The following is a 72089-nucleotide window of genomic DNA, read 5'->3' on the forward strand; positions in this document are numbered from 1 at the left end:
CACCCCGAGTACCTTTAGGATAGCCAACAAACATCCAAACTTCAGTTCGCGGTTCTAGCTTTCCCTCATTTTTCCTCAGGACGTGAGCGGGACACCCCCATATTCTATAATGGCATAAACTAGGTTCACGACCATTCCAGCGTTCTAAAGGTGTTTTGGGGATTGATTTAGACGGCACAACATTGAGAATGTCATTCGTGGTTTCAATTGCATGTCCCCAGAACGAAGTTGGTAGAGTTGAGTAACTAAGCATGCATCTAACCATTTCCAATAAAGTTATGTTCCGGCGTTCCGCTACACCATTTTGTTGTGGAGTACCTGGGGCAGTAAGTTGTGATAAAATCCCAAGTTCAGTTAAATGATCTTGGAACTGCATATCCAAATATTCTCTACCCCTATCAGATCGCAAGATCTTTAACGTTTTACCTAATTGGTTCTGAGCCATTGCTAGGAATTCCTGAAACTTTGAAAATGTTTCTGATTTCCTATGCATTAGGTAAAGACATGAGTATCTAGAGTAATCGTCAATGAAAGTGATGAAATACTCAAAACCACCCCTGGCTGATTTCCACAAACATCTGAATGCACAAGACCAAGTGGTTCTTGACCCTATCACCCTTTGCAGAGAATGGGCGCTTGGTCAGTTTTCTTTCTAGACAAGATTCACAGATAGGTAATTCACCTAAGGTGAGTTCCCTCAAAGGTCCATCCTTTGTAAGTCTTTGAATCCTATCATAGCCAATGTGACCTAGTCTCAAGTGCCATAAATACGTCATATTATTATTATCGGTCTTTTGACGTTTATTGGTCCTAGGTTTAGCTACTTTGAATAAATCATTATTAAGAGCGAGGGATTCGTTAGGTCGCAGAATATAAAGCCCGTTTTCCAAACATGCAATACACAATTGTGACCATTGAAAGAAATAGATATATTAAAACTTGTGAAAGTCATAACAAATCATTCTAATTGCAACATGGAAACTGAAATTAAATTTCTACTAAAATCCAGAATAAAAAATACATCTTTTAAAATTGAAAATTTATTTCTGAACTTCAGACGAGCTCTTCCTCTAGCTTGGACCGCAACGAACGCTCCGTTCCCAACTCTAAGCTTTAAGCTACCTTCGTTCACTTCCTCCCACGATTCAAGAAGCTGTAAAGAGTTACAAACATGGTTAGTAGATCCAAAATCAATAATCCAAACAGAGTTATCATTCTCTAAAACACATGTTTCCAAGATAAATGAACTATAATCATTACCTTTGTTTTTATCTGCTAGAAACTTGGGGCAATCTTGTTTCCAATGCCCCTTCTCTTTGCAGTGAAAAAATTTACCTTTACCTTTCTTGTTTTTCTTGTTTTTCCCCTTAGGTGTCTGTGCACTTGGTTGTGCACTCGTCTTTGCAGGCTTGGGGTTGTTGTTTTGCCCATCTTTCCTCTTGTTTCCAGCTTTTGAAGACGAAGCTTGGTTAGCTTCAGCCTTAGTTGGATCAGCAGCAGTAGTAGTTGTTGTCTTCTTTTCTCCTCCCTTACTAGGTCCACCCATGATAGACTCAAATGTCTGAAGCTCATTCATGAGCTGTGTCAGACCATAGTTGAGTTTATTCAACACATAGTTGGTGGTGAATGGAAGGAAAGCTGGAGAAAGACTGTTGAGGATTAAGCCAACTTGAGTTTCCACATCTATTATGGCTCGTGCAGTTCAGCTTCCTGAAAGTAGTTTGACATTTTGATCAGGTGATCACGAACATGTTGAGAAGGTGCCATTCGAGCAATGGCATATTTCTTGGTGGCCTCAAAACGAGTCTGTGCTGACTTGGCACCAAACATGTCTTGGAGCTGATCCATGATTTCGTAGGTTATCTCGACATTCTCCATCTTTGTCTTGAGAGTGTCAATCATACTAGTCAACATATAGTACCGCGCCTTGTTGTTAGCCGCTTGCCAACGCTCATACTTGTCCCTCACAGACTTGGTAGCTCCTTCAGCTGGAACTTCCCGGGATTCCTCAGTCATGACGAACTTGGAGTTGTCACCTATCAACACAATGTTGATGTTTTGCTTCCATTTAAGGAAGTTTTCTCCAGTGAGTTTCTCCATCGAAAGGTGAGAAAGGATGGGAGTAGGCACAGCCATAACTCAAAACTACACATTACCAATAAAATAGAAATCAATCACATTTGCCCAATAAAACTTCTATTCACACAAATTTCAAGAAATAGCACACATATACCAAAAATATGTAAGATATGAGAAAAAATACCAAAAATAATCATATCTCTATTCCTTTAGGTTTTTAACTAATCTATGATATCCTTGTCCCGGTTGGCGAGAGTCAAAAATATCACTAGTTAAATAGAGTTGTAAACTCATTTAATAATGGACACCACTATTAATAACCTACTATTCGATCAAAATAAGAAAACAAAATTTCTTATTTTATGAGCTAGACCCACGGTTTCAATAATCATAGATTTAGTCCTAGTAGTCACCATAGGGGTGAGTCTAGTAGAATTTGACCTATAATTATCTATCTTTTGAAATCTAACCTTGTCAAAATAACTAATGAACACCTTCTGTAGGGGGACAAATCAAAGCGCCTCGAGGCCCATTAAGCTATTGACTATGTTAAACCAACGGTGGAGATCGAATAAAATCCTTAAAATAATCTCATTATAAAATTAAAATTAGTATTTTTATTATTTATTTTTAGAAAATTAATGACTATGGTTTTTCAAAAAAAAAAATAAACAGATTAAATTTTTTAAAACCAAAGTCCTATAATTTCTTATTAATTCTAAAGTATCACATTGAAACAAATTCAATTAATTTAGAATTAATTTGTTGCTAATCAATATTTAGGTTTAACTAATATAATGAACATATACAATTAAGTCCAACTCAGGTAAATGGGCCTTAACAATTGGGCTTGTGTGGAAGAGGGCTGGGTCCAGTATGTCGTTCCCACTACAAAGGCCCCCTATCTTCCATACAAGGTCCAAAAGACAGGAATTTAAACATTTGTTTTATTAATTGTTATTAATTGATTAGGCCAACTATAGTCATGGAAAACAAATGGGCCTTCACAAGTGGAATCACCCACAAGAGAGGAATTTAAACTTTACATTTTCTAATGGGCCCAAATAAAACCTATCATTTTATGAATATTTTATTTGGCAAAATACCATAAATCTAACAAACATATGGGCCACTATATGCATCTAAGCCCAATTGCAAAAATATCACATATAGTGCAAACAGACATGTTATAATTTGATAGGCCTAATCATGTTACTATATGAGCAATTCTATGAATTTATGCAAAAATACCACAATTTATTTCATTTGCAAAAATACCACAATAATTATCTAGAATTTATCAAAAAAGTCAAATTAATTAAATTTTTACAAAAAAAAAAGTTAATTTAAATGAAATTTATCAACTACAATAGTTAATTTAAATTTCATTATCAACAATCAACTTTGTTTAGGTTAATTTGAAAAAAAAAAATATATTAATTTAATTTAAATATGATTTATCAATAATTAAGCAAAGTTAATTTAAATCCCATTTAAAAAAAATTATTAATTAGCTGGAAAAATGATATTTTTCAAAATTTAACCAATTTTATATTTTAAAAACAATATCTTAACTATATTCCAAAAATATATTGTGTTGTTACAACAATTAGCTAATATTTTAACCATTTAAAAAAATATATATATAAATAGTTATAACAACCCTAAAATATCTCAAAATAGTTAAACAAATTCAAATATCCATAAAAATATATAACTAACAATATTCAAATTTCAAATAATTTAAATATTAAAAACTATAGAATAAAAAAGATATTTATATTTTCAAATAAAGATTTGATAAAAAAAATCAAGAATTTAAATGAAAATATCTTAAATATCTGATATCATAATTCTAATATTTTAATATATTAAAATATTTAAAATTAAGTTATTAGTCTATTTTTGAATTTGAATCTTTGTAGAAAATATCTAATTATTTAAATCTCAACTAACAAAAATATCTTATTTAAAAAAAACAAATTTAAATGATAAAACAAAAAATATATTTTTGGCTTTGATTATAAATAATAAATATCCACAATTTTAATTTTCTTTAATTGAAAAAAAAAATTGGATGAATAGTACCCGCGGTACTGTTCATCGCGTGCATGTGCGCGGGTGCGCGCACGCGCATGGCAGCCAGGCAAAAAATTTCGATTTTTATTTTTTGTGCAATTTTTCAAACCATAATAATTTTCTAATTAATTTTGAACATATTTTACACAAAATAAAACATATATAAAAATTAATAGCATAGAAAACACAACAAAATAACCTAAAAATTTCTAATAATCACATAAAATCAATATGCTTCATAAAAACATGAAAACCATCCAATTATTCAAACATATCAAATAATCCAATTTTAAACATGTTCATGCATGAAAATAAAGAGTACCAGAGGCTCTGAGGCCAGTTGTTGGATTAGTTTATACATGATCTTTATTTATTTTCATGTATATCTAATATTAAACAAATTAATACAAGATAGCCTAAAAAATGTTTCTAAAATTGAATTCAAAGATAAACAAATAATAGAATACTTACAATATGCGCAGCGGAATTAAAGAGTCCTTCCTTCAGTTTCTCTAACTCTTGAATCCTTTCTGTCGCAGAGTATTATCAAGAAATTGAACCGATCTTCTATTTTCTTCACAGCCTTCCAATGTATCCTTAGAATCACCTAGACTAGTGTGGGTAATTCTCAACACATGAGATAGATACAGAGAAGAAGAAGAAGAGAAAATAATCAAAGAGGCTTAGAAAATGACTTGTGTTTAGAGAGAATCTAAAACTATCAGAAAACCAGTGATTAAACTTTTGTTTTGACTTCTCTCTAAGCACTCCTTTTATAGACTCAATTAGGCTATTTACTTTAATTAAAAAATCAATAAAATAATAGCCATTTTGAAGCCCTAGGTCGAAATTATCATGGGCTTTAAGCCCGTGAAATTTCTCATTTGATTATAAGCCCATTGGACTTAAAATCAAGGCTTGTATTGTTTTCTATTGATTTAATTAATTAAATAATTATTTAAATCTTTTATCAAATTAATTATTTATAATTTGAACCTTGATTTAAAGTTATTTATTAATTTAGATACCAATTTATCTTAATTAATAAATTTGCCATAATTTCTCTTTTCTTCTCAAAATTACATAACTCTGTGAAACTATCCAAAATTGACCTGGTCAACTTTGATAATTCTAATTGATAATTAAATCAATTAATTGAGACTATCTAAATGATTTTATCCAAGGTAAAATGGGGACCATGGGCCTATGAAATCAAGCTCCAATAAGTTATCATAAATCTAACAAATAAATTTACTAACTTATTAATTCCTCGTGACTGCACTATAGACTCGGAATTGCACTCTTGAATTCATAGAACACTCTCTAAAAAATATAGATACGCTATTAATTATCCATTGTTACAACCATAATTATCACTCAATCCTCTATAGACGGTCTACAATGAGATAGGACTAAAATATTGTTTTACCCCTCATTGTATTTTATCCTTAAAACACTTAGTTCCTTGTAAATGATATTTCAGTAAACTAATTTAATTACTGAAATGAGATCTCTATCATTTAATACCTTGAACCAAACTAAAAGGAAACCATCGTTTCACTTCTTCATCAGAAGCTATAGATGTTCATATCTATGATTAACACTCCCACTCAATTATACTACCGAGTTCCCAAGATGTAAGTATGGGCTAGTCCGTAGGGTAAGCTGGTAACGAACAAGTCAAAGAACTTAAATAATACAATCAGTTAGAATACTAACCACTCAGAATTGAGATTGAATTGACCTATGGTCAACTATATGATATGACTAGAATAGATAATAACGGTATGTTTACTTATCTTATCAACTGTCGATATCGGTCCTGTCTGATGTAACAAATACATTCGATCTTATCTACTTTGCTAATGTTCTGGAAAGAACATAACACTGTAATGTGTAAGTAGATCATATCGTGGATTGGCAAGTTAGTGTAAATCCTGTGCACTGACTAATCTTAGGACTAACTTATTTTGAACATATAATCATATTTATATTTCACTATGATTACGTCACTATAAATAAGATTAGCTATATGCTCGAGATTTAATAGAAGTTTATATTAAACAAATAATCATGAAAATAAAACATGTGAGCAAAGTGATTGACCAAGTTAAAAAATGATTTCTATTCTTTTATTGATAATAAAATGAGATTACAAAGAATTTGAGTTTTAATTAGGGCATAAAACCCCAACACGAGTGTCTATGCAACTCCCCCAATATGCATCAGCAAAAGCAGTCACTTGGAGTGCTTTAGATATATGTCCAAGAGGAGAAGATGCGAAGAAAAGGCCTTGGCCTGGTGTGGCTTTGAGATATTGGAGAATACGATGAGCAGCCTGAAGATGAGGTGTCCTTGGAGATGAGAGAAACTGGCTGAGATGGTTGACAACATAGCAAATATCGGGCCTAGTTATAGTGAGATAAATGAGCTTGCTGATGAGACTGCGATAGGCAGTAGGATCTTCAAGTGGGTCACCCATATCTTTGCTTAGTTTGACATTTGGTTCCATAGGTGTAGTTGCAACTTTGGCACCTAAATAACTTGTATCAGAAAGAAGTTGTAATGTAAAAGGGCGTTGGGAAACAGGGATGCCATTTTTGTTTCTCCCTATTTCAAGGCCTAAAAAAAATCTAATGGGACCAATGTCTTTTAATTTGAACTTGCTATCTAAGAATATTTTAAAATTTTGGACAGCTTGATCATTATTACTTGTGATGACAATATCATCAACATAGATAAGTATGGCTAAGAAAACACCTGATTTTCAGAGTACGATTGCTGAAATCCTTCTTCAATGAGGGTATGGCTGAGTTTTGCATACCATTGTCATGAAGCTTGCTTTAAACCATATAGACTTTTTTGCAATTTGCAAACTGCATTAAGAGGTAAGGGCCTTTTGTATGTGTATCCTTGAGGAATTTGCATGTACACAGTTTCATCCAAGCCACCATGCAAGAAAGCATTGTTGATATCCAATTGATGTAAGGTCCAATTATGTGTGACTGCAAAAGCAAGCATTAGTTTGAAAGTATTGAACTTGGCAATAGGTGCATAATTGTCTAAATAGTCTATACCAGGAATTTGAGTATAACCCTTAGCCACTAAACGAGTTTTGTACCGATTAATAGTACCATTTGAATGATACTTTATTTTGTATATCCATTTGCTACCAACTTTATGACAACCATGAGGTAGAGAGACAATGTCCCAAGTGTGATATGAGTCGAGAGCATTGAGCTCTTCTGTCATGGCTTGCTGCCATTCAGGTATTTTACAGGCCTTGGAAAAACTTGTGGGTTCATAAATGGTATTAGCAGCTCGAAAAGATGGTGTGCATTGCTGATATGATAGATAATTAGCAATGGGATGAGCAGTGGAAGAGCTTACCATGGTATATGTACAGACATAATCAGTTAAATGAGAAGGGCGATGAATAGAGTGACCCGTCCTTGTGGTATGCCGATTGTGATCAGACTGAGAGTCAATAATTGGAGCTTGTGATGGTTGATTTTGAGACAGAGGTACAGCTAAAGTCTTAGTATCGCTTGAAGATACTTGTAAATCTGTCAAAGGTTGAAAACAAGGCAATATAGTGTCAGGAAAAATTTCATCAGTCATATTGATCTGGTTATTATCCTTGAAAGGAAAAATATTTTCGTGGAATATTACATCATGAGATTGAAAAATTTGATTTGTGTGAAGGTCAAGTAAGGTATAAGTCTTCATGCCTTTTGGATATCCAATGAATACACAAGCACGAGAACGTGGTGTAAATTTGTGTCTTTGACCAGTTAAGGTTGAGGCATATGCTAAACAACCAAAAACATTTAAGTGGTCATAAGACGGTAATTTTTGGTGAAGTAGTTCAAAAGAACTCTTGATTTTTAGCAACTTAGAAGGTGTGCAATTGAGTAAATAAATAGCTGTCTTAACAAAGTAACTCCATAAAACCAAAGGAAGATTAGATTGTAAAGAAAGAGATATAGCAATGTTTAAAATATGTTGGTGTTTTCGTTCCACAACAGCGTTTTGTTGAGGAGTGTCAACACAAGAGTGACAGTGTGTGATACCTTTAGTAGCATAGAATGAAGTTATATTAAGTTCTTTTGCATTGTCAGACCGCACCGCCTTTATGTTTATAGAAAATTGATTTGTAACTAAAGCAAAAACATTTGGTATGATAGTACAACATCAGATTTTGATTTTAATAAAAAAAATCCACGTAAAGCGGGTACAATCATCAACAATAGTTAATAAATATTTGTAACCTTCAATGCTAATAATGTGAAAGGGGCCCCAAATATCTAAATGTATGAGATCAAAAGGATTATTAGAAAAATTATTATGAGATATAAATGGGAGCCGCTTTTGTTTAGCAAGATGACAGATAGGGCAATGTTTATCATAAGGAACAAAAGCTGAAAAATCAAGAGTTTTATTGATACTTTTTGAAATTGACATTGATGGATGTCCTAGCCGTGAGTGCCACTGGCTAACATAAAAAAAGGTAGTACAAGTAATTGGTGTAGAAGAATGAGAAATGTGACCAATATCTTGCTTGATGTAGTAAAGATTGCCATGCCTTTCAACAGTCCCAATCTTCAAAGTCTGCTCCTGAATAATGCAAGAATTAATGTTAAAAGTGAAAGTAATAGAGTTGTTTTGAATAAATGAATTTATGGAGAATAGATTGTAGTTAAACTGGGGAACATATAAAACATTATGTAAAGTAATGTAAGTATTAAATTTAACAGTTCCTATATTTTCAACTTTTACAGAAGTTCCATTATGAAGATTGACATATTTAGGAAAGGGCTTTGTATCAAAAGTAGTAAAACAAAGTTTGTTGTAACAAACATGATGTGTTGCTCCACTATCAAGGATCCAAAGGATCAATGACGACGAAGCTTTGTTACCAGCAGAATCGGAGGCAGCTTGCTGTGTTGTAGCAATGGAAGGAGCTTCTCTTTGAAGTTGTTGAGAGAGTAGAGACATCAATTCTTCACACCGAGTTGTGAACGCGGTAGATGAATCAGATTCAATGCTAGTAGAGGGTTCTTTGGATGTCACAGCATGGTGAATAGCTAGTTTAGAAGATGACTGAGTCTTTCTCTTGTCTCCATATCCTGGTGGAAAGCCATGTAAGAAAAAACATTTGTCAACTGAATGTCCAGGTTTTAGACAATGTGAGCAAGTGGGACGAGGCCTTTTGTTTCTTGATGGTTGTGTGGTAGGCACAGTAGTAGGAGTGGACAAAGGAGCAATCTTTGAAGTGGAAGGAGTGGCGATATTGATGGCAGTGGTAGAGGAAGTGCCTAAGGTTCTTTGACTTTCTTCTTAGATGACCATAGAAAACACAGTGTTGTGAGAAGGTAGAGGTTCAATAATGAGAATTTGTGCTCTAATGGGGTGAAAAGACTCATTTAGGCCATTGAGAAATTGAAGGACTTGCTCACGGTTATGGTAATCCATGTTCTTTTTAGCAGCTCCACAAGTACATTAAGTGAGTTGTTGAAATTCATTCAGTTCATCCCAAAGAGCTTTGAGAGTGGTAAATTATGTTGTAACATCATTAACACCTTGATGATGAGCAGTAATGTGTTGTCTAATTTGAAAGATTTGTTGACCATTGCCACGATTGAAACGTTCACTCAGATCTCTCCACATTGCAACGACAGTATCACGGTACATGATGCTCTCAGCAATGGGTTTAGAAACAGAGTGGAGGATCCACGACATGACCATAATTTTACAGCGTGACCAAGCTGAGAAGAGGGAGCTTTCAGAAGAGGGACGAATCATAGAACCATCAATGAAAGACCTTTTGTTCTTGGCTTGAAGAGCTAGTAAGATCCCACGTTTCCAAGATTGGTAGTTAGGACTAGAAAGAATGGGGGAGGTTATTAGCTGACCTGGGTGATCTCTGGTGCCCAGAAAGAATGGACTTGAAGAGTCGTCATGGGCAAGTCATTCACCTTGATGCACATCTTGAGACCGAGGTGCAACAGAATCGCCATGGAAATGAGCATCATGGGAAGGAAGAACACGCGATTGGGACATGGGAGGGAGACCCGAAGTTCGAACAGGGGAATTAGAAGAGGGTTGCGGTTCTTGGGCAAGAGGAACAACAGAAGAACGTGGTTCTTGGGCTGGGTTGATGCCGAGAGGAAAAGAGCTGCGAGTTCTTGGTCTAGCCATGGAGGAGTGGAAGCTTGATGAAGAAGAAGGAGTTAGGATTTCTCTGATACCATATTAGGGAAAAAGACAGCTTTGGGAAACAGAGAAACTTTTCCTTGTTTTATTATTCACTTTATGAAAAAACGTACAAAGACAACTATTATATAGCTGGAGAATAAAAAACAAAATAAACAGTTTTATACAACAAACCACAAAATGTGGTAACAACAAACTAGATAAAGCAAACATCTAACAACTGGGTAATACTCAACTTAATAGTAATAGAAATGGAAAAGAAAGATGATTAATTTGTTTGTTTAAGTTTTGGAATGAAAATTAAAAAGATAAAGGAAGAATAAATAAAATAAAAAAATATAAGAGGTACTATTACTTATCATATATACCATATTTAAAATAGAGCAATTAAAATTTTTCTTTCATGAGTAATTATTAAATTTTCAATTTATTTATATTGATTTTTTATTTTGCTTGTTATTGTATTACTCTTTATTTATATTAATTTATATGTATATATATATATATTGTAGTAGGTGTCATATTGCCCATCCAAAACTGAAGCAAATATTAATAATAACAAAAAAAAAACTTGCAAGGACACCTGAAAGTGCATAAAGAATAACAAAAAAAATGAGGGCAAAAATGGAACATAAGAATATATTAGTGGGAGAATGACTTTTTCACCCAATATCAAATGCAATTACAATTACTTAGTTTTGTTGAAAAGTCATTAAATGGAGAAGGAATTCCTAAGCAAAATTTGAAACCAAACAAAGGAACATTATCATTCCACAGATTCCTATCATTCCACCAGATTCCTATCAACCAAACATTACCTGAATATTTGGTTGTAATTACAACCAAATCATTGCTGACTTTCCACACATTAATTCCTTTCATGAAAGTCACTATCTAAAAAAAAATAATGAATCTAATTGATGTAAAAACTAGCTATGAAATAAAGCAATAAGAGTAGGTGATGTCTTGACATTTACTAACTTGACAACAAGAGCAAAGGTGATTGTAATCAACACATTCATGTTAAGTATAGCCTTTGGCAACCAACCATTCTACAGAGCCATCTACATGATATTTGACCACATAAACCAGTTACATCCTATTGTATGCTAATATGGAATGAGATTTACAGTGGTCCAAGTGTTGTTTGTCTCAAGAGTTGTGATTTCTACCGACAAGGCCTTTCCACATTCACTATTGTACAACAGCTTGGTAATAAAATTCTGGTTCTATGTGACTGGAAACAGCCAACACTAAGGGCCCGTTTGGTTGATAGTAATGGGCCAGAAAGGAAAGGAATTGAATGTTAATGGGCCGGATTCTTTTGTTTGGTTGGAAATAAAAAGTTTGGAAAAGAATTCCATTGTAATGCTTATTCCCTAAAACTAACGGAATAACTTTTCCAATTTTGAGTCAGTGGAATTATAATTCCATTCCACTGCTTATCATCATCTCTCTCCATCATCTGGGTCTTCGTCTTCTTCTCCAACTCCATCCTTTGTCACTAGGGATGTAAATGGGGCGGGTCTGCCCCGCCCCGCTTCCGCCCCGCCCCGCCCCGCGAAAATTTTGCCCCGCCCCGCCCCGCCCCGGCTTAATCGGGGCGGGTCTGCCGCGCCCCATTTGTCCCATTTAACTTTTTTTTTTTTAAGAAACATTAAATTATAATTTTAGAATTTTCCCCAAGCCTAAATATTATTTTTTATTGTAATCTTTATATTTTACACTTGGTATCAACTACACCATCAAATATTATATTTTGTTTTTTTATTTTAACATTTACAAAATAAATACAAGAATAATGATGAATTATATAAAACATATTTTTCAATATTTATAATTCTTTCTAGTCTATATATAATTAAAAATATTCTAAACCACATATAAAATGTCAATTTTACGTACTATGTATATAAATAGCATGAGAGAATTGAGTTAGAGTATAAAAAAAATAAAAAAATTGAAGCGGGGCGGCCCCGTCCCGTTTAAATTCCTAGCGGGTTGGGGCTGCCCCGCCCCGCTTAAATTCATAACGGGGCGGAGCGGGGCGACGCCCCGCCCCGAATTCCGCCCCGTTTGTACCGGGGCAAAGATGCCCCGTCGGGTCGGGGCCCCGCCCCGCTACCCCATTTTGCCATCCTTATTTGTCACCGACTGAGTTCCTCAGGTACGGCTTTTCTCATGCCTGTAATTTATTTATTTATTACTTATTTGCTTTATTTATTTTGATATCTCACTCTCCTCTTGCTCAACCCCTGAAAACCACAAGCAATCCGACACAACCATCTCTCATTCTCACTCTCAGCAAGCAACACACCCAGTCGAAGGTAGCTGCTCGTCCCAGTCGGAGGTCCGTGTCAGAGACACTCTTCTCTTCTTCCTCCTGCTTTTCTAATCTGTTGCAGAGGTACTCTCTCTCTATCTCTCTTTCTATGAATTCAGTAAGAGCACCAAATGTTTGATGGAATGCCTATTTGCATATTTTTTCTTTTTTTTTCGTGTAAAACAAAATGGATCGAATCTATATCATGAGTTTAAGACTTAAACATGTAATTTGCCTGGAGTGGCGTTTTGAGCCATGTATTTTCCATTCTAATGAAAAAAACATTTGATATTAATGATTATATATGGGCATAACTCGTTAGGTTGTCTGTTACTAGTGGACAAGAACGTGACCATATAATAGCCCATGTCAAATTTTGAAGGTTTGTGTATACACATCAGAAATTTGCTAAAATTTACCAAACAAAATATGAATTGCTAAAGCATACATACATCAGAAATTTTCCCTCCCTTGCTTTTAATAACTTGTACATAGTAATTTTCTTCACTTCCATCTTCAGTCAGTTGAAAGCATCCTAATATGATGCTATCTGGACGAACCCACCTGATAGAATCCACTGATGATTACAGAAATATTTCAGTGTCGTAGGCGCCTTCCCCTTTATATCTTGAAAACAATTTAACAACCATATGCTATACATCAATAGTGTAACAAATATAACAACTAACTAGAGTTATACAGCTGAAAATCATAAAATAATTATGATTTAACATAGACAGGAAATTAATGATTGCTTAATAAAATTTGACAAAATATTAGTATAGATCAAACTTGTGCAAACAAGTGAGAATACTAAAATGTTGAGGAACCATATAAAATACAATTAGAAAACAATCAACTCCACTCATTTCATATCATTTTCCCAACTACAGGTTCTTAAGCTTATATCAAAATCAAATATCCTTAATATACTCAAAGTATTACAAAAGTGCATATGCTATACAAAATCTATTGAAAGACACACTGAAAATCGGTCATTTTTCATGAGTCGAGTCATGCATATTCTTTATCAAGAACAACTACTTTTTAATTGGAAACATGTCAAAAATTAATCTCATACTAGACATTTATCAAACAAAAGGAATAAAACATTTTAGGAACCATAACTCATGGTGAAATTCTAAGAGTTAGATTCCCCCTCCTAGTACGTTCAACTCATCTCCAGAAGTTTAATATCATCATCCACATAAACTCTTTCTAACAATATACCAAGAAAACTCACAAAATAAAATAAAGCAGTAGTTTTGTCAAGTGACTGGTTGAAAAAAGAGGAAAATTATGGCACAATCAATAATAAAGGAAACCACTTTTGAATGCATATCAATGATCACATATGAAAGTTAAATACAAAGAAAAAATAAATATGCACCTTTCACATTGCAATCCGCATAAGAGTCACCAATCCAAGACTTGAATGGAAGTACCACGTGTGATTTTTCCTTAAACTTAGATGACAAGATGTTAAGCATATCCTTTCTTGCCAAAGCAATATAATTTCCTTTCGCATTCCACTCAACTACAGGCAAACATATATTAGAGCTAGCATTAGAAAACCTCTGTAAGGAATAAATAAGGAGTAAACATATATTACAACAATTTTTTTTAATTGTAAATTCAAACTTCCAGTCAGAACAGCTACTTCTCAATTCATATCGGTGTTAGTTTTCTCGCTATACTAATTTTTTCTGCAAATTTGGATATCCCAGCTATGCCCACTGATAAATAACATATCATAGAGATAATATTCTACACTAGATTCTGACTATGCATAGAGGTCCCAAATATGAGTTCCAGAAGATAATGAACCATTCATATCAAACAATGAATAAAAAAAATAGCTTGACTCGTCCACCGAGCACGAGAAAGCTAAAGGGTGGCTTTCTATTGATTTCTTCTCTGATTGTTAGGTTGTCTGTAAGTCTGTCATGAACAAACATTGCCCATTTTGGCAATTAACCAGCCTGTTTGATACTCTATTTTCCTTTTTTCTTGATGTTAAGTATAGTCTATTTTGGATTCCTAGAAGGCAGAATGATGTTGCCAATAGCTTATCTAAATGGGGTAGTGGTACTGGTACTACTTTGTATGGACAACTATCTTTCTGGGAGATAGCCCCCATTGTGGCTATCAAACTCTCTACTTTAATTTAAATTTTCTCTTGTTTCGGATTAAAAAACACACTTAATATGCTTAGCCTAATTTCAATGCATAAAAGAAACAAGGAGCCCACCTTTCCCACTCTCTCCATCTTCTAAATAACTCAACAAACTTTCAATTTATTACAAATTATATAGGAAAACATAATCTCTGTCTGTGTTTCTTCTAATATGGGAGGCAAATTTCTGATGTAGCAAAAAACTTGTAGTTTTTTTTTATTGTAGCTACCATTTAGCTTGGCTTTTGTCGTTTTGGGACTGTATAACTGTAATAGAAGTTTCTGTACTAAGCTACTACTCTTCAATTCCAAGGTTACTGCGTCCATTTTTAATACTACCTCTCAGTGATTAACAATGGCCATCCCCTAACCTCTAAAATCTGATACACCCACACCCACACACACTTACACACCTATACCTACATAAATAATATATATATATACATATTTTGTTTAGAGTAATCAATTATTCAGATTTTTATTTATCATCAATTGTGCTTGTGGGTCATTGAGAAATTATGTGTAGGTCATTGAGATGAATGATAATGATTATGAGTTTTGATATTTGATATTTTTATGAGATTTTTTGGGTTGGTTTGAGTTTGTATATGAATAGGGAATTTGACATCAATAATTCCAATAATTAACACTTGTGGAGTTTGTATATGGTATTTTTCTGGATGCTTATTTCTTAACAGTGCGGATGCTTCTTTTACCAATAATTAACACTCGTTGAAGTGGATGCTTCTTATATATATATATATATATATATATATATATATTAATCTATTCTTATTTCATTGTCTAAGTTGTGTCTGTTGTTTATAATCTTCTAGGTGAATAACTGATTGTTGGATTAAAATTTTTATTTGCTTGATTATATTCATTGTAGGATAATGGTTCGTTTAACTGTCAGTGAGAGACAAATTTTGAGAAAGAAGAAGATCATGGCTCTTTATTTGCATTGGATGAATGTGTTGCATGTAGTGCAGTGGTTTTTCAAATTATGGGAAAAAATTATTGTACATGGTATTGAATCAAGCTCTTTGGGAAGACAATTATACATACTTGATGTTTTTGTTAATAGGCAAATTGTGCATCAAATAGCTTATGAGAGTGATGTCATTTGTTTTGATCAACTTAGGATGAATAGGAAAGCATTTAGCAATTTATGCATAATGCTTGAAACTAGGGGTGGGTTAAAAGCATCTAAATACTTGCAAGTAGATGAGCAAGTGGCCATGTTTTTACATGTAATTGCTCATCATGTGAAAAATAGAGTAATTAGATTTCGATTTATGAGATCTGGTGAGACTATTCGCAAGTTTTTTCACAATGTGTTACATTCAATCATTCGACTACATGGAGCGTTATTGAAAAGACCTGAACCGGTTGTTGAAAACTCAACAGATGAAAGGTGGAAATGGTTCATGGTATATTATATATTACTTGAATTAAAAATCACTACAAATTTTTATTTGTTTGAAATACTAATAAAAGAAGTTTGTTTATTATGTGGTAGAATTGCTTAGGGGCACTAGATGGAACTCATATTAGAGTGAGAGTACCTATGGCTGATAAACAAAAATATCGTACTCAAAAAGGTGAAATAGCTACAAATGTCTTAGGTGTATGCTCCCAAGACATGCAATTCATATATGTGTTACCTGGATGGGAAGGCTCTGCAGCAGATGGTAGAGTTTTACGTGATGCCATACGTAGAACAAATGGTTTGTGTGTTCCAAATGGTATGCTTTGTGTTTTAGATTATACATTTTTTTTGGATAAGTCATTTAGGAGACAACTTAATCCTTATCTTTATTTTATTTTAGGTCATTATTACCTTGTAGATGGTGGATATACTAATTGTAAGGGATTTCTTGCTCCATATCGAGGCCAATGCTATCACCTCAACCAATGGGACGATGGGAATCCTCCCAGAAATCCACAAGAGTTTTTTAATATGAAGCACTCATCTGCTAGGAATGTCATTGAGAGATGTTTTGGTGCAATTAAGAATCGATGGGCAATTCTTAGGAGTCCATCATTCTATCCAATAAAGACTCAAAACCGAATCATTTTAGCATGTTGTTTGCTTCACAATTTTATTAGGAGAGAAATGCCTACTGATAATACTGATATGCATCCAGAGAATGAGAGTGATAGTGGAGACGAAGAAGATAGCATGGATGCTGATGGATCCATAAGAAGTATTGAAGCTTCTGAAGGGTGGAAAACATTTAGAAATCATTTAGCACTTGAGATGTATAACGAATGGAAAGAACATAGGAGAGCAAGCTAGTTTTTTTTATTTCTTAGATTAAATGCACAATGATTGTCTAGGTTTCTAAATTTGGTTTCACTTGGCTATACCAATTCATTTGACTGTTTGTGTAATTGACCACCCCATAAACTTATATCACTTGCTTTGAAATGGAAAATTTATCTTTAAATTTATGTTTTGTTATTGGTGTGTATATCCATTCACTTTTATTTCTTTATTGCTGGCTGTTTGTTTCTTTTTCATTCAACTACAATATTTCAGCTTTAGTTTTTAGTTTTACAGTATTTTGATACCTTATTTTAGCATGGAGACTTCAAAAGGAAGAGGTCCAGGACAAAATAAAATATTTTGGAGCGAAGATGAAGACAAACACTTGGTTGAAGCACTTATGGAACTGAATAATGAAGGGAAGTTTAAAGCTGAGGAAATTTCAGGCCAGGTCATCTTAGAGCTCTTGAGATGAAATTAAAGGAGCGGATGCCTGCATGTGATATACAAGCTAAGCCACACATTGAGTCTAGAATGAAGACTTTGAAGACTCATTTTCAAGTGGTTCATGAAATGTTGACTGGACCATTTTGTAGCGGATTTGGGTGGGACAACGACAGAAAAACTGTTACTGCAGAAAAGTCAGTGTGGGAATCATATTTGCAGGTACTCAAATAATAGTATTTGGTGTGCCATTTTGCTTATGATGTTAATGGATCCATAAGAATGATTGTTTGCTTATGATGTTGATGGATCCATAACAAGGATGGTTTGCTTATTTATTTGTATCTGATTTTTTTATTTTGTATAAACGCAGAGTCACAAAGAAGCAGCCCCCTTCAAGATCAAGTCATTCCCTTGGTATGATGACTTATGTATGGTTTTTGGCAAGGATCGTGCAACTGGAAAAAATGCGGAGACTGCAGCAGATGTTGTTGAAGAACTTCAAACTGAAGAAGAAAACACTACTCTTGGAGAAGATGATTTCAACTATGCTAACAATATGGATGAAGTGCCATCTATGTCTGTTTCAGATGCAACAAGAGGTGCTCAATCTCACACTCAATCAGATGGGTCTTCAAAGAAGAAAAGGAAAACTGTAAATCATGAAGAACTTTCAGATGCACTCACACAATCAGCTTGTATTATCGCAAGAGAAATTGAAAAAGCTTCTATTCGTTTGAGTAAAGCTATTGGTGAAGACATAAATGAAAAGCATATGCAACTTGAGAAAGAGTTAGAAAGGACCACTACACTTACCACAGCTCAACGTCATAAGGTAGCTCGCATGATTATGCAAGATAATGCTCTGGTTTCTTACTTTTTCTGTGTCCCAGATAATGAGAAGGATGAATGGGTGACACTTCTTCTTGATGGTTCTCTCTAAGATCATGTTTAGTCAACTTTGCTCTACTACAATTTGCAGGACAATTTATATTGCCTTTGACATTCAGTAGTATACAAATTATAATCTTTTGGATATGATGTAATGTTTTATGCTCATAATTTTGCAAACTAGATTGTCTTTGAGCATAGATCTGAGTAATTGGACATGAATACTTATACTATTTCTAGTGATATTTCATGTGCATGGACAAAGTTTGATCTCAGTAATCAAAAACTCTTTTGATTATTAGAATATAAATATGTTATAATGTTTAGTTTAACATTATTATGTTATTATATTGTTTTATTTTAAAAAAATATAAAATAGTGTTTAGTGATAATTAAGTAAATTGCATTTGACATTAAAAAATACTTCACAAAAATAAATTCTTATTGATAATTTTAATATTTTGTAGTGTTCAAAAGTGGAATTATTATGCTTAAAAAAAGTAGGATTATTAAATATTATTTTGTAAAAAAAGAATATGAAAAAAAAGTAACGTCATTGTTGGTAAATCTATATATATATTTAGTATGTTTATTTTAATTTATTAATCATATTTTAAGCACTTTGGGTATTTTTGTCCAAAATAAATTTATTCCATTCCATTCCATAGTCAACCAAACATAAGAATAGGTATTCAATCATTGATTCCATTATTCTAACCAAACAACATAATCGCATTACCTTTCTTATTCCATTCTATTACTATTCCTATTCCTATTCCATTGTTTTCATTACCTCCAACCAAACGCCACCTAATGGAGATAACCATTTGTAATCCAAAACATGTGAGAGGAGAGGAGAGAGGAATTTGGAGAGTTAAGGGAAGCAGAGGCCAGAGGTAATCTTGGAGAAAAGGTCTTTCAGAGACTCAAGAATGACGAGCAAGGGAAGAAGAGACAGTATTTTGTAGACTAAAATTAGGAAGTATGACTGGAGATGAAGAGTTAAACACATTAGAAGCTGCTAAAGGTCAAACATAACAGATTATAGAGATAGATCAGAAATTGAGATGAATTAGACTGAGATGCTAAAATAAGAAATCTCTAGTCTCAAGAACAAAATATGAGGTATGTTTCTAAATCTAAAAGCCTATAAGCTTTCATGCTAGGTGGATTTTCAAGAAAGATACAAGCTATAGACCTTGGTGAAAACTTGTTATGATGACTAAGGAGAGTGGATGCATAGGCAAGACAACCAAAGAATAGTTTGAAGACTAGTGATATAGCAGCTCAAATGGAGTTTTGTTGTTTAATAAAGATGAACAAATTATATTTCTATGATAAGTGGTTGTTTTAACAGTCACCCCAGCAAACTAAAAAAATGTGAGATTGAAATAAAACAAGCAACGTTTAAAAGATGTTGATGTTTTCTCTCAACAACTAAGTTTTGCTCAAGTCTCTCAACACAAGAGCAAAAATGTAAAATTCTAAGAGAGGAAAATAAATCGATAAATTGTAGTTCATTTGCATTATCCAATTAGTTAATGAGTAAAGTATTGAGAGAGAAATGAGCACTTGACTGTTACGGAAGACCAAGAATACATCTCAATCCCCTTGATAGAAAACAAGTATTACTTTTATCGACTAACTACACCTCACGCATTTTGACACATTTACTTTGAGATAAGCAAAAGGCCCAGGAATCCTACCCAAAATGAGGTGAAAATTGTCTATCTACACACAGAATAGGGCAAGGATAGGGACCATTTCTCATATTTGAATGTTAAGTGTGGCCATAGCAGAGATGGCGTTCTTTGTCTCAAGAGCATCATTTAAGTTTAATTTATTTTTTAATATTCTTTATGTTATAATTTTTTTAGTAGACTGGTGATTTTTCTATAACTTTAATCTTAATATAAACAATATATGACATTTTGGATTATAAGGATTATGTAACATTTAAATCTATTTTTATATATATTTTTGGATTATGATTGTGTAATTTAACTATTTTATAATTAAAATTTAATTTTAATTTAGATTTTTTTTAAGAATAGATAAATGAGTCCAGTGAGGATTCCTTGCACCAACGGGATTCCCCACCTTACTCCTAATGAGGAATAAGCAAGGATGGAGGCCAACATGGGGTGCGAGACGGGATAAGAGAGTACTCCCCACTAATTCCCTGTCCTCTTGAAATTCCTAGCTACAAGTGAAACTAGGAAGTATGAGTATCCTCTACTCGTCATACAGCTAAAGGAGACTTCGAATGATAACAAAGTACATATTTTGTGGGATAAAACATTTTGCAAAATACAAGAGCTTCAAAGCCAGAACTGGTGGCTGTATAGACAAGCAAAGCAGAAGCTTCTATTTATGGCTTGGTAGTGGATCATAAAGGAAATTACTTTCCTGTAAAGAGTTTACAGAGTTAATTATCAAGAACATGTTATGAGGAAAGAATATACAGACCAATTTAATCACAAATACATATATTATGAGCAAGAAGATATGTATCCATTATGCGAAGAATGCTCTGCTAGGAAACACAGCTGAAGAAGGCAAAAGTTGCGTCATCTTACTTCCTCCAGTTAGTTATAAGGAGCATACAACAGTCATGTGTTCATTCCAAGCAATCTGCAACTCATCAAGGTAAAATAGATTCAAATCTACAAGCGTTGAAAATATAACAAAAATTATCGTCTATAAAATTGGGGTTGTGTAAGAGTGATATTTATAATAAGCTCAGGAGAGATTACACGAGAAGATACAAAACAGAAAACTGAAAAGATTACAAGAAGAGGATTAGTTAAAGTAACTAATCTTGAGCTTAACTAACTAACATCTATAACAGAAGCTGTTAAGTAACAGCTGAACTAGAAGCTCCAATAGGTTGTACTACAAAATATAAACTGAAAAAACTATATAAACCACCACAGAGAATATTATAAAGATGTAGCCTGAAAGAATGAAATCATTGAAGAAACTAAAGAATTTAGCCGTTTCATTTGCAAAATTTTAATCATCTGTCAGCTTGAAAGAGACATTTAGAAGACCTAACTCACATAAAGCTTTGAAATAGAGAAGGTTCCAATCATACAACCAATACAAACCAAATAAGTCCAATTTGTTTATGATGCTAAATCAAACAGCTCCCATTTAAACCTTTTGGAGCAATATTTATGATAAGCCTCCAGTTAGGTTAGTTTACACTAGGAGGCCACGTGACCATAAGCCCAGGACTACTCTATACTTTAGTTAAGCCCAGGACTACTCTATAATTTAGTTCAATGTATTAGTATTATTTCAATGTGTTTATTTTTTATTTTTATCTAGCTGTATTTTAAGGGGGCTGAGTTGTATTAATTCTTTTTTAGATTCTAGCTGGCATTTTCTTAGGCTGATCAGTTTCTATAAGCAGGGGTTGAGATTCATTTGTAAAAGGGAGGAAATTAGAAGAGACTAGACTCTAGGAGAGAGCAGCCCTCTAGAAAGGTTGTGTTTGGAGATACTAGCTTCTCAAAAAACTAGATTGTTTTTGTAATTTCATCATCAATAAAGAGGTTCTGTGAGGAATTTCATATATTTGTGTTCAATAATAGATAGTCTACTTCACAACTAAGAAGATTTTATCAAATTGGTGCGGTGACTGCGGACATGGGCCGTAAGAAAACTGGGGAAAGGAGCAACTCCACTGTAGAGTTCAGGCAAGAAATGGAGACCTTGAAGACAGAAGTTTCAGACATCAAGAATTCCACGGAGAGCATGGCAAGCAGAATTCAGCAGCAGTTACAAGAAACCCTTCAACAATCTCAACATGAGTTTCAAGAATCTCTGCAGCAACAGTTCAAAACATTTTTGGAAATCCAAGAAAGATCAAAGAATCAACAAGAGTCAAAGGAGAAGAGATGGAAATGGCGCTATTGGCAGCCAGGAGAAGGGACAGCACAGAGAATCAGCAACACAAGGTGACCCCCAGCAGAGAGAAACACCTTCAAGAATCAGGCGCTGGTCTACTGGTGCATCTCCCACAGATGTGTTCAGGGTAGTCGGAATTCAGGTGGCAGCTTCTTCGACCGTGGGCAGCAGGAAACTCGATGTCGCCATGAGAATCAACTCAAAAGGTTGAAGATGCCATCCTTTGATGGTGAGAATCCAGATGGTTGGATAATGCAGGCAGAAAGATTTTTCGTTTGCCATGGATATGACGAAGAAGAGAAGGTCGAGGCGGCCTTCATTTCATTTTATGGTGATGCTTTGTTATGGTATCAATACGAAAGTAACAAAAAGGACATTCACAGCTGGGAGGAATTGAAAAGGCTGCTGCTTCGTCATTTTCGAGATCAACAAGAAGGTTCCCTGTACGACCAATTTTTGACTGTCAAATAGGAAGGTTCAGTTTCTCAAACCAGCTGTGCAATTGAGCACTTTCTTAAATGGATTAACCCCATCTCTACAGGCTTGGTTGCGGATCTTGCGGCCAAGGAATGTTGATGAGGCCATGGATATCGTTCAAGATATTGAGGACAAGAACAGGGTGGCAAGGCAGCGATACAACTACACCAACAAATCAGCTTTCAACGACACTTCCATGAAGCCCGTTAAACCTTCACCCAGCACAGCAACCACCCCATCAACCACTACTGTTCGCCGGCTTACAGAGTCAGAAATCCAATTAAAAAGGCAAAAAGGGTTGCATTTTAGATGTGATGACAAGTGGTCCTCAAGCCATCGATGCAAGAAGCTGGAACTACAAGTTCTGATGGTCCCTGAAGAAATAGAAGACAATATTTCTAACCAAGAATCTGATGAAGACAAGAAGGAAGATCTAGTGTTAGACTCCACAGAGGTGCAAGAAAACGTGGTTGTTTCCTTCCCGTCCGTGGCTGGACTATCTACCAATACCACCATGAAAATAAAGGGGACCCTCAGCTCCAAAGAAGTAATAGTCCTCCTTGATTCAGCAGCCACTCGTAATTTTATTTCTAAGACCTTGGTCACTCAATTACAGCTTCCAATTTCTGAAACAAAAGCTTATGGAGTTACATTGGAAAATGGCATTTCCATGAAGTGTGAAGGCATATATGTAAGAACCTGGATATTTACTTCCAAGGTGTGGAAGTAAGAGATGATTTTTTGCCCCTGCCTCTAGGAAGTGTGGGCATCATTCTGGGCCTACTGTGGCTAGCAACGCGGGGCATGACTCAGGTTGATTGGAGACTACAGACAATGGAGTTCCAGCTGGGCAAAGCATGGTAATCATTAAAGGAGACCCATCACTGGATAGATCTTTGGTATCCCGAAAACCATGGCTAAGAGAAACAAGGCATCATTCTAGAATTCAACTATATCCATCAAGACAACAACAGTACAGGACCGCAGGTACCAGAATTTATGACTAAAATCCTTGCTGAATTTTCTGATGTGTTTGATATGCCTGTAGGATGCCTATACCGCTATGCTTACTCTCAAAAATAGTGATTGAGAAGCTGATTTCACAGATGCTTACTGTGGGAATAATCCAGCCAAGTACCAGTCCATATTTTAGCCTGATCTTGCTTGTTAAAAAAAAAGGATGGTTCATAGAGATTCTGTGTCGATTATCGGGCTCTTAATAAAATTACAATTCTAGATAAGTTTCTAATACATGTTATTGATGAGTTATTATATAAACTCACTGGTGCTTTAATTTTTTCTAAACTTGATCTTAATTTAGGATATCACCAAATCCGAGTTCAACAAGAGGATGTGCACAAAACAGCATTTCAAACATATGATGGCCACTACGAATTCCTCATGATGCCCTTTGGGTTGACCAATGCACCCGCCACATTCCAATCCTTAATGAATGACGTATTCTGGCCTTTTCTGCATCAATTTGTGCTTGTCTTCTTCTATGACATACTGATTTACAGCAAGACTTTGGAGCTCCACCAGCAGCACTTGACTCAAGTTTTTGAATTCCTTCGCAAGCATAAACTATATGCAAACCAAAAAAAAATGTGCATTTGGGCAGCGGCAAGTGGAATATCTCGGGCACATTATATCTCAGCAAGGAGTGGCAGCCGATCCCCAAAATATTTTAGCTATGCTAGAATGGCCGATTCCTACAACACTTAAGGGTCTACGTGGATTCTTGGGTCTCACGGGGTATTATCAAAAGTTTGTGGCTAATTATGTCCGAATAGCACCACCTCTAACTGATCAGTTGAAGAAAGATAACTTCCAATGGGGACTGGAACCCGAACAAGCCTTCCGCAAGCTACAAGAAGCTATGACGACTATACTCGTGCTGGCACTTCCAAATTTTTCTCGGCCTTTTGTCATTGAACTGACGCTTCAAGGCACGGATTAGGGGTTGTACTTCTTCAAAATCAACGCCCAATTGCTTATTTCAATCAGGTTTTGGGTGTTCAAGCCAGAAAAAAATCAATTTATGAAAAGGAACTGAAGGCTATCGTGAATGCAGAGTAGCTAAGTGGCGGCCTTACCTGCTGGGAAGCAAATTTGTGGTGCGTACTGACCAACAGAGTCTGCGATACTTATTTAGGCAGCAAGTAATTGGCTCAGGATATCAGAAATGGGTGTCAAAATTGATGGGAATGGATTTTGAAATCGAGTACAAACCAGGATTGCATAATAAAGTGGCTGATGCTTTATCAAGGCAAGTGGAGACAACTTTAGACTCTTTAGGAAACCTGGAATGGCAGTTATGGCCGGAATTGGCCCAACAAATTACCGCTGATCCATTTTTGTGACAAATACAAGAGGATTTAAAAAACAACAGCAAGCTCTTCCACCATTTCCAGCTTTACAACGACATTCTCTATTATAAGAACCGCCTTGTCATACCTAAGAAATCCTCCTTAATTCCACAAATTATGGGGGCATTTCACACTACACTATTCAGTGGCCATTCCGGAGAGCTAAAGACATAAAAGAGAGGCTGCCGAATTATTTTGGGAAGGATTACGACAGGATGTCCACAAGTTTGTCCAGCAATGCTCTGTATGTCAACAGAATAAACTCCTCACGACTTCCCCGACTTCCCCAGCAGGTCTCCTTCAGCCTTTATCCCTTCCAACACAAGTTAGGGACGAAGTGAGAATGAATTTCATTGAAGGCCTACCCATGTCAGAAGGGTGGGATACTATATTTATTGTAGTGGACCGCCTGTCCTAATATGCTCATTTTCTCAAGATGAAGCACCTCTTTCCTGCCCCTACAATCGCTGAAGCATTTACATGTGAAGTGGTTTGGTTGCACGGCCTCCCTCAATCCATTGTGTCTGATAGAGACAGGATTTTCCTTAGCTTATTTTGGAGTCACCTCTTTAAGCTACAAGGTACAACTTTAAAGAAAAGCACAGCCTATCATCCACAAACTGATGGCCAATCAGAAGTTTTAAATCGTTGCCTTGAGACGTACTTGAGATGCTTTTCTTACCAACAACCAAAATAGTGGTCAAAATGGCTTGCTTGGGCTGAGTACTCCTACAATACCTCCTACCATACTTCACTCAAATGTACCCCATTTCGAGCTCTTTATGGGAGAGATCCACCACCACTCATACCTTATAGAAGAGGTATTGCCATAGTTTTTGCTGTTGACGAACTACTTCAAGCCCGAGATGACATTTTAGACGACCTCATACTGCATATCCTCTGCGCTCAGCATAGAATGAAAATGCAAGCTGATTTGAAGAGGAGGCCAGTCGAGTTCGTCGTGGGAGACCATGTTTACCTCAAACTCTGTCCATACCGCTAGAGGTCCCTTGCCAAACACTCCAATGAGAAGCTGTCCGCTCGTTACTATGGCCATTTTCCTATCATACAAAGAATAGGTTCAGTCACCTACTAGCTACAATTACTAGACCAGGCCCACATTCATCCTGTCTTTCACATTTCCCAGCTCCGTCGAGCCATTTGGACATCATCAGTCATGCCCACTATACCACCACAGTTGACTGCTGAGTTGGAGCTTCAAGTGGAACCTAAGGCTGTCTTAGATGTTTGCTTTCCCACTGCCGCTGCATCTGTCACTTCGGAAGTTCTCATCAAGTGGAGAAACCTGCATGAATTTTAAGCAACTTGGGAGCCCTTCCTCACTATTCATGACCAATTTCCAACTTTTCACCTTGAGGACAAGGTGAAGGTTTTTGGGAGGGGTATTGATAAGCCTCTAGTTAGGTTAGTTTACACTAGGGCCACATGACACATAAGCTCAGGACTACTCTATATTTTAGTTAAGCCCAGGACTACTCTATATTTTAGTTCAATGTATTATTTCAATGTGTTTTTTTTATTTTTACCTATCTGTATTTTATAATGTAAGGGGTTGAGTTGTATTAATTCTTTTTTAGATCCTAGCTGCCATTTTCTTTAGGCTGATCAGTTTCTATAAGTAGGGGTTGAGATTCATTTGTAAAGGGGAGGAGGAAATTAGAAGAGAATAGACTCTAGGAGAGAGCAGCCCTCTCGAAAGGTTGTGTTTGGAGATACTAGCTTCTCAAAAAACTAGATTTTTTTTGTAATTTTCATCATCAATAAAGAGGTTTTCTGTGAGAGATTTCATACATTTGTGTTCAAGAATAGATAGTCTACTTCTCAACTAAGAAGATTCTATCAATTTAGTAGGTCATATTATACGTCTCCTAAGAAAACATACCATAAAAATCATGTACCCAAACTGAATTAATAGTTTGGACTAAGGATCTGATACTGAGGTGTTTAAGCTATCTGAGGGAATTAGGCATGAATGGAGGTTTTGGATCTGTCAATTTCGACCCTTGAAGTAAAAATAAATTTTGTAAATGTCTTGACAAATACTCCTCCTATTTCATTCAAAACTATTATTAAAAAAAAAAAAGATAGCCCATACTTCTGATATATTAAGGATCTGTGAGCCACCAAATACCCAAATGAAAATAAATCAGTAGTCCAAAAATCTGGCACAACGTTTTAAGGTCCACACAAGTCTAAACAAGCATGCAAATTAAAACAAAAACAACATAATCACAGCACAAAACAGAAATGCAGTGTTAATCGAAATGCAATGATCAAAGGAAGGCACAACATTCTCAAATATAGATACATAAGAATGACAAAATTAGATCAGATCAACAGAGGTAGTTACATTTGAAGATTGGCAAAAAAAAAAAAAATAATACGTAAAACTCACGCTGTGTTCAAGTAGTTCAACAATAATGCCAAAAACGTATGTTCTTCATTCTTTCCAATTATAAGGAGCTCGATCTACAACTAAGTAGTCTCCCCTAATATCTTTTACGACGCGAATTTCATCATCCAAATATACAGTGTCAAACCTGGTGATAACAAGGCACAAACATTAACCAAAAGATAAATACAAAATCATACTTCATACCAACGTGTAATTCTCCTGTTTCAAATTTTTAAAAGGCACTAATGCTAACTATTAAACACACGAAGAGATTGAAAGCTTAGCCGAAAAGATAAACTTGGAAGCATCTACAAGGCCCTTTTGAATTATTCTTCGGCAAGGAGTCGGAATTATGTGGGGTTTGATCATTAACAAACTTGGAAATGGCATGTGATGCTAATCACAACCACGAAACCAAAAATTAAAATGGTATAAAAATAAATATGTTCCGTCTAGAAATTCTTATTTCCCCCCCCCCCCGAAAAAAAAAAAAGACAAAGAAAAAAGTTCTTATTACAAAAACTCTCGGTATCATAGAGACAGAGCATAGCAACGTCTAATCTGCAATGAATATTTTCTTGCCAAACTTGCGAAATAAAATACTCACCAGCCCTGTCCAAATGGGGGCAACGGAATCTCCCAGTTTTCCCCACGCAAAACCGCACTTGTAAATCTAACACAACCAATGGCACACCAAACTTTATTTACATTTATCTGTGCCCATAAATAAATAATTAAACCTTATATGCCTTTGACATAATAAATACATTTATATATATAGACACATACATATGTATATTGTATAAAGTTGAGCAATGAAATAGTAATAAAACAAAAGCTTTTAAATTACAATACAAACACCCCCTTAGGGTCTGTTTTTCTGTTAAATTACAATACAAATCTAAGCTAAGTGTACTGAAACCAGATCCAAAATGAGATAATTTACTTTCTCTTCCGAAAAACTCGAAACATTTGCTATAACACATTACCGGGCTCAACGTTTCGCTGAAAAACAGATTATACACAAGAATTACCTAAAATTCACTCTCTGCTTGGAAGCAATTTCAATATTGGACCGAACATAGAAAACCCCATGAGGAGGAAAAGTAATGACGTTGTTGAGGACCTTCTTCTCAGCGTCGATGACCTGCAATACGTCACCGGCTTGGGTGCCAAACAAGTAGGCCTTCTCAATAATGAAAAGCTGTTCTTTCTCCGTGGTCCAGAGCAGTCTCCAAGTCGCCGAGAGCAAACTCCCGGTGGTGACGGTATCCGTTCCCAGAACAGCCAAGGCGTCGACGGCCTTGACGATGGATGCTCGCTTGGTTGAGTTGGTCTGGGTCTTGAGGCCTCGGTCCTGGTCAGAGATGAGGTTGAGAAGGTCTTGCTTTGCGAGCTTCGATTGGGTTGCGAGGGAGGAGCAGGCGATCTTAGGGATGTAAGAGTTTGTGGGTATTCGGGGTTTGCAGGGAATGGTGGGGAGGAGGAATAAGCACGCGGCCATGGGAGTAATATGGGGCAGTGAATACGAGGAGAGCGTGTGTGTTTAAGGCTCCCGACTGAGCTAGTGGAGCTGGAGCCTGAGATATTTTGTCAACTGAAAAACAAAAATTGGCGGATGAGAAGGGGTTTAGATAACCAATCTATCTATATATATACTAGTTTGTACGTTAATTATAATGTAATATATTTAAAACATTAGAAATCTTTATTTTCAAAAATTATGTTTCTGAAATAAAAATCTGAATTTATAGTTGAAAATATAATTTTATAAATGTGATTGGTTCAATATTTAAAAACAGTTTTTGAGTTTTAAAAAATTGAATATGTAATTGGTAGAAAATCTGAAAATATAAAAAAGTGATATATTTGTAGTATTTTATGATATAATGATTTGGAATATGAGAAAAGATGATTTTCTTGTTTTTTATTTTAGAACACAAAATTATAATATTGATTTTTATTTTCAAAATTATCTTAGGAATGAATAATTTTTGTAGGTTCCACTGTTTTCAAATTTTTAAGATGATAAAATGAGATTATGATAGAATTTTGTAAGAATTTGGATTTATTTTGTTAGAATTTTGATTTTATCAATATTTCAATTCTATTTTATTTATCACCTAATTAGTGACATGCTGGAAAAATGTATCTAACACTTATTTATTTATTACTAATTAAAATATGCTTAATTTTTTTTTATAATAATAATAAAAACAAGCACCCAACTTATTTATATTTGACCGTATATATATATATATACTTTAACCATATAGATGAACATATGAGGGAAGAAAAAAATGTGGTGCATACTGTAGTAGTACAGTACACAATTTTAAGAAAACTAGAAAACGTGAAATTTGTGTTTTCTATTTCCTAGTATAAAATGTAATTTAGATTTTGAATTTAGTTTTTCAAAATGAGTAACCAATCAATTATTATTATGGGCCCACAACTTTTATGTTTTTGGATTTATAAAATTGTATCCAAACCTCCTACCAAACCTAGTCTTAATTTTACGCTCTATTTCCATCAATTTATTTTTTATTTTAATTAAAAAAAAATAATATATAGTTAAGGAAATTTCTACGGTAGCCCTTGGGGCTCTTTTTTGTTTGTTTATATAATATTTACATATACATACATATCTTAAAAAGTTCACTTTATTTCTAAACAAATTTGGAGGAGAAAGCCAATTAGACAATTCATTTTGATGTATTATTTATGTCTTTCAAATTTCATATAAATGCTCACTTAATATTTATTTTTATACTCGTCCATCTTTTAAATAATACTAAAATATAATAACACAACAAAATAGTTTATAATTAACATATACTTTTTAGTTTTTTTTATAAATTTAAAATACTGTTAGAAAAATATGATATTATATTTGTAAGAAAAAAATAAAGAGCTAAGATGTACTTAAAATTTATGTCCCTTTGTTTTTAAAACATAAAGAAAAATTAAAATGAATATAAAATAATGATTTGTACTTATATAAATTTATAAAGTAGTTTAGAAAAAAGGGAAAAAATAACATGACGATTGGCCTATTGACGTGTTTCTCTTAAAATTATATAAAAAAAATAAAGTAAATTTGTTGATTGTGTCATTGTCATTTAGACTAAATTAAATATATATTTGTGAAATTAAGCTGAATATAGAATATTTATATTTACATAATATATGGTTTTTTATATTATAAAAACATTTTAAAAATTGAATACTATTCATTTTAGATTAGAGAAATAAAAAATTATATATTTAATCAAAACTACATTACAAGAGAATATATAAATTATAGGAAATGGCTGCGGTGCTGGCGTACGAAACGTCGGCAAGTATGTTATTGGAATTTGTGTATTATTATTGGCTGAAAAAAGTAATTGCACAACATTACAATTAATACTGAGTGTATACTAACGTTTACTCTCTTTCTCGGACATCTTATATTTTTTTATCTGTGTCAGGCTCCTCCATGTTTTCGTATAAATATATATATATATATGATACAAATAACGTTCAATATATATATTTATTTGGTTTTATTTATAGAATTTATTAATTTTTTTTATTAAATTTATATTGATGTCATATGAATTTCAATTAAATATCTTATTTTAATTAAATAATTTATCTATTTTTGTTTAATTTTATGTTTATTCTAGTTTTTTAATTTAGAAGTAACAACAAAAGATTATATATTATATGTTTAATGTAATATTAAATATTATAGGTGGATTTTAAATTTATGTTTCTTGCTAGTTTTTTTAAAGCAATTTATTGCTAATTGACATTAGATTATATTATATGTTTAATATGATATTATTCTAATAAGTGAGTTTAAATTTAATTAAATTTTATTTAAGTTATAAAACATATTAATTTATTATTTTTAAATAATTATTATTGTAAAATATCTCAAAAATATCATATTTTAATTTGTTTAATTATTTATTATTTTTAAATAATTATCATTATAAACTATCTAAAAAATATTATATTTTAATTTGTTAATTATTTATTATTTTTAAATAATTATTGTAAAATATCTTTAAAATATCTTTTTTTTTATTATTTATTTTATTTTATTTAAGTTTAAATGTTTACAAACTACCGTTAAATATAAAAATATTATGTTAAATATAAGAATATTCCGTTAAAGTTAACATTAAAAAAATAAAAAACCGTTAAAACTAAAAATTTCCGTTATCTGCACACTTATTATATAGAAGAGATATCTTACTTTTTTTTTTTAAATAATGACTGATATTATATTGCCACAATATATATTATATTTTGTTTTTAATGGGGTGCTTTATACATAAAGTTTAAATATTTATAATTTGATTTATATTTATTTTGCATGTATAAATTATTTTTCTTTTTTAATTAAGCTATTTATTATATTTATATATTACCACGTACAAAAAAAACATTGTATTTACATATATAATCATCAAGATAACTATCATATACACACAATAATATACTTCACTATCTTAATTTTGTAGTTTAATCTATTATCATACAATAAGCTAATGTCCTCCAACTTTTGTTCTCTAATTAAGATTTTTAGTTTTATTCTTTTAATAAAAATAGGTATTTTTTATTTATTAAAATGCAATATAGTACTTTCATTACAATATAAAGTAATATATATATAATGATAATTACACATTTAATAATATATATAGACACCCCATTCTATTAAAAAAAAACTTTAAACACTTTCTCTCAATTTTCTTTACATTCTTTAGTTTCTTTTTTGTTTTAATTTCAATCATTTTCTTTTCTCGTCTTTATAATTTTTTTTAAAAATAATGTACATTTTTTTTAATTTTTACCATAACATAACATGGTATATATATATATTAATTTTTTTATATCTAAACATTTAGGATATATTTTTATTTATATGTATTTTAGAATAAGAAAAAGAAGAAAAAATATAAAAGAAGGTGAGAATAATTTTTAAAATATATATATTATTTTATGTTAGTTTCTAATAATAAGTGGGGTGTCTTAATAAAATTTTAGAGTATAAATATGTTAAAAGAAAAATATGTTGAGGGGAGAGTTGAGGAAGAAGGGCATAGAGAGTGAAAAGCAAATTTTGTTGTTGTCTTTCCTTTTTTTTTTTAAAAATAGTTTTGATTTTATTGATTGAGTCTAGAGAGTACCATTTTATTCATTGACCAAAATTGAGTTTAGAGTAGTGTTATACCCGAAATTCGACATTGCCACATGGCGATCCACAAAGCAATGACGTGTCAAGACAAAGTAGAAAAACACTACACTCACCATCATTCACCAAGAAGAGTGACCATATCGTCACTCTCTCATCACTTAGGCGGAGGCAGACCTCACCAACACCAACCTACTTCTCCCATTTCATGAAGTCAAATGATTCCTATATAGCTAGGTTGTCGCCAATCATAAGAAGGAAATGGTCCTAGCTAATCGAGTGCACGCCACAGGTCCTAGCTAGTCGCCAAATGTCCTAGTTGCTCGCCAAAGGCCTTAGCTAATCACCATAGATCCTCGCTGCTCGTAGGTGGCCCTAGCCACCCAAGCCTTCTTCCGCACCAGAGTGTGCCTTCAAGCTCTATATGAACAAGACACGACAGTATTATTTTTGGTGAGACAGAAACAAGTTGCCAACGTCAACTCTTCCCATCTCCGTTGCTATAAATAAAGAAAATTAAAATGTAACACGAATCGAAAGAAAAATAAGTCAATAACTGTTCATTTTTGGAGAGAGCTCGTACTCTCTCCATTACTGTAACTGCCCCAAGAACAAGATCAAACTTAGTGTACTTGTTCTTGAGGGTTCAAAGTTAATCACAAAATATTACTAACTAAAGTGGACGTAGGTTATCTTGCTTGGCCCAAACCACTATAACTTTTTGTTTCTTTCATTTAATACTGCATTTATTTCTCTTTCTTTGGTTCACTATTCATAGAAAAGATTCCATATTGGATTTTACACAAAAAAAAAACTATTCATTTATTACTCTGTGCAAGTTGACGAATAAACCAATCAACAAGTACCATTTTATATCAATTTTATAATTTCAGGGTATCTCATGAGTATTATTCATGATTAATAGATAGTTGGAATCTATATTTCACACGGAAAAAGTAACAAACCTGTAACGCCCTGGATAGCCAAGACTGCTACACTGTGTACTTATAAAGGTGCAGGACTTACTAATAAAGTCATTTAGTGAAAAACGTGCTACAGAAACCACTAATGAACTAGGGTTAAAAGGTTTTGGTCTCAAAAGGGTACATTTCATATAACTAAAAAAATTTACACATGGGATCCCAAAAAGGAACATCGTTCAAAAGTCAGTTTACAAAATTTCCAGAGTTCAAACAACCATTAGCCACTCTAAGGGAAAAACAGACGTTTCTGGTTCTCCTGTTCCTGTCTCCCTCTCAATCGCGGCGGCTGAGCAGCTGATCATGTACATTCTGCTCTCAGAGTTCTCCAAATCAGGGGTGATCAAGCTTGCCTTTGCCTATACCTGCACCACGAAGCACCCGTGAGCCAAGGCCCAGCAAGAAAATATAACATTATATAACAAACGATGATAACAATTGAGTAACCCTCTAAGCATGATCGCACACTTAACATATCACATTAATCACATAGCACGTAGATACAACCAAGATTCAGCCAATCAACACCCATCTATTCAACATGACAAATCCACCAATCAATACAGTAACAATTAAATCACATGATAATCAGGGTCGATACCTTAGGTCGCACCCTCTGTTTACCCCATTGACTCCGGGCCGCTTAAACTGAGCTCAGTGCATAATAAGCTGTCCTCAGCTACTAGTGGTCGAGCCGCACCCTGTGCGCTAGTGTAAACTTCAGCACTCTTAGGCCGTTTGTTTACTATTTACATGGCATAATACCATCCTTCATAAAATATACAAACAGGGAACCCTTAGTCCCGTTATAAATCCACAACTGGTGCAGTTTTCTTACCTTTAGTTTCCGAATGTACTGGTTACGCGAGAAGCCTTTTGAGCACGATCCGTTTCTCGAGCCCCTAGCTTAAACCCTCTTTGATGAACCAACTCTCTTAAAGATTTATGAGATAACTCCCAAGTTTCAGCTTCAATCCAATCCTTAACTCTGATTGAACTCCTAAGCAGAACACTGGTTTAATCCTCCAAAACTTCAGCTCAATCCACTAAATTCCAGCTGAGTTTTCCCTAAGTTTTCTGTAGTGTTCTTAGAGAGAGAAATGGTGCTATCCAAAAAACAGACACGGGTGACGTGGCAGACTTTTTTAGCACGTGGCTGACACCTGGCAAAAGGTCTGTTCGACCATCAACCAGTGAGATTCCCCTGGCGTAACATTTGAAGCTTTTATACGACCAGCCTGATCGTATACTCCATATATGTAACTCCCATTTCTTTTTACAAATACATTATAACAATTATGAAAGATAAGAGAATATATTTTTATTCATACTTTTGAGTGCATTACAATGCTAATCGAAGGCTAGAGCTATTAAGTAAAGTGGAAGAATAACTAATGAATACGCAACTATAATATTCATGGGCATTTCATTAGTATAATACCCATAGAATGATGCTAAATACAAGCAAACAATCACTAAAGTTATGAACAATAAAGAGAAATTCATGATTTGATGATGAATTTTATCTCGAAGGTTAAGAGATGAAGAAGTTGTGCAAGTAAATGGTTGAAGGAACAAGTATTTATAGGACAAAAACTAGTCGTTTATGACCGTTGGTGAATAGTGGTCCTGACCGTTGGGGATATAGTTGTTTTCTATTATGAGATTTTAACAATTTTAAGTTGTTGAAGTAACCAACAGGTTGGAATAATTAATTTATGGATGTTAGAGAAACTTTTTTAGAAAAGTTTGTGAGTCAAAAATGCTGGACTAAGTAATATAAGAAGATTGGGAAATTTTCATTTTTTTTTTACTTTTCACCGGGTACTATTCATAGTGGGTCCCACAATGCGGTCCGCATGGGTCCCACAGCGGGGTCCACCCCATGGTTCCCACATGATGATGCAGTAGTGATACAATGATGATTTTAGCAAACCACCATGCTTATATTTTGAATATTTTATTATTCCACTATGCTTTATATTTTAAATATTTTATTAGCATAGTAACCCAAAATTTTCCTATAAATAGTCCTTCCAAAACTCATCTTGAAATCACAAAAACCTCATTTTCCTTTCTCTTACTCTAACCAAAAATCTTATTAACACCATTCTAAAGTTCTAAACCTCGGCGAAGTTCTATCCGTAACGCTAGCCTACGAAAACCTTTTAGGTAAGCTCTTTCCCGAGCCTTTCATTTCAGTTATTTAGTTATTATATATACACAGATTATTTTACTATGCCGTTATAATGCCAAAATTTATATATAGATTAATTTACTATGCCGTTATAATGCCAAAAGTTATATATAGATTATTTTACTATGCCGTTATAATGCCAAAAAGTTTATATATAGATTAATTTACTATGCCGTTATAATGCCAAAAGTTATATATAGATTATTTTACTATGCCGTTATAATGTCAAAATTTATATATAGATTATTTTACTATAATGCCAAAATTTATATATGGATTATGTTACCATGCCGTTATAATGCCAAAAGTTATATAGATTACTTTACTATGCCATTAAAATGCTAAAATTTATATATAGATTATTTTACCATGTCGTCATAATTTACAATGCCAAAAAAATTGAAATATAAACTATTTTTTTTATGTATCGTTATAATACTAAACTTATATAGGCTATGGTCACACTTTGGACTATTTGGACTTTTATTATATGACCTTATTCCCTATTATTATGGACTGATACTATGACCTGGACATTTCCGTATGACCATGACCATGACCACGACTTTTAGACCGGGATCTTGCCATGGACAATTATAGTATGACCATACACCTGGACATAAAATGAACAATAAAATAAGAAAAAATAGAATAACAACAACTATAAACTAAAATTACATCATGTAGATTTTATGTAAGTTAATAGTTTGTGTTTTTATCAGGAAGCTAACAATATCAGTTGTTTTATCAAGACGCAAGGTAAGTAGAATCCTCATCTACAATACAAGTCTTTTATGTGTCTTATGTGCATTTATATGCTTTATATGTTATCCTGCCATGTTGTTATGCATAAGTTATTTTTAAGAATGTTATATTTCTTATGCATAAGCATGCTTAATGTTCACAAACAAGTTATTGAAAGCGTTAAAGTAGAGGTGCTGCTTGGGAGACCTACGTCCCAAAAAAAAAATGTAAGGAGGGAGATGTATTTCCCTATATAATGAATGTTTATGAGGGAGAAATTCCCTATTATCATGTTTATGTTCAGGTGGGAATGTGATTCCCTATGTAATGCCGGCAGCAGCATCCTCTAGGGCCCAAAAGAAAGGAAAGTGAAAGAAAGAAAGAAAATACATAGCATGTTGCACGTTTATTTTAATGCATATGAGGTAGTTATTCTGCTCACTGAGCCTTAGCTCATTAGATAATGTTTTGTATTGTAGGTAAGAGGCCCCAAATATAAATTGTTGATGAGTATACGTAGAGCCAACATGACTGTACATATGAGGCTGACCTGAAGGGAATGGAGTTCTGCTATGCTATTTTATAAATAAACGAGAAACTTGATTTTATATTTATATTTCATAAAAAGTATTTTGTGAACTTTATAATTTACATAAAGCTTTAAAAGTATTTCATGAACTTTGTAATTTACATAAAACTTTTCAATTTATCTATTGGATACATTTCTAATTCTACATTAAGGTGTAGTAACGCCACATAAATTATTTATAAAAGTATTGAGATTTGTATGTAAGATAAAGTTTTTATTTAGTTTGTGGATATTGTATGGTTTGAAGTTATGAACATTAGTTTTTGTATTGTTTAATAAAGTTTTATAAATTCAGAATTTCAGCATTGTTGTATTTAGGTTAAAATTTGTTTTACACTATATATGTATGTTAAGAAAGGAGGTCGTTATAGAGTGGTATCAGAGCGGATCGGTTTTGAAGACAATCCCATATGTACAAGCATGATGGTAAGCGTGGTACTCATCAAGTAAGTCCTTATAAATATATATATATTAGCGTTAAATTTAATCCCTTAGAAAAGTTATATCTAACGCTACTTAATGTGTAAATAAGTGATATGGTCATTTACTTTCAAGAAAGTTTTATTCATGGTAATCATCCCAACTCATGACCTTTTAGAGTTGAAGAATGGAAGGGCATACAGTTGGAGAGCCTACTACAGAGCAAACTACTCCGAATGTTGCTAAGCTAATACGAAAATTTCAAGAAGAAAGGGAGAAAAACCAATGGTTAGAAGATTTACTAGAACAATTCCTAAGGCAACAAAGAAATGAAGGACGACCACAAGGTAATGAAGAATCACCACATGATAGCGCAGACCACCCACCAACAAATGGAGCACAGCAACACGCACCACCTCCGACTCCTTCAATAGAAGTCAGAAATGCGACAGCCAATTACTCTCCGGAGACCTTTATGAAATTCCACCCCCCAGAATTTTGTGGAAGCATTGATTTGAAAGTAACAGAGAATTGGATTCGCATGATGGAAAGACTTTTTGATCTAGCTCGAGTCCCACAAGTTGACAAAGTACGGCTAGCAATATACTTGTTGAGCGAGGATGCTAGCTATTGGTGGGATACTATGGCGACCATCCATGGAGTAGACACAATGACTTGGGAACATTTTTGAAACTTATTGGAAGAGAGATACCTTACGACTGCCTTAAAAGATGAAAAAGCAAGAGAATTCACTTACCTGAGGCAGAAAAAGATCCTGATGGAAGAGTTTATTCGAAAATTTAATGAACTCTCAAGATACGCCCCCCACATGGTCTGTACGGATGAATTAAAAATCAAGCATTTCAAAAATGCTATTCATCCTGACATTCGCAAAGACCTCGAAGTAGCAGACTTGGAGGGAGCTTCTTTTTCCAAAGTTGCTGACAAAGCCTTGAAGATCGAAAGGGCAATACTGATGCAAGAACGGGAGAAAGAAGCTGAATTTAGAAGACAGGGCGCAAGGAACTTCCAAAATCGGCAAAATAACCATTTCATGAAAGGTGGTCTAAGTCAGAAAAGTAGTGACAAGAAGCGGCCTAACCAGTGGAGTTTCAACAACAACAACAAGAGAGGAAATGAGCAGTCCCAAGAAAAGCCAGGATTTCCTCAATGCCCCAAATGTAACAGATATCATCCCGGTGAATGTCGGGTTGGGACTAACACTTGCTACATATGTGGGAAGCCGGGACACTTTGCAAGGGAATGTTCCAACCGTAACAAATAGTATAAAGGAGGAGAAGAAAAGAAAACAAACGCCAGAGTCTTTGCCCTGACTCGGTAAGAAGCGGAAGCAAGTCCATCCATAGTAATCTCAGGTCAACTCCTTTTCAATAACATCCCTGCATCAGTATTAGTTGATTCTGGAGCTACACACTCATTCGCACCAGTGCATATAGTTGGTAGTCTGAATGGATTACCTATTGAGATGGATACAATTTTTAGTATAGCACTGCCCTCCGGGGAAGTGCTATACTCAACTCATTGGTATAAGACTATACCAATTACAATCAATGACAGGGAACTATATGTTAACCTGATCATTATTGACATGAAGGACTATGACGTCATTTTAGGAATGGATTTCCTAACAACGTATAACGCTAGAATCGACTGTAGTAAGAAAGAAGTCATTTTTGCACCGATAGGAGAAGACGAAGTTCATTTTCAAGGGAAAGAGAAACGAACCCTTTCACCAATGATTTCTGCATCAAAGGCAAGGAAATTATTAGCAAACGGATACACTGGATATCTAGCAATGATTTGTGACGTCTCGAAAGAGAAGCTTGCGCGACCTGAAGACGTTCATATTGTACGCGAATTCATGGAAGTATTTCCAGAAGATCTTCCTGGAATTCCTCCCGATCGTGAAATTGAGTTTGAGATCGAGTTGTTACCTAGTACAACTCCGATTTCAAAGGCCCCTTACCGCATGGCACCTGCCAAACTGAAGGAACTAAAGACTCAACTGGAGGAACTTTTGGAAAAGAAGTTTATAAGACCCAGTCATTCACCGTGGGGAGCTCCAGTACTATTCGTGAAGAAGAAGGATGGTACAATGAGAATGTGCATTGATTACGGGGAGCTCAACAAAGTGACAATTAAAAATAAGTACCCGCTACCCAGGATTGATGATTTATTCGACCAACTACAAGGACCGGCAATATTTTCAAAGATAGACCTTCGTTCGGGGTACCACCAGCTCAAGGTGAAGGAACATGATAATCCCAAAACGGCGTTTCGAACTCGTTATGGACATTACGAATTCCTAGTGATGCCATTTGGACTAACTAATGCTCCTGCAGCTTTCATGGACCTCATGAATAGAGTATTTAAGGATTTCTTGGATAAATTTGTCGTTGTTTTTATCGATGATATCCTTATATACTCAAAGTCAGAAAAAGAACATGAGGAACATCTAAGATGTACATTGGAAACTCTAAAAAAGGAACAACTGTATGCCAAATTCAAGAAGTGTGAATTTTGGCTCGATAAAATTAACTTTTTGGGACATGTTGTGTCAAAAAGTGGGATTTTGGTGGATCCAGCTAAGGTAGAAGTAGTAAAAGGATGGTCCCAGCCAAGGAATGCAACTGAAGTAAGAAGTTTTTTGGGCTTAGCTGGATATTATCGACGATTCATAGAAGGGTTTTCCAAAATTGCAACTCCACTTACGACGCTCACTAGAATGAATAGTCAATTCATATGGACGGAAGCTTGTGAGGAGAGCTTTAGGGAATTAAAGAATCGACTAACTAATGCTCCAATCCTCACCATCCCGAATAGTATAAACGAGTTTGAAATTTTCTGCGATGCTTCAAAGATGGGATTAGGAGCGGTGTTAATGCAAGAAGAGAGAGTAGTAGCTTACGCCTCCAGACAATTAAAGGATTACGAGAAAAACTACCCTACACATGATCTAGAGTTAGCTGCGGTAGTTTTTGCCTTGAAAATTTGGAGACATTATCTCTACGGAGTAAGATGTAAAATTTTTACTGATCACAAGAGTTTGAAGTACTTCTTTACCCAGAAGGAACTTAATATGAGACAAAGAAGGTGGTTGGAATTAGTCAAAGACTACGACTGTGAAATTTTATACCACCCTGGTAAAGCTAACAAAGTAGCGGATGCATTAAGTAGAAAGACGTCGACAAGCTTGATGTTCCCGCAAGCCTTGTCCAAACCGCTACAAGAGGAAGTAGTAAGATCGGGCATAGAAGTAGTAATCGGAGGATTGTCCAATCTGACGTTGGAGTCGACTCTATTGGAGGAAATAAAAGAAGGTCAAGAATCAGATCCTCACCTAACCGAGGTCAAAGCAGAAGTCAAAGAAGAAAAAGTGAAGAATTTTAATATTTCTGACTCAGGAATATTAAAATTTAATGGAAGAATTTGCGTACCTGCAAGAGAGGACATTAAGAAAAAGATTATGAATGAAGCCCATAATACTCCATACACGGTACATCCAGGCTCAACAAAGATGTACAGAAGTTTGAAGGAACACTTTTGGTGGCCTAGCATGAAGAAAGATGTAGCCCAATTTGTAGCTCGATGCCTTACTTGCTAAAGGATTAAGGCAGAACATCAACGACCTGGAGGAGAACTGCAACCCTTGGAAATACTAGAATGGAAATGGGAGCAGATTGCAATGGACTTTGTTATTGGACTTCCACGAACAAGCAAAGGATATGATTCGATATGGGTCATCATCGATCGATTAACAAAGTCTGCTCATTTCCTTCCGGTAAAGGTGACGTACACAGGGGACCAGTTAGCGGAAGCTTATGTGCAAGAGATAGTACGATTGCATGGAATTCCAATTTCCATAGTGTCAGATAGAGACTCAAAATTTACTTCAAAGTTCTGGCAAAGCTTGCACAAGGCTATGGGGACAAGATTGAAATTTAGTACAGCTTTCCACCCACAAACAGATGGTCAAACAGAAAGGACTATACAAACTCTTGAAGATATGCTAAGAGCGTGTGTCTTGGACTTTGAAGGATCGTGGAGTAAATATTTATCGCTGATTGAATTTGCCTATAACAACAGTTATCAGGAAACCATAGGGATGGCACCCTATGAAGCGTTATATGGGCAAAAATGTCGATCTCCTATCCATTGGCACGAGATGGGTGAAAGAAAGTACATAGAGCAACAAACTGGACCAGATATTGTGACGTCGACAACAGAAGTCGTTCGAAAAATTCAACAGAGGATAGCAACAACCCAAAGTCGACAAAAGTGTTATGCAGACAAACGAAGAAGACCATTAGAGTTCCAAGTCGGAGAAAAAGTATTTCTGCGGATAACACCAATGAAAGGTGTTATGAGATTTGGACAAAAAGGAAAGCTGAATCCAAGGTTCATTGGACCTTTTGAAATATTAGACCGAATTGGAAAAGTGGCCTATAAATTGGCACTGCCACCAGAGTTGTCGGATGTACATGATGTATTCCATGTGTCTATGTTGAAGAAATACATTTCTGATTCCAGTCACGTGTTGAAACATGAAGTTATCCAAGTGGACAAAGACCTTACCTATGAGGAAAAACCTGTCCAAATCTTGGATCGAAAGAATAAGGTCTTAAGAAATAAAGAAATACCTTTGGTCAAGGTATTGTGGAGAAGCCAGACAATAGAAGAGGCTACGTGGGAGCGTGAAGATGAGATGAAAGGTAAATATCCCGATTTATTCTAGATTTTCGAGGACGAAAATTTATAAGGAGGGTAGATTGTAACTCCCATTTCTTTTTACAAATACATTATAACAATTATGAAAGATAAGAGAATATATTTTTATTCATACTTTTGAGTGCATTACAATGCTAATCGAAGGCTAGAGCTATTAAGTAAAGTGGAAGAATAACTAATGAATACGCAACTATAATATTCATGGGCATTTCATTAGTATAATACCCATAGAATGATGCTAAATACAAGCAAACAATCACTAAAGTTATGAACAATAAAGAGAAATTCATGATTTGATGATGAATTTTATCTCGAAGGTTAAGAGATGAAGAAGTTGTGCAAGTAAATGGTTGAAGGAACAAGTATTTATAGGACAAAAACTAGTCGTTTATGACCGTTGGTGAATAGTGGTCCTGACCGTTGGGGATATAGTTGTTTTCTATTATGGGATTTTAACAATTCTAAGTTGTTGAAGTAACCAACAGGTTGGAATAATTAATTTATGGATGTTAGAGAAACTTTTTCAGAAAAGTTTGTGAGTCAAAAATGCTGGACTAAGTAATATAAGAAGATTGGGAAATTTTCATTTTTTTTACTTTTCACCGGGTACTATTCATAGTGGGTCCCACAATGGGGTCCGCATGGGTCCCACAGCGGGGTCCACCCCATGGTTCCCACATGATGATGCAGTAGTGATACAATGATGACTTTAGCTAACCACCGTGCTTATATTTTGAATATTTTATTATTCCACTATGCTTTATATTTTAAATATTTTATTAGCATAGTAACCCAAAATTTTCCTATAAATAGCCCTTCCAAAACTCATCTTGAAATCACAAAAACCTCATTTTCCTTTCTCTTACTCTAACCAAAAATCTTATTAACACCCTTCTAAAGTTCTAAACCTCGGCGAAGTTCTATCCGTAACGTTAGCCTACGAAAACCTTTTAGGTAAGCTCTTTCCCGAGCCTTTCATTTCAGTTATTTAGTTATTATATATACACAGATTATTTTACTATGCCGTTATAATGCCAAAATTTATATATATATATTAATTTACTATGCCGTTATAATGCCAAAAGTTATATATAGATTATTTTACTATGCCGTTATAATGCAAAAAAATTTATATAGATTATTTTACTATAATGCCAAAATTTATATATGGATTATGTTACCATGCCGTTATAATGCCAAAAGTTATATAGATTACTTTACTATGCCATTAAAATGCTAAAATTTATATATAGATTATTTTACCATGTCGTCATAATTTACAATGCCAAAAAAATTGAAATATAAACTATTTTTTTTATGTATCGTTATAATACTAAACTTATATAGGCTATGGTCACACTTTGGACTATTTGGACTTTTATTATATGACCTTATTCCCTATTATTATGGACTGATACTATGACCTGGACATTTCCGTATGACCATGACCATGACCATGACCACGACTTTTAGACCGGGATCTTGCCATGGACAATTATAGTATGACCATACACCTGGACATAAAATGAACAATAAAATAAGAAAAAATAGAATAACAACAACTATAAACTAAAATTACATCATGTAGATTTTATGTAAGTTAATAGTTTGTGTTTTTATCAGGAAGCTAACAATATCGGTTGTTTTATCAAGACGCAAGGTAAGTAGAATCCTCATCTACAATACAAGTCTTTTATGTGTCTTATGTGCATTTATATGCTTTATATGTTATCCTGCCATGTTGTTATGCATAAGTTATTTTTAAGAATGTTATATTTCTTATGCATAAGCATGCTTAATGTTCACAAACAAGTTATTGAAAGCGTTAAAGTAGAGGTGCTGCTTGGGAGACCTACGTCCCAAAAAAAAAATGTAAGGAGGGAGATGTATTTCCCTATATAATGAATGTTTATGAGGGAGAAATTCCCTATTATCATGTTTATGTTCAGGTGGGAATGTGATTCCCTATGTAATGCCGGCAGCAGCATCCTCTAGGGCCCAAAAGAAAGGAAAGTGAAAGAAAGAAAGAAAATACATAGCATGTTGCACGTTTATTTTAATGCATATGAGGTAGTTATTCTGCTCACTGAGCCTTAGCTCATTAGATAATGTTTTGTATTGTAGGTAAGAGGCCCCAAATATAAATTGTTGATGAGTATACGTGGAGCCAACATGACTGTACATATGGGGCTGACCTGAAGGGAATGGAGTTCTGCTATGCTATTTTATAAATAAACAAGAAACTTGATTTTATATTTATATTTCATAAAAAGTATTTTGTGAACTTTATAATTTACATAAAGCTTTAAAAGTATTTCATGAACTTTGTAATTTACATAAAGCTTTTCAATTTATCTATTGGATACATTTCTAATTCTACATTAAGGTGTAGTAACGCCACATAAATTATTTATAAAAGTATTGAGATTTGTATGTAAGATAAAGTTTTTATTTAGTTTGTGGATATTGTATGGTTTGAAGTTATGAACATTAGTTTATGTATTGTTTAATAAAGTTTTTGTAAATTCAGAATTTCAGCATTGTTGTATTTAGGTTAAAATTTGTTTTACACTATATATGTATGTTAAGAAAGGAGGTCGTTACAATATATTTAGAGATAATTTTTTACAATTGTAATCATATCCGAGATTATCTCCTATGATCCATGATGATCCGACTATTTGGGAAAGAATATCTGTAACTGATTCATGTAATCCTCCTTGAGCCTATAAATAGAGAGAAATAGCTCAAGGGAGGGGGTCTTTTGGCTGATTTTTAGTTTACGCTTTACAAGAGAATTAAGGCTATTATCTTGCGATTGTATTGTTGATCTCTCTCAGGTCTGTGAAACTCAGAGAACCCTAGTTCTTTGATCACTCCTTTGAGAACTCATATCAATAATAGCTTAAGTGGACGTAGGTCATTACCATTTTCGTGGGGCCGAACCACTATAATCTATTGTGTTCTTTACTGTTTTTGCTATTAAACCCATTTCAATACATCTAGTCACATCAAGCATTTGACTCCGTGTCAGTTGACCAAATTGAGGGTCAACATTCTGGTGCTTTCATTGAGAGCTTGATATGAGATTGTTGAAGCATTAATGGCGAAAACAACAAAGAAGACTGTGCAGGCGACTGGCGCTGCACCATCTCAACCGCCTCCTCCCCCAGACATGGCTGAAAATGAGCCACACTTGGAATTTGATGAGGAGGAACTGGACTCCGAGACACTGAGAAATACCCTGGGGGTATTGCAAGATGAACTGGCCAATCTGAGGGCCAGTCAAGAAAGTGCTGTGAAGATTATGGCGCGGCAGCAGCAAGAGATAGAGCGACAGCGCTAGGAGCTAAGTGAAAGACAGGCGGAGATGGACCGTCGTCAGAGGGAGGCCATGGCAGCCCTTGAAGCAGCCCTGCAGTTGGCTAGGAATCAGGCTGCACCTACCTCACAGCCTGATCAACCCTCAAGTTTGCCACCCCAAAGGGGTCCCAATCCTAGCCCCCTAATTCAGCCAACGAGCTCTCAAAGGCCCGAGCAGCCACCGATGCCTCAGGATGATGTCCCACCAAGGGATCCTGAGATGCAACCTCCATCCCAGGCTGGTCGAGGCAATCCCCCACAGCCAAGACAGAATAGGGCCGGGCAGCAGCCCCGTAGCCCTAGACGCCATAGGGGTGAAGAGCCGAACCCACCGAGCAAGGGGCAACGTCCTTCTGGCAACAGAAGGAACTTAGAGATAAGCTCTACGGTCCGGGGGCCCCCACGGCATGATAATGCACGGGGACCTACCGAACAACGCAGGCCACCCTCTAACGCTCGGGAAGTTCCAGCCCGAGGAGGCAACCGAGGGGACAGTCGGTCCCACCATAGCCAATCGAGGTTCAAAGATGGCCGTGGTTACAATGAGGCCGACTTAGGCAGAGGAAATGCCGGTCGGAGAAATGAAGAGAGAGGTGGGGGTAGAAGCCCACCACCTAGGGAAGACCAATCAGAGAGACGTAACACTGGGGGGCAGCACAGACAAAACAACATCTTTAACTGGCTCGGAGCAAGCGAGCAACGACGAAGAGACGAAGACTTAAGGGATGTACTCAATGACCGCTGGGAACAGCACGACGAGTACATTCCCCCAGCAGCAGAGGCCTCGACGATTCTTGACGCCGTGCAAGCCCAAATAGATGCCCTGAACCAGGCAGTACAATAGCTGGTCGGGGGAAGAACGTCTCATATCGAGTACGACAGGAGAAGAGGCACTCATTTCGTTCAAATGATAGCTGTGGCAGAAACTCCTAGCAAGTTTAAGATGCCCACGCTTCCAAACTTTGATGAGTATGGTGACCCGGTATCTCATGTCAACAAATTTGAGATATAGATGGACATTCAGAAAGTGTCCGAAGACGCTCGGTGCATGATCTTTCCTGCAACACTTTCTGATGCTGCACAGGAGTGGTTTTTCAAATTCCCTCCTGCAAGTATTGTTTCTTGGGAGATGTTCATGAAGGAATTTTATGGACAATTCTATGTGGGTTGAGTACACCCAACTGAGGCAAACCAGCTGGTTGAGATACGCCAGCAAGAAGGAGAACCACTGAAAGATTACGTCCAACGCTTTATGCGAGCAGCTGCTGGAGCTAAAACAGTGGGAGATGAGGGCAAGATGATGGCCCTAACTGCAGGAGTTAGGCGTCGTACGCCTTTGTGGAGTAGCCTCAGGAAGCATGGAGTTAAGACTACCCAAGAATTCTTGGATCGGGCTGATCGATACATCAAGCTCGAAGATGCCATTTCCAGCGAGGGAAAGCCCCCAGGCAAAGATAAGGGGACTGCAGAACCCGCCAAAGCCGCCAATGGGTCCAAACCCAACGGCAACGGCAAAGGAAATGGGAACGGCAATGGCAACGACAAGAATGGGGGGAAAAGGTCCCATAATGAACCTTCCACCTCCAAAAATAAGCGCGCTAAGGGCAACCGTTATGAACCGCGGATCACTAACTACACTGCCCTTATCGAGTCTCGAGGAGAGGTGTATCAGCCCACGAGTTCCAGTGTGCCTTACAAAAGACCCGCTCCCATTCGAAAGGATATTTCGAAAAGAGATACTACCAAGTTCTGTCGTTATCATAACGACTACGGACACGATACAAATGAGTGCAACCAACTGAAAGACAAAATCGAGTTCCTTATCAGACAAGGACACTTGAGGAGATATGTACGGGACTTGGGAACTTCCCAATGAGAGGCTCCAGGTGGCAACGAGCAGGCACCTACACGCCAACGCTCGCCACCTTTGCAGCCTGATCCCGTAGCTGGCACTTTACTCACCATCTGTGGAGGCCCGCACCTCGCGGGAAGCAGCGGAAAGGCAAGGGAACGATATGCTCGGACCCTACGCCACGATCAAGACATCGAGATGATGACTGTGGGGGACTAGGCATCAAAGAAGGCTCAGTCAGAGGACGGTGAAATAACCTTCTTTGATAGCGACGCCCAGCATGTCCAGTTCCCGCATTTCGATCCACTGGTCGTGGATATTCAAATTGCCAACATGATTGTAAAGAGAGTGCTAGTTGATACAGGAAGTTTAGTAAACATCCTGTATAAATCTTCGCTGGAACGCATGAAGTTGTCCGTCAAGGACTTGGAGCCCTGCAACCAAACAATATACGGCTTCTCTGGTGAGGGACTCGCCCCAACAGGGTCAATCAGACTTCCGGTTACAGCAGGCACAACGCCTGCTACCAGGACATTACTCGCTACTTTCATAGTAGTCGATTGTCCTTCAGCGTACAATGCTGTAATCGAAAGGCCCATACTGGTTGACCTTCGGGCCGTCACCTCAATATGGCACCTGGCCATGAAATTCCCGACAGACGCAGGGGTAGGATGCGTGTTGGGAAATCACAGGGAAGCAAGGGAGTGCTATAATGCCTCAATTACTAAGGCCAAGAAGGGAACGCCGAGGAGCACTCCCCCAAAAAGGTTGTAGATGGCCATAGATACACAAGCCCAATCAGGTGATGAAGTCACCAAATAGGGTGTTGCCCAAAGTGAGGATAGAGACTTAGATCCTCGCTTTGGGAATTTTGAGGAAGATGTTGGACCTGTTGAGGACCTTGAGGAGGTCCAGCTTGATGAAAAATTTCCGACCAGAGTAGTAAAGGTCGGTAAAAATTTGGAAGCAACAACAAAGCACGCACTGGTGGAATTTTTGAGAAAGAACCAGGAAGTTTTCGCCTGGTCACATAAAGACATGCCTAGGATAGATCCTGCAGTCATCAGCCATGTCCTGAACGTTGACAAAAGTTTTCCACTCGTGCAACAGAAAAGAAGGCTGCTCGATAAGGACAGATCGAAAGCCTTAAAAGAAGAAGTTGAAAGACTGAAAGAGAATGGGTTCATCAGGGTGGCGTTTTATCCATCGTGGGTCTCCAATCCAGTACTGGTTCCCAAGCCTAACGGCAAATGGCAAACCTGTGTGGATTTCACAGACCTTAATAAAGCCTGCCCAAAAGACTGCTTCCCACTCCCAAGGATCGACCAGTTGGTCGATGCAACTGCAGGACATGAGATCCTCTCTTTCATGGATGTATACTCAGGATACAATCAGATCAGTATGCATCCCCTGACGAGGATCACACTAGCTTTCGGACCGATACATGGTTATACTGTTATAAAGTAATGCCCTTCGGATTGAAAAATGTTGGTGCGACTTACCAGCGACTAGTTAACAACATGTTTAAGGAGTTAATTGGAGTAAACATGGAGGTGTACGTGGACGACATGCTGGTAAAGTCGAAAAAGGCAGAAGGACATGTGAAGGATTTATAGGAATGTTTCAATGTTTTGAACAAGTATCAGATGAAGCTAAATCCTCTCAAATGTTCCTTCGGAGTAGGATCAGGGAAATTTTTGTGGTTCATTGTCAACTCGAGGGGAATCGAAGCCAACCTCGAAAAGATCAAAGCCCTGATCGACATGAAATCACCGGTGAAAATCAAAGATGTGAAAAGTTTGACTGGAAGGATTGCCGCACTCAGTAGATTTATTTCAAAGTCGACGGATAAATGCGTCCCTTTCTTTAATCTACTTAGAGGCAACAAAAAGTTCGAGTGGACTGGAGACTGCGAACAGGCTTTTCAAGCCTTAAAAGCCCACATGGCACAACCTCTTGTCTTATCAAAGCCTATAGATGGAGAAACTTTGTTCATTTACCTGGCGATCACCGAATATGTTGCTAGTGCGATGATAGTAAGAGAAGAAGAAGGCGTACAAAAGGAAGTTTATTATGTAAGCAAGAGATTAATCAGGGCCGAATTGAGATATCCTCCCATCGAAAGATTAGCCTATTGTTTAATTTTGGCCTCAAGGAAGTTACGTCCTTACTTCCAAGCCCATCCCATCACAGTCTTAACTGACCAACTCCTTCGGCAAGTTCTACAAAAACCAGAGGCTGCTGGACGTTTGTTGAAATGGGCAGTCGAACTTGGGCAGTTCAATATAACATATTCACTGCGAGCAGCAGTAAAAGGACAAGTCTTGGCTGATCTTATCGCCGAATTTACTGAACACCCAGATAGCGAGCAGTGCGAAAAACCTAGTGTGCCTGAGCCCCAAGTTGAAGCTCCTTCGTGGAAGTTATTCACGGACGGATCATCCAACGAATCTCACGCAGAAGCAGGAGTGATATTGATAACGCCAGAAGGGCATCGATTTCACTGCGCTATTAGGTTCGATTTCACCGCTTCAAACAATGAAGCCGAGTATGAAGCCCTACTCGCTGGGTTAAGATTGGCCAAAGACATGAGCATAAAGGTGTTGGATAATTACAGTGATTCATAGCTGGTAGTGAATCAAGTTTTGGGAGAGTATCAAGCACGAGGTCTGAAAATGGTGGCCTATCTGAACAAAACCAAGGATTTGTTGGCACAGTTTGAGAAATACACCCTCCAGCAAATACCCCGAGATCGAAATTCAAATGCAGATGCCTTAGCCAAACTCGCGAGTGCTAAGGATGCTGACACTTTAAATATAGTGCCAGTGGAGCGGCTACGCGAGCTGAGCATACGAACAGATGAAGCTAGTACGGAGATCAGGTTAGAAGATACATGGATGGCACCGTACTTGGTGTATCTCATGAATGGTGTACTACCAGCAGATAGAAACAAAGCTAGGACTCTTTAGAGACAGGATGCTAGGTACATACTGGTCGATGGTGTTCTATACCGAAGAGGATACTCCATGCCATTGCTCAGATGCATTACACCAGAAAAGGCTAAGGAGCTGATGAAGGAGGTACATGAAGGCTTCTGTGGAGATCATGCTGGGGGGCAGAGCTTATCGAAGAAGATTCTGAGGCAGGGTTATTTCTGGCCGACTATGAACGAAGACTCAATGGAGTTTATGCGAAAATGTGATAAGTGTCAGAGGTTTTCCAAGATCCCACACACAGCTCCTAATGAGTTAAAGCAGATGCAAAGTCTGTGGCCCTTCGCAGTATGGGGTATCGATTTAATTAGGTCCTTGCCAATAGGAAAAGGTGGAGTAAAATACGCAGTTGTAACAGTCGACTACTTCACCAAATGGGTCGAAGCTGAGCCACTCGCTACCATAACGACAAAGAAAGTGCTTGACTTTGTCATCAAGAACATTGTTTGCCGATATGGATTGCCTCGAAAGATTGTCTCAGACAACGGCACCCAGTTCGACAGTGACCTATTCACAGACTTCTGCGAGAGGCATGGAATCATCAAGAGCTTTTCTTCAGTTGCGCATCCGCAAGCAAATGGGCAAGTAGAAGCAGTCAATAAGACATTAAAGGATACCCTGAAGAAAAGACTCGAGGAAGCTAAAGGAACATGGCCAGAATAGCTGCCCGAAGTACTCTGGTCGTATAGAACTTCTCATCGAACAGCAACAGGCCATACCCCGTTTTCCTTAGCATACGGGTATGAAGCTATGTTGGCAGTCGAGTTAGATCAGCCCTCACATCGAAGAATCACATTCAACCAAGACCAAAATAGCCAACTGTTGATGGAGTCCCTAGACTCGGTTGAGGAGAAACGAGAAAAAGCCCAACTCCGAGTAGCTGTGTACCAGCAAAAAGTCGCCCGGTATTTTAACTCTAAAGTAAAAAAAGAAAGTTCAACATTAGAGACTTAGTACTTCGACGATTTTTCTTAAACACCCGCAACTCGGCTGCTAGAGCACTCGCACCAAACTAGGAAGGACCTTACCAGATTGAAGAAGTCCTTCACCCAGGCACATACAAACTTGCACGCTTAAATGGAGATCTCGTTCCGCGCTATTGGAACAGAGAACACCTGCACAAGTATTTGTTATATTATTTTATAATATAATGTAATATTATATTATATTATATTATAATATAATGTTTTAGATTAAATAAATGTGACAAAGTTTGTCACATATTGTAACATATAATATAGAGTTACAATATTTGGATATATAAGATATATCCAAATAATGTAACATATTTGGTGTTACAAATTTGTAACTTCCAAATATTACCCTTTATTGTGTAAATTTGTTGTTACACAATATTGAGATGAATTTCATAAAGCCATATGTGATATGGCTGTTAGAGATATGATTTTAACCCCAATAATGTGTTTTGGGAGTTACAAAATCATTTGGGAGGGTTTGGAACCGTTTGGAAAAAACAGCATATTTTTTGTGCTGAAATTGGTCGGTGGCTGCGGCCACCAACATTAAGTGGCCGCGGCCACCAACATTCAGTGGCCGCGGCCTGTGGGTCAGAGACCAATGGCCGCGGCCACTAATGTCTCTGGCCGCGGCCACAGGCCAAAACTGACCAATTTTTTAGTTTTTTCAATCTTTGTTGAACGGCTCAAAAAACCCAAATAACTCCCAAATCTCATTTTTAATTCCATATTAATCCAATTAAACATTGGTAACAGCCATGGGGGTTGGTGGAATTTGAAATTCAAAGGGTGTCTCTAAACTCTATAAATAGGAGCCTATAGCTCACTTGAAAGACACAACATTTCTATCCATTAGAGCACTTGGCTAGAAACACCTTGATGCTTGATAATTCCATAAAACTTTTCCAATATCTGAGAGAGATCCCTTAGTTCTTGAGTTAGGGGGAAATAAGCTTTTGGACAAAGGTTTTAAACCTTGTTCAAGTTGGTGATCCCCAACCCTCTTCACTTAGGTTGTGTAAGTGAGAGTTTCTTGCATTTCTGTTCTTCTTTCTATTGCATTGTTTTCTTCTTATTCTCTTGTTCTTTTACTTGTATTTCTTGTTCAAGAGTTCTAATCTTTTCTTTACTTTTGTTTCAAACACCTTACTTTATTTGTAACATTTTGCTTAGAGTTGTATTTTACTATTCTCTTATTCTTCATCATCTTCTTCATTTCCCTTTTTTATTTGTATTTTCAGTTATAAAGTTGTAACACTTTATTTAATAAATCCTTGTCTATTGTAATATTTTGTATAGAGTTGTAACATATTATTATCATTTCCATTGAGGCAAAACAATTTCACTAACATTCAAAAGCTTATCCATTTTTTGTTTCAATGGAAGGGGAGACAATCAAGATCATGAACCAAGACCTAGTGAGATTGGATAGGTTTGATGGATCCAATTTTACTAGGTGGCAAGACAAGGAGAGTTTTCTTTTAACCACTCTTAAAATCGCCTACATCCTTGAGTCATCCTTGGCACCTCTAGCCGAGCCATCCGACAAAGACACTCCCGAGGAGGTGGAGAAGAGAAGGAAGAGGGAGGAGGAAAACCTTCTTTGTAGGGGTCATATCCTCAACGCCCTATTCGATAGGCTCTATGACCTCTACACCGAGACCAAATCGGCCAAGGAGATATGGGATGCACTTGAGAAAAATTTTAAGGCGGAAGAGGAAGGTACCAAAAAGTTTTTTATATCTCAATACTTCGATTTCAAAATTTTTGGTGATAAACCTATTCTTCCTCAAATTCATGAATTGCAAATAATTGTTAACAAACTGAAAGTTTTAAAGATTGAGCTTCCCGAGGCCTTTCAAGTTGGTGCTATAGTGGCTAAATTAGCACCAACTTGGAAGAGCTATAGGAAAAGAATCCTTCATAAAAATGAGGATTATTCTTTGGAGGAAATCCAAAAACATATTCGAATCGAAGAGGAATCGATATGTAGAGATAAACTTGTGGAGGGGTCTAATGGAGAGACTTCCAAAGCAAATGTGGTGTCACAACCAAAACATCCCAAAAACAAAAGGAAAAAGGGTAATGAGAAACCTTTGGGTCCAAAAACCAACCCAAACAAGTTTAAGGGCGAGAAAGGTCCTTGCTTTGTGTGTGGGAAAAAGGGTCACTATGCTAGAGAGTGTAGGAATAGAAAAGACCAACAAGGACCTAAGGTGAACGCAACTCAAGAGGAAAACATAGTTGCTACCCTTAGTGAGGTGAATGCGGTCCAAGGTAAGGTGAAAGGGTGGTGGTATGATACATGTGCCACCGTTCATGTCACCTATGACAAATCATTGTTCAAGACCTTTGAAGAGTCAAAGGGCAACCATGAGATACAAATGGGCAATGAGGGAAAATCCAAGGTACTTGGAAAAGGTACTATTGATGTCTACTTCACCTCCGGCAAGAAAGTTACATTAGTAAATGTACTTTATGTTCCTGAAATGAGTAGAAACTTGGTAAGTGGTGATTTTCTTGGCAAACCTGGCATTAAAGCCGTTTTTGAGTCCGGTAAACTTATACTTACCAAATCAAATGTATTTTTGGGAAAGGGGTACTTTTGTGAGGGTATGGTTAAATTTTGCACCAATGATGTAACTTTCAATGTTATCAATAAAAATGCTAATTCTGCCTATATTGTTGAGTATGATTCTTTATTTTTGTGGCATCTTAGACTATCACATATAAGTTTTTCAACCATGAAAAGAGTAGTAAAATGTGGTATGATTGCATGCAATATTAAAAACAATAGTAAATGTGAAACATGTGTTAAGGCGAAAATGATTAAGAAACCATTTCCTAGTGTAGAAAGATCATCTAATTTACTAGATTTAATCCATAGTAATCTTTGTGAATTAAATGGTGTTTTAACTAGAGGTGGTAAAAGGTATTTTCTTACTTTTATAGATGATTTTAGTAGATATACCTATGTGTTTCTTTTAAAGCATAAAGATGAAACTTTTGATGCTTTTAAATTGTATAAATTAGAAGTTGATAATCAACTAAATAAAAAGATTAGGGTGCTAAGAAGTGATAGAGGAGGAGAGTACTTCTCTAATGAATTCAATACATTTTGTGAAGAAAATGGTATAATTCATGAGTGCATTGCACCTTATACACCACAACACAATGGTGTTGCCGAAAGGAAAAATAGGACTTATCTAGAGATGATAAATTCCATGTTGGTGTTTTCTAAGTTGAACTTCAACTTATGGGGTGAAGCACTTTTAACCGCTTGTCACATTCTTAATCGAATACCGATGAAGAAAAATGAGATATCTCCATATGAGTTATGGAAAGGAAGAAAACCCAACATAGGGTACTTCAAAGTGTGGGGGTGTCTTGCATATTGCAAGAAAAACGAACCTAATAGAACAAAGTTAGGTTCAAGAGCCATAAAGTGTGCTTTTGTTGGTTATGCCAACAATAGTAAAGCTTATAGGCTATTAGACTTAGAGTCTAATATTATGATTGAATCTAGAGAAGTTGAATTCTTTGAGAATATGTTATGTGACAACAATTCTCAAGCTTCAACATCTCTAAAGGAGAATTTGTTATATGAGAACAATTCTCAAGCTTCTACATCCAAAGTTGATTCTCAAGAGGAGAATTCTCAAAATGATGTAAAGCAACCCTTTGAACCTAGAAGAAGTCAAAGGCTTAAAAATCATAAAATTCTAGTAGTGGATGAGATAGATTCTCAACGAATTTCATTCTACATGGTAGAAGGAAATAGAGAGGAAGTCATTAGGAAAATTCCTATTGTACTTCTCGTTGAGGATGATCCTAAGACTTATAAGGAAGCTATGCAATCGAGAGATAGTGCATTTTGGAAAGAAGTCATCAATGATGAGATGGATTCCATTCTTTCCAATAACACTTGGGAATTGGTAGACCTCCCACCGGGGTCTAAGCCAATTGGGTGTAAGTGGGTATTTAGGAGAAAATATCACACTGACGGCACTATCCAAACCTTTAAAGATAGATTAGTAGCTAAAGGGTTTAGGCAAAAAGAGGGTATTAATTATTTCGATACCTATGCGCCTGTTGCAAGAACAACTTCTATAAGAATTTTGTTTGCTTTAGCTTCTATACACAACTTGTATGTTCATCAAATGGATGTCAAAACAGTATTCCTTAATGGTGACCTCAATGAGGAGGTATTTATGGAACAACCCGAAGGGTTTGTCTTACCCAAAATATGAACATAAAGTTCGTAGACTTGCAAAATCCTTATATGGATTGAAACAAGCTCCTAAGCAATGGCATGAGAAATTTGATCAAGCCATCATGTCTAATGGGTTTAGACATAACAATGGAGACAAGTGTTTTTATTCCAAAACTTGTAAGGGATATGTGATCATTGTTTGCTTATATATGGATGACATGCTTATTCTAAGTAATAGCATGAAAGGGATAGAAGAAACGAAGAGGTTTCTATCATCAACCTTCAAGATGAAAGATCTTGGAGAAGTTGATACCATACTCGGTATCAAAGTAAAGAAACATAGTGGGGGGTTTTGCGTTAGGGCAAGCCCACTATGTTGAGAAAGTATTGAACAAATTTAACCATCTCAAGGTTAAAGATGCCAATACTCCATTTGATCATAGTGTAAAACTAGAGAAGAATGAAGGAAGAGCGGTGGCTCAATTGGAGTACGCTAGTGCTATAGGGAGTCTAATGTACGCTGCCCAGTGTACTAGACCTGATATAGCATTTGCGGTAAGTAAACTTAGTAGGTTTACAAGTAATCCAAGTGTGGATCACTGGAAGGCAATTGGAAGAGTCCTAGGTTATCTCAAGAAAACCAAAGGACTAAGCCTTCACTAATCCAAATTTCCTTCAATATTAGAAGGATATACAGATGCAAGTTGGATATCCAATCTTGGGGACAACTTGTCCACAACTGGTTGGGTATTTACACTTGGTGGATGTGAAATTTCTTTGGGTTCCAAGAAACAAACCTGTATATCTCATTCCACTATAGAAGCAGAGTTCAGAGCTCTAGCTGTTACCGGAAAAGAGGCTGAATGGTTAAGGGATCTGTTGATAGAGATTCCCCTAATCAAAGATAATGTATCTACTATATCGATACATTGTGATAGCCAAGCGACATTGGCTAGAGCATACATCGGAGTATATAATGGGAAGTCTAGACACATTAGTCTAAGACATGGATATGTAAGAGAATTGATTCAAAGAGGAGTCATCTCAATATCCTATGTGAGAACAAGTGAAAATCTGGCGAATCCTTTCACTAAGCCACTAACGAGGGATTTAGTGGCTGCATCATCTCGAGGGATGGGACTTAAACTCCCTAAAGAGATTCACGATTGATGGTAACCTATCTAAACACTAGTTATTCAACTAGTGTTAGGTTCAATAGGTAACAACAAGTCAATCAAGTGAATATTAATTGTACTCAAAACAAGTCCCATCTGAGATATTGAGTACTTGCGTGTTACCAAGTGGAGGGTTAAAACCGAAAGGTGTTTTAATAGAATTCAGTCTTGTAAAGACAAGTATTTTTGGTAACGAAATACTGTAAGAATTCTACCTATATGGACCTAGGGGTGGTGCCGCCTCTCATGAGAATTGGGAGTATTCTCAAGAATGTCCATGAATGGAAAGTGCACATGGCCATTAACGGTGCAAAGCGAGACATAGAGGTCTCAAGTGAACATCGCAAAGGTGTGTGTGTTATCACTGATTTGTTATCATGAAAAGATGGTTCAATGCCTAGTGCAACCTAATTTTCGACAAATTTTGTGATAATTACACTATAGTAAAGTTCAAGTTGAAAAACACTTTGCTTTATGCACTAATGCAATGACTCCTATAAGAGAGAGTTCTTATTTAATCAAGTGAGGGATATGTTATATTTCAAAATATAATGATTGATTAAATAAGTGTTACAATAGATAACTATTTAATCTAGTGGGGGAATGTTATATTATTTTATAATATAATGTAATATTATATTATATTATAATATAATGTTTTAGATTAAATAAATGTGACAAAGTGTGTCACATATTGTAACATATAATAGAGAGTTACAATATTTAGATATATAAGATATATCCAAATAATGTAACATATTTGGTGTTACAAATTTGTAACTTCCAAATATTACCTTTTATTGTGTAAATTTGTTGTTACACAATATTGAGATGAATTTCATAAAGCCATATGTGATATGGCTGTTAGAGATATGATTTTAACCCCAATAATGTGTTTTGTGAGTTACAAAATCATTTGGGAGGGTTTGGAACCGTTTGGAAAAACAACACATTTTTTGTGCTGAAATTGGTCGGTGGCCGCGGCCTGTGGGTCAGAGACCAGTGGCCGTGGCCACATGACAAAACTGACCAATTTTTCAGTTTTTTCAATCTTTGTTGAACGGCTCAAAAAACCCAAATAACTCTCAAATCTCATTTTTAATTCCATATTAATCCAATTAAACATTGGTAACAGCCATGGGGGTTGGTGGAATTTGAAATTCAAAGGGTGTCTCTAAACTCTATAAATAGGAGCCTATAGCTCACTTGAAAGACACAACATTTCTATCCATTAGAGCACTTGGCTAGAAACACCTTGAGGCTTGATAATTCCATAAAACTTTTCCAATATCTGAGAGAGATCCCTTAGTTCTTGAGTTAGGGGGAAATAAGCTTTTGGACAAAGGTTTTAAACCTTGTTCAAGTTGGTGATCCCCAACCCTCTTCACTTAGGTTGTGTAAGTGAGAGTTTCTTGCATTTCTGTTCTTCTTTCTATTGTATTGTTTTCTTCTTATTCTCTTGTTCTTTTACTTGTATTTCTTGTTCAAGAGTTCTAATCTTTTCTTTACTTTTGTTTCAAACACCTTACTTTATTTGTAACCTTTTGCTTAGAGTTGTATTTTACTATTCTCTTATTCTTCATCATCTTCTTCATTTCCCTTTTTTATTTGTATTTTCAGTTATAAAGTTGTAACACTTTATTTAATCAATCCTTGTCTATTGTAATATTTTGCATAGAGTTGTAACATATTATTATCATTTCCATTGAGGCAAAACAATTTTTCCTAATAGTATTATCAGTAAATAGGTCAGGAGGCCAGACAACCTCAAGTTCTTGTCAGTGACCAGAGACTTAACGCTCTTTTCAACATCAGTCATTTTGGCCAGTGTGTTGGACCTCAACACCATGTCTGGTGTTGGGTTTGGGCGTAACCATGGTCTTGAAAAAGCACAAGACATTTTAGAGAAGTACAAGGAGAATTGCTATGTAAAAACAACGACCAGTAAAAAAAGGAAATTTACCTCCTCGAGTGTAGGCCAGGTTGTTTGCAGTCATGTCGGGCGTGAGGAAATATTCCTGACTGTATTTCCCCACGTTGGAGATATGAGTGGTGTCACTCAGGAATCTTCGGGTTGTTTCCTGGTGACAAAAATGAAAAAATCCCATCCTGAACTGTTGGGGGTTGCACTTAAGGTCAAAAAGGAAGTTGACCTCGTGAGGAGTAGGCTCTGGCCATTTTTTAAGTTTGTAAAGGATATAGAATGCGGCGAGCATTTTATATCCGTTGGGAGTAATTTGAAAGGGGGCGACACCGAAGTAGTTCGCCACCCCCTGATAAAAGGGAAGAAGAGGAAGGGTAGCCCCCGCCTCTATATGATACCTCGACCAGGCCCTGTAAGCGCCTCCAGGCAAGTTAGCCTTCTGGTCCGCAGTGGGGATCTTGAGATTGACCCCAGTGAGGGGATACTTCCTGAGATAATTAGTCAGCATTCTGGGGGTCACCTGGCTGAGGGGAGAGAGATACCACTCGACATCAGGAAGGGTTGAGTGCCGAGGGCGAGCCCTGACCTGAATGCGAGGGTTCGGGACAATGTTTTCTCGACAGCTGGTCGAGGGAACCCTAGCCTGCGAATCAGGCTGGGCAGGAGGATTTGGATTGTCTTCGGGATTTGATTTCTTTTGGCCAGGAGATTTGGAGCGGGCCATTCTGGATGATGATGGTTGAGGTCTGGAAGAAGAGAGTCTTGAGAATGGAATCTCGTGAACGAGCTGAGTGGGCTGTTCCTCTCCTTCAAGCAGTTGCACAAGAAGATCGTCTTCGATAGGCCGCTTACCTCCCCACAAATCTGGCATTAAAATCTGCGGACAGAAAAATGGGGAGGTGAGGAAGGAGAGTCTAGAAAGGTGGTTAGAATAACGCTGGTCGTGTATAAAAGTCAAACTTTTATACAACAGCATTCTAACGAAAACCAAAATTTTCCACACGATCAGTTTGAAAAACAGATCAAAAAGTGAAAGCAAAAAGTTTTTTTAAAAAGCTTTTTTAACTCCTGTAAGGGCGGGAAAAACTCAGTTTTTCAACTACCATAAAAATCGAATTTTTACTTCGGTTTTACGTCCTAAATTTATGATCTCGACTATCAAACTGATTTACAACTCCTAAATGGCAAGTATACACCATCCTATCTAGCATCACTCGATAAATCCCCTATTTTCATGCATTTCTACTCAAGAACGCAGACAATATCAGAACCTAGAAGTTAACTCACAGCGGCATGCACAACGAAAACAAAGAGTAGAAAAGTTCTGAAACTTACCGAAGTGAAGATTATGGAGGTTGGAAGAAATTCCAAGCGTAAGCGAATGAGCGGTTGGTGGTTCTTGAAACGCTGAAGGATGGTCTTCAAGAAGAATGAAAGTTCTGATTTAGGGTTTCTTGATAGAGAGATGGCTTGCGTAAAAAGAAAAAGGAGGCTCTGAGGAGGCTATATATATTTTGTTTGTGGCATGAAAAAAGAGGTAATCATCAGTTTCCTCTTTTCGAAGTATGGGGAAAGGTGATAGCCACCAATGGATTTCTTGGGAACCAAAAAGCCATGATTAGACAGGGGTAGGTTGCTTTTTCCAAGAAGGCACGAACTACTCTGACAGATTTGGTGGGGTAATCGAAGAGTCGTTTGCCTTTAAGTTCATTTATTACTGGTCGTAATAAATGAACTTGGGGGGCAAATGTTATCCAAAAAATAGGTACGGGTGACGTGGCAGACTTTTTTAGCACGTGGCTGACACCTGGAAAAAGGTCTGCTCGACCATCGACCAGTGAGATTCCCCTGACGTAACATTTGAAGCTTTTATACGACCAGCCTAATCGTATACTCCATATATTTAGAGATAATTTTGTACAATTGTAATCATATCCGAGATTATCTCCCATGATCCATGATGATCCGACTATTTGGGAAAGAATATCTGTAACTGATTCATGTAATCCTCCTTGAGCCTATAAATAGAGAGAAATAGCTCAAGGGAGGGGGTCTTTTGGCTGATTTTTAGTTTACGCTTTACAAGAGAATTAAGGCTATTGTCTTGCGATTGTATTGTTGATCTCTCTCAGGTCTGTGAAACTCAGAGAACCCTAGTTCTTTGATCACTCCTTTGAGAACTCATATCAATAATAGCTTAAGTGGACGTAGGTCATTACCATTTTCGTGGGGCCGAACCACTATAATTTGTTGTGTTCTTTACTATTTTTGCTATTAAACCCATTTCAATACATCTAGTCACATCAAGCATTTGACTCCGTGTCAGTTGACCAAATCGAGGGTCAACAAAGGGAGATAGAGGGAGGGTTGGTTCCTTGGTTTCCACCGAGTTTTGAGTTTCTACTTAGTCTATTCTTAGGTAATTAAGTTAATCCCGAGGCTCGGGGTGCCGCAAACGTCCCCGAGGGGAAAATGGTAAAATTTCCCAGTATTCCCACCTAGGCTTCCTAACTTCAAATATATCTCAAATTATTTATTTCCATAACCCGATAACCTAAATAACCATCCAACACCTGAAATACCCCTTGACTTGCCCCAAGTCAAGTATTAAGCCCCGTTGTGACTTTCCTGCTAACTGGCTCCTAGGATCGTCTCAAATCGCATGTTGCAGATTTACCCACATAATAATGTGGTTCTCACAAATATAACATATAATCACATTAACATTCATATAACCACACAAGCATGCTTATTATATAATCACGCATTAAACTTAATAAATTCACACATAAACCTATTATGCCCTCCCGACACACTAATCAAGGCCCTTAAGCCTTATTAGTGATTTTGGGTCGTCACAACTATCCCTTCCTACTGAGAATTTCGTCATCAAAATTTACTTGAATAACTCGGGATACTGATCCCGCATCACCGTCTCAAGCTCCCAGGTTGCTTCCTCGACCTTGCTATTTATCCACAACACTTTAACTAACGGAATCGTCTTATTCCGTAGAACTTTATCCCTCCGGTCCAAAATCTGAACCGGTCGCTCCTCATAGGACAAGTCTGTCTGCAACTCTAAATCCTCATACTTCAATACATGCGTCGAATCTGACACATACTTCCGCAACATAGAGACATAGAATACATCGTGAACTCCCGACAACGACGGTGACAAGGCCAACCTGTAAGCCACCTGTCCAATCCTCTCTAAAATCTCGAAAGGTCCAACAAATCGAGGGCTCAGCTTGCCCTTTACTCCAAATCTCCTCACCCCTCGCAGTGGTGAAACTCACAGAAACACGTGGTCCCCAACCTGAAACTCCACGTCTCTACGCTTAGGATCAGCGTAGCTTTTCTGTCTACTCTGTGAAGCAAGCATCTTGGCTCGGATCTTCTCAATAGCTTCACTTGTCTCTTGAACCATGTTTGGTCCCAAATACTTTCTCTCACCCATCTCATCCCAATGAATGGGCGACCTACACTTCCTTCCATATAGCATCTCATAAGGAGCCATTCCAATCATGGACTGATAACTGTTGTTATACAAAAATTCAATCAACGGGAGATACTTACTCCAAGATCCCTCGAAGTCAATTACACACGCCCTAAGCATATCTTCCAACACCTGAATCGTCCTCTCAGACTGTCCATCAATCTGAGGATGAAAGGATGTGCTAAATTTCAACTAAGTCCCCATGGCTCTCTATAGAGCTCCCCAAAACTTGGAGGTAAAAATAGGGTCTCGATTAGATACAATAGACTTAGGAACTCCATGGAGACGAACTATCTCTCTCACATACAACTCTGCATACTGTTCCACTGTGTAGGTCGACTTCACTGGCAGACAATGAGCTGACTTGGTGTATTTGTCCACTATTACCCACACCGAGTCACAAAGTCCCAATGTCTTGGGTAGACCTCCCACAAAATCCATTGTTATGTCTTCCCACTTCCACTCAGGAATACCCAAAGGCTGAAGCAACCTTGCTGGTCGCTGATGCTCAGCTTTCACCTACTGACATGTCAAACATCTGGCCACATACTCTACCACATCCTTCTTCATCCTGGGCCACCAGTATAATGTCTGTAGATCCTGATACATCTTCGTGTTACCCGGATGAAATGAGTATGGTGTAGTGTGAGACTCATCCAGTATCTCTTGTCTGATCTCTTCATCTGCCGGAACACAAATTTGCCCATGATATCAAAGCATACCAGCCTCAGAAATAGAATAATCCTTAGCTATCCCTGCCAAGACATTCTGTCGAACTTCCTGTAGCTGTGCGTCTACCAATTGACCCTCCTTGATCCGCTCTAGCAAGGTTGACCACAAGGTAATATTGGCTAACTGGACTACCACCAGCTCTATCCTTGCCCTGGCCATCTCATCTGCTAACTCTCTAGAGATATGAACAGAGCTAAATAACTGCCCCGATCCCCTCCGGCTCAATGCATCTGCCACAACATTGGCTTTCCATGGGTGATAAAGAATGTCGCAATCATAATCCTTAACCAACTCCAACCAATGCCTCTGTCTCATGTTCAGATCCTTCTGGGTGAAGAAATACTTCAAACTCTTATGATCGGTGTATATCTCACACTTCTCCCCATACAGGTAATACCGCCAAACCTTCAATGCGAATACCACTGTCTCCAGCTCCAAATCATGGGTAGGATACCGCTATTCATACTCCTTCAGCTGCCGCGATGCATAAGCTATAACCTTCTCATTATGCATCAACACACAACCCAAGCCCATCCTTGACGCATCACAGTATACCACAAACTTTCCTTCTTCTGAAGGAAGACTTAACACAGGTGCAGAAATAAGTCATTGCTTCAACTCCTGGAAATTGTCCTCACACTTCTTTGACCAAACAAACTTCTGATTCTTCCATGTCAACTCTGTCATTGGTGAAGCAATCTTTGAGAATCCCTCTACAAACCGCCTGTAGTAACCTGATAACTCGAGGAAACTCCGCACCTCCGAGGCATTCCTTGGCCTAGGCCAATCTCTCACTGCTTCCACCTTGGACGGGTCCACCTTAATCCCCTCTGCGCCAACTATGTGCCCAAGAAAAGTCACCTCTGGCAACCAAAACTCACACTTCTTAAACTTGGCATATAACTGATGCTCCCTTAACCTCTGTAAAACCTGTCGAAGATGTCACTCATGCTCTACCTCTGAATTGGAGTACACTAAGATGTCGTCGATGAAGACAATGACGAACCGATCCAAGAAATCCTTGAACACCCTATTCATTAGATCCATGAAGGCCACCGGGGCATTGGTCAAACCAAAAGACATGACCAAGAACTCATAGTGCCCATACCGCGTTCAAAAGGCCATCTTCGGTATGTCCTCGTCCTTGATCCTCAGATGGTGATAACCAAATCGAAGATCAATCTTTGAGAACACCATCTTTCCCTGCAACTAATTGAACAAGTCATCAATCCTTCGTAAAGGGTACTTATTCTTGATGGTCAGCTTGTTCAATTCCCTGTAATCTATACACAACCTCAGAGTCCCGTCCTTCTTCTTAACAAACAAAACTGGAGTGCCCCATGGAGAGTAACTCGGCCTGATGAATCCCAAATCCAGAAGTTCTTGTAGCTATATCTTCAATTCCTTCAACTCTGGTGGTGCCATCCTATATGGTGCTCTTGATACTGGTTCTGTCCCCGGTGCTAACTCAATAACAAACTGAATCTCCCTGCGCGACGGCAATCCTGGTAACTCCTCAGGGAATACATCTAAAAACTCACAAACCACCCTGGTCTCTCCCGGCCCCACTGGCAACATCTTGGTAGTGTCTACTACACTAGCCAGAAAACCTATACATCCACCCTGTAACAAGTCTCTGGCTCTCAATGTTGATATCATGGGTACGCGAGGTCCACATACCGCACCCACGAAGACAAAAGGATCCTCGCCCTCAGGCTCAAAAGTCACCATATTCTTCATGCAGTCAATAGTAACCCCATACCTGACCAACCAATCCATCCCTAAGATCATGTCAAAATCCTCCATATCTAACTCAATCAGATCTACCGAAAGCTCCCTTCTATCAACCATCACTGGCAGTGCCCTAATCCACCTCCTAGAAACTACCAGTTCCCCAGTAGGCAATAAAGTCCCAAACCCTGCAGTCCGATACTCACTAGGTATACACAATCTATCAATCACTTTACTAGAAACAAATGAATGTGTAGCACCAGAGTCAATCAATACAGTAAAAAGAGAGCCAGTGCTAGAAAGTTGACCTGTCACTATCGAGGAACTAGCCTCGACCTCTGCCTGTGTTAAGGTGAATACTCGAGCTGGGGTCAAGCTATCCACATTTCCTGCTTCCCCTTTCTTCACTGTTGGGCAGTCCTTCTTGAGGTGCCCCACTGTTCCACACACATAACAAGCCTTGGCCCAACATTCGCCCTGATGGCGTCTTCTACACCTCGGGCACTCTGGATAACTCCGCCATGCTTCACTGTCGCCCTGACGGCCACCCTGACCACCCCGAACCCTCCTATCAGGACCAGTAGCGGCCGAAGTGTGAGGAGTCTTTCTCTTGAAATCACTGGGGCCTCCGCCCCTACCTGACCCAGAATAAGGAGGCACCACTCTACGACCCTCGTGCCTTACTGCACTTTCCCTCTAGATCTTATTCTCCGCTTCCTCAGCGGTAAGAGCCTTCTCCACAGCCTGGGCATAAGTTGTCCCCCCAGGAACTGTCGTAATCCTCACATCTCGGGCTATCATAGCATTAAGCCCTCTGATCAATATGTCCTGCCTAGCTGCATCAGTAGGCACAAGATCTGGTGCGAACTTCGCGAGTCTGTCAAACTTCAGGGCATATTCTGTAACTGTCATACTACCCTGAACCAACCCTACAAACTCATTTACCTTTGCTGCCCTGATGGCAACATTATAGTATTTCTGACTGAAAAAATCTTTAAATCCTTCCCAACTCAAAGCAGTGACGTCCCTGGTCTATGAAGCCACTTCCCACTAGATGCAGGCGTCCTCTCAACATATATGTGGCACAGGCCACTCTGTCATGCCCCTCTATTCTCATAAAATCCAGAATAGTAGTAATCATAGTCAGCCACTGCTCGCCCTTCAGTGGGTCAGGTCCTCCCTTAAAAGTTGGGGGATGCTGCTTTCGGAACTGCTCATACAATGGCTCCCATCTTTTCCCAACCTCTGCTAACTGAATAACTGAATCCACTACAGGTGGCACAATAGGTGCAACACTCCCTGCTGGAGCCTGCTGTCGTAATAGACGAATCTGTTCGTCTTGGCTCTGTAATCGCGCTTGCATATCTGCCATAAGTTGCTGCCAGTTCTCAGGGACTGGCGGAGGAATCTAGCCCTGGTCATCACCCCCGGTCCCAGACCTAGTGCCGGCTAGTCGCGTAGATTTTCTTGGACGCATAACTATCCAAGTCAATCTGCAATCAACGACTCGGCAATCAGACCATGATGACAGGGTAAAAGCTTCTCCAAAATCCACCAAAGGAACATAACCAATCACAAACAACTAAGATATAGGCATTTATCCACATGCACCGGCATTGCTAATAATCATGCCCCAACATTACCACACAACAACTAAGATATAAACCTCCATCCATACAAAATATGCAGTTAATCATTCAAATATTCATTTACATGCACGGCAATGCTAATAAGCATGCCTCAATATTCTCATACAACAGTCAAGGGCCATGCCCTATCAGTATCTCATGCTTCCTATTAATCCAATAAATAACAACATTCATAATTCATTCCAGGCATACAAGCATATAAGCACATTACCAAACCCTGAATCGAGCTAGTCTCTAGCAGCGAATGTACATGTCCAGTCGGTCTTCAGGAACCCTTAAACCTAGGCTCTGATACCAAGTTGTAATGCCCTAGATAGCCAAGACCGCTACACTGTGTACTTATAAAGGTGCAGAACTTGCTAATCAAGTCATTTAGTGAAAAACGTGCTATAGAAACCACTAATGAACTAGGGTTAAAAGGTTTTGGTCTCAAAAGGGTACATTTCATATAACTAAACATTTTTACACATGGGATCCCAAAAAGGAACAGCGTTCAAAAGTCAATTTACAAAATTTCCAGAGTTCAAACAACCATTAGCCACTCTAAGGGCAAAACAGACGTTTCTGGTTCTCCTGTTCCTATCTCCCTCTCAACCGTGGCGGCTGAGCAGCTGATCATGTACATTCTGCTCTCAGAGTTCTCCAAATCAGGGCTGATCAAGTTTTCCTTTGCCTTTACCTGCACCATGAAGAACCCGTGAGCCAAAGCCCAGAAAGAAAACATAACATTATATAACAAACGATGATAACAATTGAGTAACCCTCTAAGCATGATCGCACACTTAACATATCACATTAATCACATAGCATGTAGATACAACCAAGATTCAGCTAATCAACACTCAGCTATTAAACATGACAAATCCACCAATCAATACAGTAACAATTAAATCACATGATAATCAGGGTCGACAACTTAGGTCGCACCTTCTGTTTACCCCACTAACTTCGGGTCGCTTAAACCAAGCTCAGTGCATAATAAGCTGTCCTCAGCTACCAGTGGCCGAGCCGTGCCCTGTGCGCTAGTGTAAACTTTGGCACTCTTAGGCCGTTTGTTTACTATTTACATGGCATAATACCTTCCTTCATAAAATATACAAACAGGGAACCCTTAGTCCCGTTATAAATCCACAACCGGGTGCAGTTTTCTTACCTTTAATTTCCGAATGTATTGGTTACGCGAGATGCCTCTTGAGCACGATTCGTTTCCCGAGCCCCTATCTTAAACCTTCTTTGATGAACCAACTCTCTTAAAGATTTCTGAGCTAACTCCCAAGTTTCAGCTTCAATCCAATCCTTAACTCTGATTGAACTCCTAAGCAGAACACTGGTTTAATCCTCCAAAACTTCAGCTCAATCCACTGAATTCCAGCTGAGTTTTCCCTAAGCTTTCTGTAGTGTTCTTAGAGAGAGAAAGGGAGATAGAGGGAAGGTCGGTTCCTTGTTTTCCACCGAGTTATGAGTTTCTACTTAGTCTATCCTTAGGTAATTAAGTTAATCCCGAGGCTCGGGGTGCCGCAAACGTCCCCGAGGGGAAAATGGTAAAATTCCCCGATATTCCCACCTAGGCTTCCTAACTTCAAATAACTCTCCAATTATTTATTTCCATAACCCGATAACCTAAATAACCATCCAACACCTGAAATACCCCTTGACTTGCCCCAAGTCAAGTATTAAGCCCCGTTGTGACTTTCTCGCTAACTGGCTCCTAGGATCGTCTCAAATCGCATGCTGCAGATTTACCCACATAATAGTATGGTTCTCACAAATATAACATATAATCACATTAACATTCATATAACCACACAAGCATGCTTATTATATAATCACGCATTAAACTTAATAAATTCACACATAAACCTATTATGCCATTCCGACACACTAATCAAGGCCCTTAAGCCTTATTAGTGATTTTGGGTCGTAACAAAATCAGTACAACTTTTTTAATTATATAACTTAATTAGTATTGTAGACACCGTTTTTCGTCAACTAAAACGAAAAATTAGAGCGATTAAGCACTTATAAACAAAAATAGGAAGAAAAGAAAAGAACAAGATTTTTTACATGGTTAAGTAGTTAAATCTACCTACATCCACAAGTCACTTTTATTATAATTTGCGTTAAAGCTTTGAGAGAAATTTCATAGAGTTTCTGAGTACAATATTGTGTGTAGCCAATAAATGACTAAATCTAGGCTTTTTATAGACCCGGTTTACAGAATATTCTCCCCTTAATTTTAGGGAAGTTACAACATATCTAATTTGAATTTTAAATACAAATAAGTTTAAATAGATACAATCAATTGCATTACTTAAAGAAATATCTCTTAAAAATATGGTTGTTTATACATAGTTTCAACTAAACCCATAATAGTAGGAATTTATAACCATGTACACGCTTGCTATGCGAACGCACTTTCGAGACTGCAAGATGTTTCGAGCTCAGCACAACGTTAACACCGCCTTATCATCGTTAGTCTTCCGAGACTGTCCTTCGAAGGGAACCTCTGGCTTCGAGCTCGCATTGCATGCTCGAGTGCCAGTGACGTGGCACTTAAATATATCTTCAATATTTGCACAAGTAATCATGCAGAATACTTTTCTCATTTTTCGATATTTTCACTTGCGAGCTTATATTTTGAGGCTGCTATTTTATTCTCAAAATTTGGGGTGTAATAAGTATATTAAATTTTATTAATTAGAATTTATATAATAACTAGATATCTATATAATTATGAATTACAAAATACAAAATAAATAAATAAAAATATATAATTAAATGTTTTAATTTGCTTATTTGTTAAAAGTATATGTGCAATATAAATATTAAAATTAAAAAATATGTAAGGTTGAGATTTCAGGTTTTATTTTGAAAATGAAAGGCTTAATAAATATGAGATCGTAGAGAGTTTGTTATAATTTTGAAGAAAAAATTATAAAATTAAAGTAACACGTGGTATAAGTTGATTATTATTAATTTAACTATTATGCATGTATATCTGTTAAGTTGGATTAGTTTATTAGTGTGAAAACATCAAGTTATTTTTATTATTATTACTATATTTAAACATATTATCATATAGTAAAAAGTTTAATCTCATTTAATAATAGAAAAAAATAAAAAGATAAAATGAAAAACAAAATAGTAATCAAAACACATGAGATAGCTTCATTAAAATTCATTCTCACTCTCATGTATTGGATAGTTAATGTAGAACTCTATATTTGATAGTATTTGATTATTTCACTAGAAAATACAAGCATTTCATTATCTTCTCTATCGAGCTGACAAAATATGAAAAGCATATAGCATTGTCATTCTACTTAGTAACTTTTTTTAAAAAAAAACTATTAGTTTAATTTTTCTTAAAATGTGTTTAACGCATACATTATATCAAACATCATTTATTTATTTATATGACGTTTTATTTATAAGACAATTAAAAAACATAATAAAAATAAATACATGTTTGAATATATATATATATATATATATATATTTAGGACTTTAAAATTAAGCAAACATGCATCATGTGTTGCTTTCACTTAATAATCAAGAAATTTAGGATCCTATAATATTATTCTTTTTGTGTTATACTTTTATCTTTTTAACATTGCTAATTGCATACAATAAATGAAAGTAAGAAATGAAATTTTGATAGAATATTATACATAGACAATAATTTTTTTTTTAAAATTAATCTAAAAATATATATTTAACTATTATAAAGACCGCATGTTATATTACCTAATTATATTTATATATATGGTTTAAAAAATAAAAATATATTTGGTTATATATATAACCATCCCATATTATTTTTTCTGTTTTTTTTAGATCGTTGTTTTTTTAAAGTTATATTTGTTAAATAATTTATTAATTAATCTTATAATATATAAATATAAATATTTATTTGTAAATACAAAATAAATATATAATAAAATTATAAATATTTAACCCGTTTAAAGACAATTATAAATATTTAAACTATATATGTAAAGTACTCTACTAAAAATGAAACAAAATATGTCTTATAAATTTTTTGTCAAAACATAAAACAATATAAAAGATGCTATTAAACATATATAATCTAAAAAAACAAAGAAATTAGATTGGACTACACAAATATAAAATACTTGCATCTCCATTATACACATTATACACCTACTATTCTGGACCAATTGGAAGCCAATACAAACAGCCGTATGGAATGCCCTTACCACAGAAAAAATCTATATTCATCAATAATATTTCAAAAGCACCACAAAATAATAGGACAATTCTTCTATAGGAGTTTCACTTTAAGCTCTACTAATGGGACTCTCAGTGTTTCTCGACCCGTGAATAGTTTACCGTGTATATGTAGCTATTTAGAGCATCCTGCAAATTTTCAGAAAATTCAGAATAATTTACATTATCGAAAACTAGGTTCAAACATGTTGCTTTCCACGCGCATAAAAAAAATTAGGCACACATGCAATAATATGTTTGAACCTAGTTTTCGGTATTGTAAACTATTCATAATTTTCTGAAAATTTGCAGGATGCTCTAAATAGCTACAATATACACGGTCATAAAAAAAATCGTGCTGAAAACTGTTCATGAGTTGAGAACACTGAGAGCCCTACCGGTAAGGCTTAAAATGAAGCCCCTATAGGAGAATTTTCCCAAAATAATATATGCATGAACCTTCCAATATAAAAAAAAAATGTTAAATTTGTATAATTAAGTATAAGTTAAAAAAAAGAAGAAAAATACAAACGCAATAAAAAATAATAAATTTAATCATGATAACTCTAGGCGTATAACAAACTTATGAAGTTTATATATAATAAAACAAAAGTTAAAAACTGTGAAAATAATTTTACAGTAATAAAAAATGTAATACAAATAGATGAAATGCCAACTTTCTATTTTACACTAACTAAAAACGACAAAAAAAAATTGAACAAATAACGAAGGTTCAGCTGCTTATTCAATTTTGTGTATACTATATATATACTAGATATCCGTGTAGCACGAATGATACAACGAGTTTACTTAGTTATATTTATAAAATTTATTAATTATATCTATTCAATCTGTACTATTTTTATATAATTTTCAAATAAATAAATTATATTATATATCAAAAAATAATATAAACATATTAATTAAAAAATTAAACCAAAATATTATTTATGATTTTTTTGAATATAGTCTCATTTAAATTACATTTAAAATCTAATTAAAAAATATGAAAACAGCGTCGCAGGCAACGACCTACAATAGAATACAGACAAAACTGGTCACACAGGCCACGACCTAAAGAATCTGGGCAGCGGCCTAACTTCACTTTTCTACACAGTAGGCAACGGCCTACTTTTTCTGGACAACGGTTTGACTGGAACATGCAACCTATAACGTCAATTACAATTAAAGTACCGCAACCTGAGTTTTATGGGCCCTGGCCTAGCT

At 36.4% G+C, this 72089-nt stretch overlaps 4 protein-coding genes across 4 annotated transcripts; 3 read left to right on the forward strand and 1 right to left on the reverse strand.

Moving 5' to 3' along the window:
* The first annotated feature begins 12604 nt into the window (after nucleotides 1–12604).
* On the forward strand, nucleotides 12605–16414 carry LOC133779411 (uncharacterized). Its single transcript, XM_062219376.1, has 3 exons — nucleotides 12605–12781; nucleotides 15766–16306; nucleotides 16406–16414. Exons 2-3 carry the CDS (start codon nucleotides 15770–15772, stop codon nucleotides 16412–16414), a joined length of 546 nt encoding a protein of 181 aa, XP_062075360.1. The 5' UTR covers nucleotides 12605–12781; nucleotides 15766–15769.
* Nucleotides 16387–17215, forward strand: LOC133780571 (protein ALP1-like). Its single transcript, XM_062220231.1, has 2 exons — nucleotides 16387–16621; nucleotides 16706–17215. Exons 1-2 carry the CDS (start codon nucleotides 16444–16446, stop codon nucleotides 17173–17175), a joined length of 648 nt encoding a protein of 215 aa, XP_062076215.1. The 5' UTR covers nucleotides 16387–16443; the 3' UTR covers nucleotides 17176–17215.
* Nucleotides 17216–17586: 371 nt separating this feature from the next.
* Nucleotides 17587–18532, forward strand: LOC133779412 (uncharacterized protein At2g29880-like). The gene is made up of 2 exons (XM_062219377.1): nucleotides 17587–17811; nucleotides 17963–18532. The coding sequence occupies exons 1-2, from the start codon at nucleotides 17617–17619 to the stop codon at nucleotides 18530–18532; spliced, it is 765 nt and encodes a 254-aa protein (XP_062075361.1). The 5' UTR covers nucleotides 17587–17616.
* Nucleotides 18533–20827: 2295 nt separating this feature from the next.
* LOC133777606 (probable plastid-lipid-associated protein 11, chloroplastic) lies at nucleotides 20828–29285 on the reverse strand. Its single transcript, XM_062217297.1, has 4 exons — nucleotides 28692–29285; nucleotides 28265–28330; nucleotides 27658–27802; nucleotides 20828–21114 (listed from the first exon to the last, which is right to left on the reverse strand). The coding sequence occupies exons 1-3, from the start codon at nucleotides 29159–29161 to the stop codon at nucleotides 27703–27705; spliced, it is 636 nt and encodes a 211-aa protein (XP_062073281.1). The 5' UTR covers nucleotides 29162–29285; the 3' UTR covers nucleotides 20828–21114; nucleotides 27658–27702.
* Between the last annotated feature and the right edge of the window lie 42804 nt (nucleotides 29286–72089).

This window comes from Humulus lupulus, chromosome 5, assembly GCF_963169125.1.
Source record: "Humulus lupulus chromosome 5, drHumLupu1.1, whole genome shotgun sequence".
NCBI lineage: Eukaryota > Viridiplantae > Streptophyta > Magnoliopsida > Rosales > Cannabaceae > Humulus > Humulus lupulus.

What these genes read in the sequence shown, in the direction of transcription:
- LOC133779411 (XM_062219376.1), top strand. Translation starts at nt 15,770, where the DNA reads ATGGTTCGTTTAACTGTCAGTGAGAGACAAATTTTGAGAAAGAAGAAG.
- LOC133780571 (XM_062220231.1), top strand. Translation starts at nt 16,444, where the DNA reads ATGGCTGATAAACAAAAATATCGTACTCAAAAAGGTGAAATAGCTACA. An exon ending in TGGTTTGTGTGTTCCAAATG is followed by an intron (nt 16,622 to 16,705) that starts GTATGCTTTGTG and finishes ATTTTATTTTAG; the next exon opens with GTCATTATTACCTTGTAGAT.
- LOC133777606 (XM_062217297.1), bottom strand. Translation starts at nt 29,161, where the DNA reads ATGGCCGCGTGCTTATTCCTCCTCCCCACCATTCCCTGCAAACCCCGA. An exon ending in AAGCAGAGAGTGAATTTTAG is followed by an intron (nt 28,331 to 28,691) that starts GTAATTCTTGTG and finishes TGGTTGTGTTAG; the next exon opens with ATTTACAAGTGCGGTTTTGC. An exon ending in CCCCCATTTGGACAGGGCTG is followed by an intron (nt 27,803 to 28,264) that starts GTGAGTATTTTA and finishes TGTTATCACCAG; the next exon opens with GTTTGACACTGTATATTTGG.
- LOC133779412 (XM_062219377.1), top strand. Translation starts at nt 17,617, where the DNA reads ATGAAATTAAAGGAGCGGATGCCTGCATGTGATATACAAGCTAAGCCA. An exon ending in TGTGGGAATCATATTTGCAG is followed by an intron (nt 17,812 to 17,962) that starts GTACTCAAATAA and finishes GTATAAACGCAG; the next exon opens with AGTCACAAAGAAGCAGCCCC.